We start from the raw sequence: 72,089 nt of genomic DNA, 5'->3' as shown, positions 1-72,089 counted from the left end.
AGCACACTTGTTGGTTTGAAACGCCTCAATGATTTATCTTGTGATTTACGCCGAAGAATTTCTCTTAAAGTTGATATGGATCACAGAAGTCTCAATTTAAACCCAACAAACTATATATATATATATATATATATATATATATATATAAAACACTAATTTAGTTAGATATTCATTTTTACTAGAAAATAACAATGGTAAATTAAATGAAAATTAATTTAAAATATATATTAAAAAATCAATATATTTCTAAATACATCTATTAATTAATAGAAAGATGATGTATTTTCAAATATAGAGATAAACTAATGGGTTTTCATATTTTTGTGTTGAGAGGATGGAGGCACGTGGATTAGGGTAGTGCCAAAAAAATATGCCTGAAAACCCTCCAAAACATAACATAATTAAACCCAACAAACTAATATACATATAACACATTTACTAATTTAATTAGATATTTATTTTTATTAGAAAATAACAATGTAAATTAAATGAAATTTAATTTAAAATATATATTAAAAATCAATATATTTCTAAATACATGTATTAATTAATACAAAAATTATATATTTTCAAATATAGATATAAACTAATGGGTTTTCATATATTTGGGTTGAGAGGATGGAGACATGTGGATTACGGTAGTGTCTTTTCAACTATTTCAACTTAGAAGTCAAACCAAATTTTAGTTGAAACCAAGTTGGGTTTTTCCTATGACTTGTGGACACTAATAAGTTGAAGTGGTGACAATGCACATGGTGAGGAACCCTAGGGAAATTGATGGAGGAGATGGTGACAAGATCATTCAAGTGTGTGGTGATGGGAGCCTTACCTAGTCCAAGTAATATAATGATTGTGGGGTTACACAAAAGATTCAAACTAGCATGGTAATCAATGAAGTTGAGGCCCCATCCAAATCATCCAACCCAAGGAGCCTAACAAATAGATGACTAGCTAAGTCTCACAAAAACCCCAAGTACGAAGTAACCTTGATTAAAGTGGGAGAGAATATCCAATACATGAGACACCATTCACTTATAGGCAAGTTTCTAGGTCTGTATCCTTCTAAGAAGACTCTTTTTCAATGGATAACATCTAGGTCGAAGGTTAAAGGTCAAAGTGAATATTCTTAAGACAACTAGTTTAAGAATCTACAAGAAACTCACGAGGAAACAAAAAAATCAAAGGAAATGAAAAAATGATCCAAATTAAGGCAATCCCATTCTCAAGAGGAGGGAGAGATGAGAATGGTGGATGTGTTAGTTCTTATTAACCTCACAATGAAAAGGGAAGATGAGATGTTCACCTTGGATAACACTAAATTATACATCCAAGCTTTGATAGAGGAGAAAAGAGAGATCCAACTCCAACATATCATAGAAGACCATCTCAATCAACTTCAATAAGAGATAGTTAAAGGAAAAATAAAATTCCTCATAGAAGTGGCCTCTCAAGCATCCACAGGTAGCCTTGGTATTAGAACCAACCCTCGTATACAAGTTAAGAAAGGGGGGGAAGAAAAGAAGAAGGGATGTCAATCAACTAAATAGAATTTGAACTCAAGAAATTGCTTTCCTCATTGATTCAAGATATATCCAAGGCCTTCAAGAAAATCACTCCTCTCCACATGCAAGAATTGATCGACAAATATCACAAAATAAAATATAAATCTCTTAATTTCCCGTGAAACAAAGGATGTTGAAAAGCCAAATGTCTTTATTTTTCCAAGAAATGAAATTTGACTCCTATCCCATGGTTAGAATAATAGCTAATGTTTGGAAAGGGTCAAAGGTATTAGAAATTAGAGGGACTCGAGGAATAGAAGGACTCTCAATCATGTGCAACCCTCATCATATTTTTGTCTAAATCATAACCTTCTCCCAATACATGATAACTATTAAGCACAAAGTTATAGATAATTCCTAGATGGATGTATCCATTCCCACGAATTTATTCACTCTTTAAAAATGTATAAATGCTCTAGGATGATAATGAAGTTAAATATTTATAAGGTTTATGATTATTTCATGTCGAATTTTCTTTTTGAAATTATTCAAGCCTTTCCATAAGGAGTGGACATCATGGATTCTTTGATTTCTTCTCCCTTTTATTACATCTTGGTTAATGGATATCCATCTAAGCCCTTCAATCCTTCTCAATGAATTCATAAAAGGGGACCTTGTGTCTCCCTTGATGTATGTCTTTATTTCTAAAGGGTTGGGTCATTTTATCAAACGATAAGTTTCTACTATCTCCATTCAAGGCCTCTCTCTTGCTTCTAACATGGACCCTCTCTCCCACTTTTGATTTGGGGATGTAACCCTCCTATTGAGGACCCCATCTATGGCAAAGCTAAAGCCTTAAAAGAAACACTAAATACCTTTATGTCAGCATGTGGAGTAATTTTCAATAAATCTAAAGCCCATATCTTATTTTGTAATGTTCATGTAGTCATTCAAAGGAATGTTAATTGTAACCTAGGTTTTTAACAAGCTTCTCTTCCTTTTAGATATTGGGGATACCCCCTTGATCTAGGTGGTTATTGTTGGCCACCTTCCTATTCCACTTGGACCGCCACCATTGTTTCTTTCAATTTTTCAGTTTTCTTAATTGTAGCACAATTTACTATTTTTTGTGGTTTTTTGGGTCCTGAACTTGTGGAGCAGTTTTGAGGCCTTAAATGATGTTTTTTTGAAAAATGAGAAAACAAGAGCAACTAAATTCCTTGTGCCATTGAAATTTATAGTCCTTATATATATATATATATATATTTCTAACGAGGTATTGTGGGCGTCAAACAAATATCGTATACAAAAGTTACAACTTCTGGAAGTTGATGTACCAATTTACCCCAATGGGGCCCATGGTTTTGGCACTTCATCTCCTTTAATTTTTTGGATCTTGAGGTTTTCCTTTGTTTCTAAATAATAAATAGGCCTTAGAGCCTCATTGTAACACAGTTCAATGGCATGTATCTTCCACATCACTTCTCATAGATAAGATACCATCGTTCGAGCTAGTTTATTTCCATTTCTGTAAGTAAACATATTTCAATTCTTTGATATTAATGAAATGAATTTTTATTTTTTTGTACCTCTGTGTTTATGTGTATATCTATATTTTGTTGCGTTTGTACATAAGTTTGGGTCAATCGTATGATAGGGGTTTTCTCTTTCTCTATTTTTCTTTACATGTCCCTAATGACGTCAAGGTATAAGGAGTTAGTGCTCGAACTGGTTGAACCTTTGCAAGACCATCCTCACAAACCCCGACAGCCTCCCATGGCGGAAGAAAATAAAGGCTGGGGGCAGGAGATCCTTTTAAAATATTTCTCAAGGAAGCCCTCCAGCAACAAAGGAATGTGATGATGGATAACTTTGCCTAGATCCTTCAGAGGCTAGCCACAAGCAACATCTCTTCATCCAACAACTATTCTGGAGGCACCGCTCCTTTTAAGGTACAAGTTAAATTTGACATTCACATATTTCAAGGGAAGATAGATGCAGACAACATAGATAGATTGTCAAATTTTTTGGAAGGAAATTTTTCAATTCATGACTTTTCCAATCTGGAAAAGATTACATTTGCACTCCTCAAAGTCGCCCCACATGTGAAGGATTAGTGGGAAACTTACTGTGAAAAAAAGGACGAGAGGGAATCCTCACTATTTTCAATTGTACCCACTTGGAATTCTTTCCAACATGCCATCAGGAAATAATATCACCCTATCGGGAGATATGAAGATCAATACATAAAGTGGACCATGCTGTGGCAGGGAAGGGACCAAGATGTATTGAAGTTTAGAAATTTTTTCCATACCCTTCGCATGAATCTGGGTATCAAGGATTCTAAGAAAAATTTGGTACTCAAGTACCATGACTATCTGCATCAGTAGATCCAGGATGAGATAGAGCTCCTAGGCATCTCCTCACTTGGAACCGCCTATTGATATGTTGTTAAGATCGAGCAGAAATTTAAATATAAGAAGCGAGACTTTGGATCTATGAATTTGAATTAAAGGAAAGGCGCTCCCAAACCATAGAACAAAGGACAAAGCCAAGGCAGGGTGACCTAGGACAACCCACTGAAGCTACAAGAAAATAACAACACCGCAAGGATAAAGAAGGATATAGGGAAATGGTGTGAGTTCCATAAGAGGCCCACTCACAAGACAAGTGAGTGTCAAACCAGGAAGTCATTGGGGACCGAGATGGAGGCTTCCAAATCAGATGCATGTTCTGACTCTAAGCCAGAAACCAACAAGGGAAATGACAAAGGGGATCATATTATTGATTCAGATCCTAGCGCCATCATTGTCATGATGAAGATCCAGAAGGATGAGCTGAAGATTCAGAGGAGGGCGAGTAGCTCTTCCACTCATAGATGTGGTGAAGGGTTCTTAGCTAAAGTTCATTGTCGTGAGCAAGAGCCAAAATAACCTCATTTTAGTAGATTTCATGAAGCAGTTGGGCATATTGACCACACCACACTAAAAACTATACGCATCAAGTGGATTCACCAAGGGCAAGATCTCCACATCAACGAATAGGGTCGCCTTCCCTACAACATCAAGCCCTTCACAGATGAGGTACTATATGATGTTTCTCCTATTGAATTTTTTGATGTATTATTAGGCCACCCATACTTGTGCAAGAGGCATGTTGTGTATGCATATAGGCCTCACACTGTTATTATTACTTTAGGCAATAAGTTGTACATGATACTGATGGTAGCATGGCCTACTGCCATTTCTATGATCACTGCGAAGAAATGCAGTAAGATCATTTCGCAGATCGGGAATTTGATTTTTCCTTATTATTCGCCCTCATGGCAAGAAGAAGATTGTGGATGAGAGCTCCAAACAAGGCTCCTCTACACAACAACAGCAAATGGACAAGGTTGTGGAGGAGTACAGGGACATCTTCACCTCACCCACAAGGGTACCTCAACATTTTCAAGTCAAGAACTCCATCGATTTGACCCCAGGCGCGTCACTACCTAATGGACCGATCTATCAATGCTCTGTTCTATTGAATGATGAAATCAAGAGGCAGATTCAGGAGTTGTTACAAAAAGGGCACATCATGCCAAGTTCATCATCGTGTGGGAGCCCAATTGTGTTGGTACAGAAGAAGGATGGGACCTGGAGACTTTGTATTGACTATCGGGCACTAAACAAGATCACTATTTGGAATAGGTATCCAATCTCGTAGATTGATGACCTTCTAGACTAGCTCATTGGGGGAAAGTATTTTAGCAAGATGTACTTAAATTTCAACTATCTCCAGGTACCGATAGAACCCTCCAATGTGTGGAAGACTACCTTCAAATCCAAGGAGGGCTTTTTCGAATTCTTTTTCATGCCTTTTGGGTTGATGAATGCCCCTACAACCTTCATGAGGATGATGGATGACATCTTAGGACACTTCACCAACTCATTCAGTGGTGTATTTCGATGAAATTTTGATCTTCAACCAAAGTTGAGAAGAGCACCTTCACCATATTCGACAGGTCCTCCAAACCCCACAACAACACAAGGTGTTTGCCAATTTTGAGAAATGCACTTTTGGTATGACCCAGGTTCAATATCTGGGGTACACCATTGATTAGGAGGGTGTGCATGTGGACCCAACCAAGATACAGGTCACTCGGGATTGGCAAACCCCAACCACTCTAACAGAGCTCCTCAGCTTTCTATGTCTTGGGAACATCCATTGCAAGTTTGTGTTGGGGTCCTCTCATATCACTTGGCCTTTGAGTCAAGTCACTAAGGGAGGAGCGAAAGAAAAAATATTTTGGTTTGAATCCCAAAAGAAGGCATTTTTTTAGTTGAAGCATCAACTCTTCTTTGCACTATTGCTCATTACCAGACCTGCAACAACCATTTGATATCAAGGTAGATGCCTCTAACCATGCGATTGGTCCAGTTCTTACTTAGCAAGAGCATCGAGTGGCATATCTTATCTTACTGAGACACTTTCAAATCTAGTTTGAAAGTATCCCACCAATGATGAAGAGATGTATTCGCTTGTGTAGGTCTGCTGACAATGGAAGCATTATATTCTGGTGAAGGAAACGATCATCTAGACAGACTGCCAACCCTTGAAATTCATGTAGTTATAGGGGAAGCTGTAAACTGATTGCCATAAAAAATGGTCCACATACTTGCAACAGTTCCATTTGAACATTAAGTACAAGAAGGGTAGCACCAAAAATGTTTCATACTTCCTCAGCCGACCATTAGTCATGGCGCTGACCAATGTGCTCAACTGTTGTGGACACGAGACTACGGGGTGGCCGCATCTTTACAAGAGTGATCCACAATTTGTAACACATACCAGACACTCCTGGAAGGCAAGAAAATTCCAAATTTTCACCTTTAGGGTGCACTATTATGTCACTTGGGACACCTTTATGTTCCTTCAATAGCATGTATCAAGATGATTTGGGAGGCACACTACAATTAGTTCATTGTACATTTTTGGGTAGAGAAAATAGTGGTAGTGCTGCAGAAGTTTTTATATTGGTCAAATCCTCGACGAGATGTTGGGAAGTAAAGTAGATCCTGCACTGCCTATGACATTTCCATACCGACCATCAAGAAGCAAAACCTATATACTCCTCTGCCTACTTCTAGTTGACCTTGGGAATTTATCTCCATCGGTTACATGTCGAGCCTTCCTTCTACTAAGCGTGGAAATCACTGTGTTTTCATGGTCATCAACAAATTCTCTAAGATGACTATTATAGCGGCCTGCAACAAGAGTATGATAAAAGAAGCCACTGCTAAGCTCTTCTTTGAGCAAGTGTGGGTAGACTTTGGGATCCCACAGTCCGTTATCTCGTATCAAGACAACAGGTTCGTAAGCACATTTTTGTTGACTATTTAGTCGACGTTGGGTACCAAGATCACTTAGTCCATGGCTTTCAACCCCCAAACTGATGGCCAAACAGAGGTTTTCAAGAGGATGATGATACATATTCTATGCATGTACAACTCGAAGAATCCATACACATGGAATGAAAGCCTCCCTTATGTCCAACACAACTACAACAAATCTCTCCATAGTTCAACTAGCCATGGCCCCTTTTAGGTAGGATTGGGATTCTAACCACTATGTACCATTGATGTGGCCATACCATTTGTAGCTACTCCTGCAGATTTGGCTCTTATCCAAGCTGAAGCTAACAGGGATAAAAAATTCATTGAGCACATTCAACACATCTACTAGAAAATCCATTACATATTGGACAGAGCCAATGCTAAGTACAAGCAATGACATGATCAGCATCGGATGCCACAAAATTTGCAGGTGGTCAACTAGTACTAGATCTAGAAGAGAGAGAAGGTGAATACTGAAACACAAAAATATAACAAAACATCCAAAAAATGTATTTAAAACACGACAAAATTGTTATCCACAGACAAAAATCAGTAAAGAGAATTCACAAATTTGAAGACATATTCACTATATCTGAGTGGTGCTTTCTTGTGATATAGAATCGGCCATGGAACTCATCCCACCGAAATTTGACAATGTCATTATATCGCAGTTGTCTCCACCTCAAAAAATTGATCCAACCATTGGAGAGTGCATAAGTTTCACCCTTCCTTCTCCACCTGAAGATGAAAGTGTGATCCACTCCATGCTTACTGTTATGTATGCACAGCTCCAACCTTGATTCACTCCTCATAATTACTTTCTGCTCATTTCTGAAGTGTGATATAATATACTTCTCCATCGATAACTTAGGAAGCATGAGCCTACACTATTGTTGATTTCCATCCGTCTTCGTTAATTGCTTCTCAAATAATAACATCAAATTGCTTCTCTGGCTTATACCCACCAATATATTTTCCGCTTCAACCATGCTCGTATCTGGTCTTTGGTGCATGTTACTGGGCTCTATAGCGCTAACCTCTTGCTTGAAATGAGAAATATCACAATCCCATGTGACCTAATGGTACAAAGCTCAAAATATTCACAAACATAGAGCAAACAACAAATGAAATTAAGTTCAAATAATTTGTTGTTTTATAGGCTAAATATTTGATTTATGTATCCACAAAGTTCATATTTACATGGACAAAGTACTTTGCTGTTGTAATGGAATTTTCTAATTCTTCTCTATTTTGAATTTTTTTTTTAAATTATCTAAAATATTTTTTCGTGAAACCCTAATTTTTTGTTATTTAAATTATTTATTTTTTGGTGAAACCCTAAGTTCAAACAAGTGGTTGTTTTATAGGCTAGATATTCGATTTATTTATCCATAAAGTTCATATTTGCACAGACAAACTACTTTGTTGTTTTAATGGAATTTTCTAATTATTTTATATTTTATTTTTTTATGGGAAATTCTTCAAAATATTCGCAAACTCGCAACAAATAACAAATGAACTAAAAATTCAAATAATTCGTTGTTTTACAGGCTAAATATTCGATTTTTTTATCCATAAATATCGTGATTACACAGACAAAGTACTTTGTTGTTTTAACACAATTATCTAGTTATTTTATATTTTGAATTTTTCTTGTAGGTTTGGTAGAACTCTCCAATTTCCAAGTTTACATGTCCTTTATTCACTCCACTATTAGGTAGGGTAGTACAAGATTCGGACCCAAGATGTCTAGTTTGGTGAGACTTCATTCCACGCCATTGTCACTTGAGCTACCATAGACAGACTTATATTTTGAAATTTTATTTGAAATTCCATAAAAAAAAAAATTGGTGAAATTTTAATTTTTTTTTTTTTTTTTTTTTTTAATTTACAAATGGATTTACTTCTTTGAAAACTTTTGTGACACTCAAATGGTGTCAAATTTATAACTTAAATTTAGATTTGGGTAAATTTAACCAAAAAACATGCCCGAAAACCCTCCAAAACATAACATAATTAAACCCAACAAACTAATATACATATAACACATTTACTAATTTAATTAGATATTTATTTTTAATAGAAAATAACAATGGTAAATTAAATGAAAATTAATTTAGAATATGAATTAAAAAATCAATATATTTCTCAATACATGTATTAATTAATACAAATATTACCTTTTTTCGAATATAGAGATAAACTAATGGGTTTTCATATTTTTGGGTTGAGAGGATGGAGGCACATGGATTAGGGTATCACCTTGGTAACTATTTCAACTTAGAAGTCAAACCCAATTTTTGTTGAAACCAAGTTGGGTTTTTCCTATGACTTGTGGACACCAATAAGTTGAAGTGGTGACGATGCACATCGTGGGGAACCCCAGGGAAATTGATGGAGATAATGGTGACAAGATCATTCAAGGATGTGGCGATCTAGTCCAAGTAATATAATGATTGTGGGGTTACATAAAAGATTCAAACTAGTTGTTGGCTTTATGGGGCCTAAACTCGGTTTAGCATTAATTAGCCAAACAAATCCTTACATTGCTGGCCCTTTCAACATCAGCCTGTGGAGCGTGGACCAAAGTCTCACCCGAAGCAGTATGGGGGGATGCTAGAAGCAAGTTTCCACACTTTGAGATGGTCGTGATGTTTTTTTATTCCTTCTATTCCTGCCTTTGCATAGGGCACTTAGTTCTAGGGCTCTATCTAGCTAACCCCTTATTCCTTCCTTCGATACCTTCGTGAAAGGGTATGACTGACCTTCGTACAGCCCTAACCTTTAGTTTAGATGCTTTCATGCTACTAAGGCATAATATTGTATAGATTGTCCAATTATCTTAAGAATCTCACTTATCTTATTAGATACTCACAGTTAACACTGCATAAATAGATATTGTTATTGGCGTTCAATTATCCAACATAATTATACACTTTCATGCATCACGTAAGCAGTATAAATGAAATTCATACATAAAATGAAAAGGTGCATCAATCGGAATAAAGACACAGAAATTGTAGAGTACTTCTCTTTATTGATATCTTCCAAGTGATTACAGAATCTATCCAGCCTGGGCACACAGCTATAGGGGTCCACGCACTCAGCTGCGGACTTCTACCCTAGGCCTCTACGCACTCATTCGAAGATCCTCTACCTATGGTACGACACGAAATTTAGACTTCCTACTTCAGAGCTATGACTCTCTTACATCATCTTTCTATTGATGTCTCTTCAAACTACTTAGAGCTTAGCTCTTTTTATACAATGCCATGGTCCTCGAATCATGGGTAGATCTCTTACAGTATACTTTACTTTAAAAAACTAAGGGAAGACAACCCTTTATGACTTATGACAAATTCACACTCTGTGACCAAAAAATGTCGAGTCTTTACAACTTTATTACAAAATTTGACCAAAACATGGGCTTTTAGCCCCAAAACTGTCCTTTGGGGGATCCCGTTTCCAACAAGCCCACAACACAAACATCACGACTTGCCCTTGAGTCACTTGGTAGGCATGAAGATCTTTGCGTGAAGCCCTTCCAGCTTGACTTGTATGACTGCAACCTCAGCCATGCACTCTGCGACCGCCTGCTTTGCATCTTCCACTAATTGTTTGATCACTGCTCCTGCGTTGTCAACCTAAAGCTTTTGTTGCATTGCTTGTAGAGTCACAGCGTCGCCTTTGATATATATTTTCACTAGGTAAGCCTCATTTGGCCAAGGCTTTAGTCATTCCTTTAGCACTGCTTCCTTATGCAGCGTTGTGTCTTCCTATTCCTTCAACTGCTTGGCATCCTCCAGCTTGGCTAGTCTTTGTGTTAGCACGATGGTTCGCACTGTGCCCTTAACCTCATCATAGCATTGATGTAGCTCTTACGCTTCCATCTCTAGAATTTGTACATTAGGTTCCTCCTGCAAGCTTTCCAACACCTCAAATAATTGCTCGAACAATTGTGTACAATCTACTATTACACTATCCACTGCCGCTACTACTTTTGTGACAATGGTTGCCAATGTTCCTTCACTTTTGGCAAAGTTGAAGTTTGGGCCCTCAACTATAACTCTATAATTTGTAGGTTCAAATCCAACTGAACCCGCACCATCTCAGTACAAGTGTCAGACATCCCTGTGGCCAACTTGTGGATGTGTACCTCGATTGGCTCCTCCTCCAGAATGGCCAACTCCGAGACCATTCTACATGCCTCCTCAACGACTTGAAAAATTTCTTTCCTTGGTTGGTCGCCTTGGTCTCACCAGCGATGGAAGCATTTCTCGGTAGGGCCATCTGCTTTTTAATTATCTGATTTTCACTGATCACCTGGAGGGCACGGTGCTCATGGACCCTCAGCTCTGAAATCACTCTATCCTCCAAGAGGTGGAGTGCTTCTCACAAGAGTGCTGCCAAGTTCAACCATACTCCTTTTAGGTCACTAACAGTGTTAGGATATTCCGACACATAGGATATAGTTAAGTTCAACTTGGTCTAGTATAGAGTTAGGTTAGAGTTAGGTAAAGTGTGTTTCTTTACCGTTGTACATTTTGTAACTTACAATCCGACGGTCACGATATGTAGTGATCCGACGGTTCACTCTCACCTCGGTATTACCGACACTTGATCCATGGCTTGACACCCGATTGGTCCATGAGTTCTATTTAAAGCGCATGGAGGGTCATTGTTCGGGTAATCCGTGCATGAGAGAAGCTTATGTAAATTTTCATTCTTTGATTAATAAATTGCCTGTAGTACCCACGTTGGGACAGGCCGTGGACTGTTTCCCTCCTTGCACTCTGAGGGTTTTAACCACGTCAAAAATACTGGTGTATTGATTTGAGATCTGGTTGTGAGCGGTGTCCTTTTGGTATTCTTTCTGTGGAACTTACCCTGTAAATTCCTACATGGTATCAGAGCTATTTGAGGGCCGCGTCCGTTGGTGATCCAAATCTGAAGCCGATAGAACTGCATGCGGCTGTCGTTTCCTAGATCTGTTGTTTCTGACTGCTTTCGGGCCGAGAGGACTGCTCTGTTGCGTTCGGAGCATCTGTTCCAGTGAGGAACCCCTTTCGTTTCATGCGAAAAGGTTTCCGGTAGCCCTAGCTGCGTCATTTTTCAGATCGGGAGGTATACAGTGTTTTTTTTTGCAGTTTACTGTTATTTTCTCTCTGCTTATTTCGGTCTCAGTTTATTTAGCCTTTTTTTTAACCGGATCTATACCTTTCATTTCTGCGTATGCTCTTTGCCCTGCGACTCTGTGCGATCTGGGCAAATCAGAAACAGAAAGGAAGGATTTTTCTCATGCGTATGCTCTTTTCCCTGCACCTTAGTGTGATCTCGGAAAATCAGAAACATTGAGAAAAATATTTAGTTTTTCGGCTAAAGCTAACTTTGAGATTTTTTAAAAAAAAATTCTAGTTTTTTGGCTAAAGCTAACTTCGAGCCGCAAGGTTCGTTTTTCTTTGCATATTCGTGTTGGGTTTTGTGTTTTGTGTTTTGTAGGGAAAAAGAGCTTTCTCAAGGCAAGCACGCAAACCGAGCCCCCCCCCCCCTCTCTCTCTCTCTCTCTCAAATTTTTTGTATAGATCAATTGGTTCAAAGCTATTTTAAGAGAGTAGAGGTCTTGGGTTCAAGTCTCCATTTTGTGGGGGCGGATTTTTTCATTCCCGCACATTCGCGCACTTTGCCGGCAACGTCAACAATTTTTTTTCAAAAAGCCATAACTTCTTCATCCGGAAGCCTTTTTCAGAGCCGTTTTTTTTAAACCGCCTATTTTTTCGAGATCTATCCATTGGAACACTTACTTTCAGCATCTTCAGCTTCAGTTTTTTAAAAAAATGGAAAGTCCATGCCAAGTCATTCTTGACAGCACTAACTACTTCCAATGGGTAGCCTACATGGAAGATTTACTTAGAAGTAAAGGTCTCTTCAGAATAGCCACAGACCAAGAGAAGAAACCAAAGATGAAGACAAGGCGGCAAAATGGGAAAATAGACAAGATCAAGCACGTGGTTTGATAGGGATGTCTATTTCTCCTGATCTTAGATTCCACATTGCAGAACTTGAGACTCCTCATGAAGCATTAGAAAAACTTGCTAAAGTTTTTGGGATTAAAAATGAAATTAGAGCCCATCAACTTGAAAATGAGCTGCTTACTTTGGATCCTAATAATTTTTCTTGCATTGAAGATTTCTTGTCCAAATTCAAGACCCTTAGATATCTCTTGGAAGGTGTTAAAGTTAAGAAAGAAGATGGTAACCTTATTTATTCCATCCTTACTAAGTTGGGACCAGCCTACTCTGTATTTGTTTCCACTTTCCATTCTACAAGGGAAGCTTTCATTTGTCAAGGACAAGACTACAAGGCCCCTTCCTTTGACTCCTTTTGTGATTCCTTAATAAGAGAACAAGAAAAACTCTTACACCTTGGTCTTCTTAATCTTGGAAACTCTTCCACGAAAGCGTTAGCCGCCCAGCAGCAACCAAATTCAAAGAATCCTAAGAAGTCATATCCTCAAAAGAATGGTCCTAAACCATCTCAGCCTCAAAATGAAAGATCATTTCAGCAAAATGATAAGACCAATAAAAACAAATGGAAGAAGACTGATAGACATTGTAACTTTTGTAATCGAGATGGCCACTTAGAATCTAAATGCTTTAAGAAGATGGAAGCCTTGGAAGCCGCAATGAAGAAACATAACATCCATGTGGAGCCTACTTCAACTTCAACTTCCGGAATGGCACTTTCTGCATGTCATGTCAATCATCTCAGTCTGGTTATGCATTAAATGTATCTTCTTCTTCTTCTCATTCTCATGAGTGGCTCATTGATTCTGGAGCCTCTTGTCACATGGCCAAAAACCAAGCCATGTTTTCTTCTTTAAATGATTGTAACACCAAAAATATATATGTTGGTGATGATAGATCTCTTAATGTTGTAGGGACTGGAACTGTTCATCTAGACAATGGTCAGTTAATGATGTATTATGTGTTCCAAACTTATCCTGCAACCTTCTATCTGTCTATCAGATAACTCATTCAGGTGAAGGTAAAATTGTTGAATTTTCACCTCATGATGTTGTAATCAAGGATCTAAAAGATCCTAAACAGATTCTAGCTACTGGTCTTGCTGATGATTCCAAAAGGTTGTATAAGTTTCACAACTTTGGGTCATCCCATCTTCCCTCAGTATTTGTTGCTCATAATGATGAAGTGAGCAAACTTTGGCATGAGCGATTTGGTCACTTAAACTATCGCTCCCTTCAGCATCTATGTAAAGAAAATATGGTGACAGGTCTTCCTATGGTATCTTGCAAAGATGGTGTTTGTTCCGGATGTGTACTCGGAAAACATCATCGGGACAGTTTTGACAAACGTGCCTCTTGGCACGCCTCAGCCCCTTTACAGCTTGTGCACAGTGATTTATGTGGTCCTCTTCCTGTTGCTTCATTCTCTGGCTGCAAGTACTTCTTAACTTTCATTGATGATTTCTCCAGACGCACTTGGGTATACTTCTTAAAACTCAAGAGCGAAGTATTTACACTTTTTTGGCCTTCAAAGCATTTGTTGAAAAACAATCTGGACATCAAATTCTTAAGCTAAGAACTGATAATGGTGGAGAATATGTTAAAAACACATTCATCAACTTTTGCACCGAAAATGGAATTCAAATGCAACATACTGTTCCATACACTCCACAACAAAATGGTGTAGCTGAAAGGAAAAATCGCACCTTAAAGGAAATGGCTAATTGTATGCTGCAATCTAAAGGACTCAGTCTTAGTTTTTGGGCCGAAGCAATTAATTGTGCAAATTATATAATCAATCGCACTCCTACTAAGGTTCTAGAGAATATCACTCCAGAAGAAGCTTGGAGTTCCATTAAACCAGATGTAAGTCACTTTCGTGTGTTTGGAAGTGAAGCATGGGCCCATATTCCAGATGAAAAGCATAAAGCTTTAGAACCTAAGAGTGAGAAATGTACTTTTGTTGGATATTCTGAAGATGTAAAAGGTTATAGACTTATTCCATTTAAGTCCAAAAATGTTATCATTAGAAGAGATGTAAAATTTGATGAAAATAAATCGGCCTGCGAGCCTAGTCCGGCGGATGTGCCACCTCTTCCTATCTCTTCTATCTTTGAAAACATTTCTTCTTCAGATGATGAAAGCGAGGATGATAATCCTCCCCCACCTTCTCAGGATCCTCAACTTCCAAGATGGGTCCGTGCTACTCGGGATGCAGCAGGTGATCTTGCCGGTGATCCTACAGATCAGCGACGTACACGTTCTCAGTTTGAAAGAGCCTCTTCTTTACTGGCTCAAGCTCCAGTAAATCATGATCCTGACACTTTTGCAGAAGCTTCAGGCCATCCACATTGGGAAGCAGCTATGAATGAAGAATATCATTCATTGATGACAAATGATACATGGGATCTTGTTCCTCTACCAAAGGGACGCAAACTTGTTAGATGTAAATGGGTTTACAGAACCAAGTATGGACCAGATGGGAAAGTTGATAAACATAAAGCTCGTCTAGTTGCTAAGGGCTTTTCACAGGTTGAAGGCATTGACTACACTGAAACCTTCTCTCCAGTTGCCAAAATGAACTCTATCCGCCTTGTTCTTTCCCTTGCTGCCTCTTTAAAATGGGAAGTCCATCAAATGGATGTTAAATCTGCCTTCTTGCATGGGGACTTGCAGGAAGAAATCTATATGGAACAACCCATTGGCTTCATACAAACAGACTCCAGCCTCGTTTGTCGACTTAAGAAATCCCTTTATGGCCTCAAGCAAGCTCCTCGGGCTTGGTATGCCAAAATGGATAGCTTTCTTTTAGAATCTGGCTTTTCTAGGTGTCATTCTGACAATACTGTCTACACCAAGAAAGTGGGCAACTCTCTTATCATCCTTGTTCTTTATGTTGATGATCTTATTCTTACTGGTAGTGATCCCAACCTTATAAACCATGTGAAGTCCAGCCTTAAAAAGAAATTTGAAATGACAGACTTAGGACACTTACACTATTTTCTCGGTCTTCAAGTCTTGCAATCCCAAGAGGGTATTTTCCTTTCCCAGTCCAAGTATGCTTGTGATATTCTTCGTCATTTTCACATGGAAGACTGTAAGCCAGCCCCTTCTCCCTTTCAGTCTGGAGTCAAACTTTCAGTCTCTTGTACTTCTCCTGAAGTTGATGCTACCTTATACCGTCAACTTGTCGGAAAACTCTTGTATTTAACCCATACTCGTCCTGATCTTTCCTTTGTTGTTGGCCTTGTTGCTCGTTTTATGCAAAACCCCCGTGAAAGTCATTGGAAAGCAGCTAAAAGAATACTTCGTTATGTTCGAGGTACAGTACAGTTTGGGATTCATTACAGTGCCAAAGCAGCTCCTCTATTAGTTGGTTTCACTGATTCTGATTGGGCTGGTGACCTTGATGATCGGAAGTCTACTGCCGGTTATGTCTTCACTCTTGGTTCAGGACCTATTACATGGGCTTGTAAGAAACAGGCTGCCATTTCTCTTTCGTCAGCAGAAGCAGAGTATCGTGGTGCCGTGGAAGCTAGTAAGGAAGCCTTGTGGCTTCGTCAGATCCTATCAGAGTTTGGCTTTGAGCAGCAGCATCCAACCACACTTTGGTGTGATAATCAAAGTGCCATTCAGCTATGCAAAGATCCAGTCCAGCATCAGCGCAGCAAACACATTGAACTACACATGCACTTCATCAGAAAGCTCATTCATGACCATGTTCTTGAAGTGCAATATTGTCCAACAGATGATCAGGTTGCAGACATCTTCACAAAGGCTCTCACAGAGGCGAAGTTCACTAAACTTCGATATATGCTTGGAGTTCAGGAAGTTGTCACTAAGGGGGGATAGGCTCTAGTGCCTCCTTCCTTCTCCTATTGTGTCATATTTGTAAATCCTTCAATCCTATCCCAAGTTGTTCTTAAGGGGGGATGTTAGGATATTCCGACACATAGGATATAGTTAAGTTCAACTTGGTCTAGTATAGAGTTAGGTTAGAGTTAGGTAAAGTGTGTTTCTTTACCGTTGTACATTTTGTAACTTACAATCCGACGGTCACGATATGTAGTGATCCGACGGTTCACTCTCACCTCGGTATTACCGACACTTGATCCGTGGCTTGACACCCGATTGGTCCATGAGTTCTATTTAAAGCGCATGGAGGGTCATTGTTCGGGTAATCCGTGCATGAGAGAAGCTTATGTAAATTTTCATTCTTTGATTAATAAATTGCCTGTAGTACCCACGTTGGGATAGGCCGTGGACTGTTTCCCTCCTTGCACTCTGAGGGTTTTAACCACGTCAAAAATACTGGTGTATTGATTTGAGATCTGGTTGTGAGCGGTGTCCTTTTGGTATTCTTTCTGTGGAACTTACCCTGTAAATTCCTACAAACAGTGGGCCTGTCAGCCTCATTATCTATGGTAAACAACAAGTTTTCTCCACAAGAAGACTAAGAAAATACATGCTTCTAGAGGAAAATTTAAATTGGTACTTATACAAAATGATGAGGAAGCATTCTCCTTGAAAGGAGGAAGCTTTCCCCTCCAAAATCCCTCAAATAGTGGATATGGTTCCCAACACTAGGAATCTGCATTAAATAGCACATAACACATTCTTAGATTTTCTCAATCACCGGAGCTATAGAATTTGTGCAATAATTTCATAATATCCTATTAATTTACTATCCAATCTTGATCCTCGTTTTGTAGGGATTAAGTCCCTAGATTATCTCCTCCTCTAAATCTTCATAATCTTCCCAATATTGTCACAATATTCTTCAAAAATAAATAATATTAGTCGCATAATATGGAATGATCTCTAAACCTTCCTAAGAACATATTAAAGTAAGAAAAACATTATTAAGTGTAGAAGGAGAGGTTTAATATAGCCTTCAAGTGCCTAAGAATGGTTACATGGGCCTTAATTTTTGTCTAATTTAGAGGCCTATCAATATTATTAATTGAGTCAACATTAAAATGTTCACACTCATTTATGGAGACTACAACATCTCCCCCATATTGAACTCTATATTACTTTTAACCTTTTATTGTTTTTAACTAAAATGGCATGTAACTGTTTACAAACATTTACGCCCCTACAACATTCCCTTATATTGGGTTGTACATCACCACTCACCCCAATAAAGTTCCTATCGTAATGTAGGGATTGATTTATAAATATGTAACAATATTTGATGTTAATGAATTACTCAATATAATTTTAATCTGTGTAGAAACCATGTATATTCTCATGAGAAGGGGTTGTGATCATGAAAATTCCACATTGTAAATCCTATGTAGATCTAGGATTAGGGAAAGAAAGTGGATTATTTGTTGTATATAACTTTTGTGTAATGTGATTGTACTAGTGGTTCCTAGTTGTCATTTTCTTATTGTAATTGAATTTTCTTGAGATGTAGGTGTTCAAATACTTGAAATAAGTCTACAAAAGACAACACACAAGTTTTCAGAGAAGAACTTGCTAGTTTTCTACTTTGACGATGAATAGGTTATGCATATGCCATCTAGAAGAATGAAGCCCCCCATGCCCCTTCCCTGCCCCCTTGCACCCAAATAAAAAAATACCATATTGGATTAGAGGAAAGATAAAATCTTTTCATCTAATCATATAGAAGAATTGTTTGAAATCTATGTGAGATTATGATTCCATGGAATATAAATTCTAACTTTGTCTTTTGACAATAAGGAAGCAATTTCATGCCCATCAATAAGTGAAAAATGCTAGATCCTAAAGTTGTTGTAAGAATGAGAGAGCTATTACAAACAAATTTATTGTATCTCCTTTTGTATGAGATTACAGAACAAAACCATTATTATTGTTTGAAAGATATGATTATTGGAGGTTCTATCATGCTCAGACTAGTTATTAACATTATAGTTAGTGGGATAGGATTTGTAAAGAAATATGGGTTAATAAATTTCTTCTTGAGATTGGAATAATGGAGAGGACTCCTAGTAGTATTTTTTGTGATAATCAATCATGTGTCAAGCCATCAAATAATATTGTATTTCATGACATGTCAAAACACATTGAGACTACACACAATTTCATTAGAGACTTCATTAATAAGAAGGGGAATTGCATAGGATATTTCCCTACTAAATATAATGATGTCAACATACTCATGAGAGCCTTATGTAAGTAAAAATTTAAATGATGTATGGCTAGTGTTGGTTTTAATGTCCTTAACACTATCCTTAAGAGGAAGTGTTAGAAAGTATGATTTTCGTGCCATCTAGAGGATTTACTACTTTCAATGGTTTGTTATTAGAGTGTTAGATGGGGTTTTCAAATTACCTACATAAATATGAATATATTATTATTTTAGAGTTTGTTGAATCCTAGTTGGATATTGGAAATTCTCTCCATCAAGAATTTCTCCTATATAATTAAAACATGGAGCTGATTTGATAGCTTGTTTTGTGTATCTGAGCCAAGCATTTGATGGCATAGCATATCCAAGTTGAGATGAATATCTTTCTTGGTGCACGTCCAAATTGATAGATTTATTGGTGCGTCTATGTTAAATAGAGGATTTCCTAGTGTGTGCAAGACAATAACCAAGTGGCTCCTTTTATGTTGTGCTTGAGCTATAAAGTTCAGTGTCTATCAGGCATAAGTAAGCTTAACTTAACTAGGAAATTTTGATGTGCATTCTTGTGCTTGGGTGCATAACCTAAACTAACCATCCTATCCTGCTTAAGCATGATGGTATCAAATTCATGTCCACATGGTATAGTAGAGTTGAGTCCCTAGAGTAAGCACCTATTGAAATTCCCTAAAGGATAGAATTGTTGAACCCATATAATGGGTTGTTAACACTTGGACAAGTGGGTTATGTCAATGTTGAATGCTTTATGAGTGAATAATATGTTGGTTTGTGGATTCATGTTAATGTTGTTTAGCTAGAACACTTTATACAAGTTATTTTTATGAAAGGGATAGGTATTATCAAAGAGTGGATACATCTATCACACTTGTTATATCTTGCAATCATCGATGGAGTTGTTTGCATGTTTAAGAGGTGTTCATTGAGAAATTGAATGACCCATGCACCTAATGGACATCCTACTAGAGAAATAATTGCAATGGTTGGATATCCATGTATTATGGTGGGTCGTATAAGTTCCTTTATATAGACATATAAAAATTATTCATGTATACAAGAAAAGTGTCTTCTATATCTAGAGAAGCATGTGTCTTCCATATCTAGTTTTCATTTTTAATGATCATATAATGTAGAGTTTGTCTCTACTTGATATTTGGATTGAAATTAACATATTATGAGAAACCTCTAAAACTCACACACATCCTCCATTAGTTTACAATATTAAAAATAAAATTTATTGAATGAAATGATATGTTTACTAATAACTCACTTAAATTCATGGTCAACCTATGTTTAAATATAAAATATAAAGGTCTCAGGGGCCTACTCAATTGGTAATCAAAATAATGTGAGCCTTCATAAAACTGAGAAGTGAGAGATCCAAAGTTCAAATCCCTTAGTTGTGACCCAAAATTAAAATCTCATTGTTGTGACCAGGTTCATGGAGAGGAACACTAAAAACATGTTATTAAATATAAATTTAATCTAACTATAAATATAGAACAAGGAGCAAATTAATCTCTAAAATAAAATTTAAGTCGGTCCAGCATTAAATATATAATAAGAAGCAAAGTAATGAGGTGAGAGATAATACACCACTAAAACAATAAAATATAACACACTAATAAAAACAATAGTTTGACGTGGCTCGTTAAATTATAGGAAAAACCTATTTTATAAAGGACTAAAATAGCAAACTAAATTAATAAGAATCCATATACTTACACGGTTTACTAAATCATAGTGATAAATAATACACCACTAAAAAATAAAATATAACACACTAATAAAAACAATAGTTTGAGGTGTCTCATTAAATTATATGAAAAAGATGTAATATAGGAGACTAAAACAGAAAGCTAAGTTAATTTAGGATCCATATACTTCTAAATAAAGATAAATTAATACACAGTTTACTAAATCATTATAAATAAAGATAAAGTAACACAACTAAAGTGGATTCAAATTAGAGGTTCAGAGCAGTTGATATTAATAATAATAAAAGATCAAAATGACAGACTAGTTCAGAGAGATGGTGAACGATAAAATTCCAAAATGCAGCAAGAAACCCTTCCAAAAGTAGACACTCAAATCCAATCGAACCAGTCAACTAGGACCAGATCTGGAACAGAGAGAAGGTGAGTACTGGAACACAAAAATATAACAAACCATCCAAAAAAATGTATTTACAACACGACATCATTGTTATCCATAGACAAAAATCAGTAGAGAATAGTGGTGCCTCGTTGTGATAGTGCATGACTCTTTTAATTTTATTATTATTGTATTTTCTTTAACATGATTGATCCAACATATAGGTTTAATATTTTACAGATGATTTTTTTTTTCTTGTTAATTTATAAATTTTCTTAAATACAATATAACGGGTTCATATTTAAGAAATAGATTGAGATGGAAGGGGGAATAGAGTGTCAGAGAGAGACATAAAGGTGAGAGACACAGTGAGAGAGAGAAAGAAAGAGAGAGAGGAGGGGTAGAGAGGGAGCAAGAGAGATTTATTTGGAGGGGGGAAAGAGAGGGAGTGACAAGGGAGAGATGAAGATGGAATGAGGGAGAGAAGAGATGAGGGAAGAGAGAGAAAAGGAGAGGATAAAGATAGGGAAAGAAGGGGAAGAGAGAGACAGAGAGACATAGATATGGAGGGAGGAGAGAGGAGGAGAGAGAGGAGAGAGAGAGGGAGATGGTGACAGAGTTGGATGGTGGAGAGAGAGTGTGTGTATGATGGGGGAGAGATGGAGGGAGGTGGGAGAGAAGGGTAGAGAGAGGAAGGGAAAAGAGAGAGGACTCGAGAGAGAGGAGAGATAGAGGGGGAGAGAGAGGAGAGAGAGGAAGATAGTGACAAAGTTGGATGGTGGAGAGAGAGTGTGTGTATGATGGGGGAGAGACGGAGGGAGGTGGGAGAGAAGGGGAGAGAGAGGAAGGGAAAAGAGAGAGGACTCGAGAGAGAGGAGAAATAGAGGGGGAGAGAGAGAGAGAGAGAGAGAGAGAGAGAGAGACAGAGAGAGAGGAAGAGTGAGAGATAGATATATAGATAGATAGATATGGGGAGAGAGAGAGAGTGTGACATATGTTTAGAGGGTTGAGATAGAGAGAAACATAAGGAGAGATGGAGGGAGGTATAAATATAGATAGTAGGGAGAGAGAGGAAAGACGAGAAGGATAGAGAAAGTTAGGGTGAAGAAAATAGAGTGAGAAGGGGGAGAGAGCGAGGGGAAGAGACAGAAGGAGAGGGGGAGAAATATAGACATATAATGCAAGGTGGAGAGAGAGGGAAGAAGAAAGAGTCTCACGGAGACAAATACAAACATAGAAGTTAGATCAAGAAATTCGTGAATTTCTTATATTTTCAATGTGGTTGTTGATTTCTAATCCTATTTGATTGCATGCACTATATGCATTGATTTCAGTGTAGATGTTGATTTATAATTTTGTTTAATATGTTACACTAGATGCATTTATTTCAGTGACAATGTTGATTTCTACTCCTATTTGATTGCGTGCACATGATGCATTTGTTTTAGTGTAGACATTGATTTATAATCCTATTTGATCGCTTGCACTAGATGCATTGATTTCAGTGCAGGTGTTGATTTCTAATCATTTGATTGCTTGCATTAGATGCATTGGTTTTAGTGTAGATATCAATTTCTCATCCTATTTGATCGTTTGCACTAGATGCATTGATTTTAGTGTAGATGCTGATTTCTAATCCTATTTGGTTGTTTCCACTAGATGCATTGATTTTAGCGTAGATGTTGATTTCTAATTTGATGCAACAAGATGTATGTTGTACATTAATTTCAAAGTAATTAGATTAATAGCGTGCATTGATTTCAGTGTAAGAACATCTCTACCTCCTCCATCTATATCTCTATCTCCCATTCTCTCTTCTTGTTTATCTCTCTATCTCATCCCCTAAACATACACACTCTCTCTCCCTTTCCCCTCCCCCTCTCTCCTTCCCTCCCTTTCCCTTCCCTCTCAGTGTAAGCACATAATAATTATTGAACCATAAATACAATACTTGAATTTTCATCCTAAATAAAATGTTTGCTTCTTGAAACTATAAACTATTTATAATTTGGTACATTCTTGTTATTCCGATTTTCCATCATTCAACATTGTTAATTACTTTTCATTGAGACACGGTAATAGAAAATAACTACCATTGAAAAATATTTGGGATTTAATACTCCATAAGTCACAATGATGATTTTCAAGAAAACTACTATTAATATTGGAGAGCAACATAGACATGGTATGTTGTTTACTATAGTAGCACGAGTCAAATATTTGAATGGTCTATGATTCCAACTACTCTTTTCGTATGATCGAGATGACAAAATGGAAAAAATAATAGGTGTGAAAATAGGAAGTCTCTCTCATCTCAACAAACTGAGGTAACTAAGAAAATTTTAAATTAAATTGACCAAATTAATCTTAGACATATTTAACATATTTAAAATGATCAAAATAATTAGATGTTCAACAAATTTTGTATGACCAAACAGGACTGAAAACAGCCTAGATCCGTCTTAACACCGGATCTATTAAGCACTGAGAGGGATCAAATCTCTCAAGGTGCAAACCTTTCCTCAAGTTTTGCACTCAAAAAGATAGGTTTGCACCTCTAGAGATTTGATCCTTCTCAGTTCTTGATAGATCAATGTCAAGATGGATCTAGGTTGGTTAGAAAATAACAATGGTAAATTAAATGAAAATTAATTTAAAATATATATTAAATTATTATTATATTTCTAAATACATGTATTAATTAATACAAAGATTATATATTTTCAAATATAGAGATAAACTAATGGGTATTCAAATTTTTGGGTTGAGAGGATAGAGGCATGTGGATTCTATCCTTTGCAACTATTTCAACATAGGAGTCAAACCAAATTTTAGTTGAAACCAAGTTGGGTTTTTTCTATGACTAGGGGACACGAATAATTTGAAGTGGTGACAATGCACATGGTGGGGAACCCCAGGGAAATTGATGGAGGGGGAGGCAACAAGATCATTCAAGGATATGGAGATGGGAGCCTTACCTAGTCCAAGTAATATAATGATTGTGAGGTTGCACAAAAGATTCAAACAATCATGGTAATCATTGAAATTGAGGCCCCACCCAAATCATCCGACCCAAGGAGCCCAACAAATGGATGCCTAGATAAGACTCACAAAAACCCCAAGTACAAAGTAAGCTTGATTAAGGTGGGAGAGAATATCAAATACGTGAGACACCATTCCCTTAAAGGCAATTTTCTAGGTCTTTGTCCTTCTAATAAGGCTCTTTTTGAATGGATAACATCTATATGGAAGGTTAAAGGTCAAATGCACCTAAAATTAGGCTCAAAATATTTATTTATAGTCATTTTTCACTATGCGAAGGATAGGGAGAATGGATTGGGTTCAAAGCACTAACTATGAAAATATCTTATTCTTCTCGTAAAGATGTCATGACCAATCGATAGAAAAACAAGTAACACAACCAAGACAAAAAGACATCTAACAACAGCCTTGCGGCCCTTTCTAAACTAAGAGGAGAAGTGATGCCAAGTGAATATTCTTAAGACAACTAGTTTAAGATTCTACAACAAACTCAAAAGGAAGCTAAAAATTAGAAGAAATGAAAAAATGATCCAAATTAAGGCAATCCAATTCTGAAGAGGAGGGAGAGATGAGAACAGAGAAACTGTTAGTTCTTATTAAATTCACAATGAAAAGAGAATATGAGATGTTCACCTTTGATAACACTGAATTAGACATCCAAACTTTGATAGAGGAGAAAAGAGAGATCCAACTCCAACATCTCATAGAAGACCATCTCCATCAACTTCAACAAGAGATAGTTAAAGGAAAAATAAAATTCCTCATAGAAGTGGCCTCTCAAGCATCCATGGGTAGCCTTGGTATTAGAACCAACCCTCTTATACCAGTTAAGAAAGGAGGGGAAAGAAAAGAAGAAGGGATGCCAATCAACTAGATAGAAACTTAACTCAAGCAATTGCTTTCCTCATTGATTCGAGATAGATCCTAGGCATTCAAGAAAATTGCTCCTCCACCCAACTAAGAATTGATCGACAAATATCATAAAATAAAATATAAAATGTCTTAATTTCCCTTGAAAAAAAGGATGTTAAAAAGCCAAATGTGTTGATTTTTTTTCAAGAAATGAAATATGTCTCCTCTTCCATGGTTAGAATAGTGGCTAATGTTTGGAAAGGGTCAAAGGTATTAGTAATTAGAAGGACTCGAGGAATAGAAGGACTCTCAATCATGTGGAACCCTCATCATATCTATGTCTAAATCTTAACCTTCTCGCAATACGTGATAACTAATAAGCACACAGTTATAGATTTTTCAAAAGAAACTTGTCTCGCCAATGTCTATGGCCCCTTGACCCCTTTAGAGGGGCATGTTTTCTTGTATCAATTCAATACATTAGGATAGATCTATCAGATAACCAATGGATAGTTTTAGGGGACTTTAATATTATTTCCACCCTACAAGTAAAATGTGGAGGCATTCACAAATTAGATATGGACATCCAATTCATTAAATCTAGTATTAATAAAATACATATGATAAATGTCCAACCAATAATGGTTTATTCACCTAGAACCATTATAAAGGAGGGGCACACCAAATTTTTATTAGGTTGTAGCAATTCCTAGTCTCTAAATCCTAGTTTCAATCAAGCAAAGTGAAGGTAGATGTGATCCTCCCCTTCTCTAGATCATACCATTCTTATGTTAATGTGGGAAGATGGAGTCCAACAAAGGCCCCACGCTTTCAAAAAAATTAGAAGGTTTGATTATAGCACCTAGATTTCATTCCAAGTGTAGCCTAATGGTGGAAAGAAATAAAAGCACTTTTGATACTAAACTGTATCGAATTTGGTAGTGCTTAAACTATTGTAAGGGGAGCATAAAAAATGGAATAAAGAATGCATTGAAGATATTTTTGAAGGAAAAATGTAGTTGAAACAAGAGATGGATGATATTCAATACATTCTAATCCAAAAAGGAACAAATTATGCCCTTCTCAAATGATATTAATATTTCACACAGGAACTACATAAATGTAAACTTCAATATGAATCCTATGGAGGTAGAAATCAAGAATTAGATAGTTAAAGAATGAAACTAGAATATTAGCTTCTTCCATAATTCTCTCCTTCAATGAAGAAGCTCTAACCAAATTTCTTCTCTAAAAATAGATCAATGGATGAAGTTTGAGAAGGATGAGGAGATAGAAAGGGACTTACTCAAAACACTTTTATTCTCTACTTCATGAACTTGATGTGGATCGCCCCTCACCACTTAAAATATTATAGAATATATTCCCCTATGGTCACAATAGAACATAATAGTAATCTAATGTATCCAATATGTTTTGAAGAGGTTGAGAAGATAATCAAATATATGGCTCTAGAAAAATCTCCAAGCCCTGATGTCTCCATCATAAATTTCTTACGAGCTTGGTAATACATCTTTGTAAAGGATATATGGGAAGTAATGGGGGAATCCAGGCAGTCAAGATCAATTCTTCAAATCTTTGACTCAACATTCCTTTCTCTCATTTCAAGAAATAAAGAGGGCACTCTTATAGGTAAGTTCTACCCCATACCTCTATGTATTGTTTTCTATAAGATCTTTACTAAGCTCAGAGATAAACATCTAAAACCACATCTCAATTCCATTATATCATTAGATTAGGGATGATTTGAGGAAACTTTGGAAATCCTAGATGGGTGTATCCTTTCCAATGAATTTATTCACTCTAAGAAAATGTATAAATGCACTGGCATGCTAATGAATTTAAATATTTGTAAGGCTTATGATTATTTCACCTAGAATTCTCTTTTTGAAATTATTCAAGCCTTTCCACAAGGAATGGACATCATGGATTCTTTGATTTCTTCTCCCTTTTCTTACATCTTGGTTAATGGATATCCGTCTAAGCCCTTCAATCCTTCTCAAGGAATTCATAAAAGGGGACCTTGCATCTCCCTTGATGTATGTCATTATTTCTAAAGGGTTGGGTCATTTTATCAAATGAGAAGTTTCTACTATCTCTATTCAAGGCCTCTCTATTTCTCCTAATATGGACCCTCTCTCCCACCTCTTATTTTTCGATGCAGCACTCTTACTGGGGACCCCATCTAGGGAAAATATAAAGCCTTCAAAGAAACACTAAATACCTTTATGTTAGCATGTGGAGTAATTTTCAATAAATCTAAAGCGCATATCTTATTTTTTAATGTTCATGTAGTCATTGAAAGGAATGTCAATTGTATCCTAGGCTTTTAACAGGCTTCCCTTCCTTTTAGATGTTTGGGATCCCCCTTGATCTAGGTGGTTATTGGTGGCTACCTTCCTACACCACTTGGACCACCACCATTGTTTCTTTCAATTTTTCAATTTCCTTAATTGTAGCACAATTTACTATTTTTTGTGGATTTTTGGGACCTGAACTTGTAGAGCAGTTTTGAGGCCTTAAACGACGTTTTTTTGGAAAATGGGAAAAGAAGAGTCTCTAAATTCCTTGTGTAGTTGAAATTTATAGTCATCATATATATATATATATATATTTCTAACAAGGTATTTTTGGCGTCAAACGGAGATCATATACCAAAATTACGACCCTCGGAAGTTGATTTACCAATTTACTTGAACAGTGCCCATAGTTTTGGTGTTTCATCTCCTTTAATTTTTTGGATCTTTAGGGTTTTCCTTTGTTTCTCAATAATAAATAGGTCTTAGAGCCTCATTGTAACACAATTCAGTGGCATGTATCTTCCACATCGCTTCCCATAGATAAGCTACCATCGCCCTACCTAATTTATTTCCATTTCTGTATGTAAGCATATTTCAGCTCTTTGATATTAATGAAATGAAGTTTTATTTCTTTTGCACCTTTGTGTTTATGTGTATATCTATATTTTGTTGTGATCCTGCATAATTCTAGATCAATGGTATAAGAGGGCTCTTCTCTTTCTTTATTTCTCTTTACATGTCCCCAATGAAGTCAGGGTATAAGGAGTTAGGGCTTGAACTAGTTGAACCTTTGCAAGACAAGCCTCGCAAACTTGGACAACCTACCATGGAGGAAGAAAAGAAAGATTGGGCGGTAGGAGATCCTTTCAAAATATTGTTCGAGGAAGCCCTTGAACAACAAAGTAATTCGATGATGGATAAATTTGCCTAGATCCTTCAGAGGCCACCCATAGGCGATGCATATTCATCCAACAACCACTCTGCAGGGACCACTCCTTTTAAGGTACAAGTTAAATTTGACATTCCCATATTTAAAGGGAAGATAGATGTAGACATGATAGATAGATTGTTAAATTTGTTGGAAGCATATTTTTCAGTTCATGACTTTTCCAATCTGGAAAAGATTACTTTTGCACTCGTCAAATTCGCCCTACATGTCAAGGATTAGTGGGAAACCTACTGTGAACAAAAGGATGAGAGGGAATCCTCACTGTTTTCAGTTGTACCCACTTGGAATTATTTCTGACATGCCATCAAAAAATAATACCACCCTATCAGGAGATATGAAGATAAAGACATAAAGTGGACCATACTACAGCAGGGAACGGACCAAGATGTGCTGAAGTTAACAAATGTTTTCCATACCCTTCACACGAATCTGGGTATCAAGGATTCTAAGAAAAATTTGGTACTCAAGTACCATGACTATCTAAACAAGTACATCCATTATGAGATAGAGTTCCTAGACATCTCCTCTCTTGGACCCGCCTATCGATAAGTTGTCAAGATCGAGTAGAAATTTAAACATAAGAAGCGAAAATTTGGATCTGTGAATCTGAAGCAAAGGAAAGGCGCCCCTAAACCATAGAATAAAGGACAAAGCAAAGGCGGGGTGACCTAGGACAACCCGCTGAAGTTGCAAGAAAGAAAAACACCATGAGGATAAAGAATGATATAGGGAAATGGTCTGAGTTCCATAAGAGCCCCACTCACAACACAGGTTAGTCTCGAGTTAAGTAGTCACTGGGTGCTGAGCTGAAGGCTTCCAAATCAAATGCATGATTATTGATGCGGAGCCTAGCGCCATCATTGCCATGACCAAGATCCAGAAGGATGAGCAAGAGATCCAGAGGAGGGGAAGCAACTCTCCAACTCACAAATGTGGATGAAGGGTTCTCCACTGCAATTCATTTTAGAGAGGAGTGAAAATAACCTCATTTTAGCAGAGTTCATGAATCATTTAGGCATACTGACCACACCACACCCACAACTATATGCCATCGTGTGGCTTCACCAAGGGCGAGATCTCTGCGTCAACCAACAGTGTCGGCTTCCCTACAACATCAAGCCCTTCACAGATGAGGTACTATCTAATTTTTCTCCTCTTGAAGTTTGTGATGTATTATTATGCCACCCATACTTGTGGAAGAGGCATGTTGTGTATGTGTCTAGGCCTCGCACTGTTATTATTACTTTAGGCAATAAGTTATACATGATACTAAATGTAGCATCGCCTACTGCCATTTCTTTGACCACTGTGAAGAAATGCAGTAAGATCATTTCCCATACTAAGATTTTGTTTTTTCCTTATGATTCACCCTCATGGAAAGAAGAAGATTGTGGCCGTGACCTCCAAACAAGGCTCCTCTACATGGTAGCATCAAATGGACAAGGTTGTGGAGGAGTACAAGGACATATTCACCTCACCCACAAGGGTACCTCTACATTGTCAGGTCAGACACTCCATCGATTTGACCACAGGCGTGTCCCTACCTAATGGACCGATCTATTGATGCTCTATTCTGGAGAATGTTGAAATCAAGAGGCAGATTCAGGAGATGTTGCAAAAAGGGCACATCAGACCAAGTTCATTGCTATGTGGGAGGAAAATTGTGTTGGTACAGAAGAAGGATGGGACCTATAGACTTTGTATTGAATATCAGGCACTGGACAAGATCACTGTCTTGAATAGGTATCCAATCTCATAGATTGATGACCTTCTAGACCAGCTCAATGGAGCCTATTCCATTTCCAAACTTATCATAAAGAAGCAAGGCCTATATACTGCTCTACCTACTCCTACTTGACCTTGGGAATTTATTTCCATGGATTAGATATCGGGTCTTCCTTCTACTAAGCATGGCAACTACTGGGTTTTTGTGGTCGTCGACAGATTCTCTAATGATGGCTATTCTAACAGATTGAAAGAAGAGTATCATAGAAGAAGCCATTGCTAATCTTTTCTTTGAACAAGTGTGGATACACTTTGCGATCCCGCGGTCCATTATCTCGTATCAGGACAATAGGTGCCTAAGCACATTTTTGTTGAGTCTTTAGTCCATGTTGGGTACCAAGCTCACTTAGTCCATGGCTTTCAACCCCCAATCCAATGGCCAAACAGAGGTCATCAAGAGCATGATTATACATATTCTACGCATGTACAACTCGAAACATCAATGCACATGGGATGAAAGCCTCCCTTATGTCCAGCACAGCTACAACAAAGCTCTCCATAGCTTAACTGACCATGGCCCCTTTTAGGTGCGATTGGGATTCCAACCACTATGTCCCATTGATGTGGCGATACAATTTGCAGCTACTCAGGTAGATTCAGCTCCTATCCAATTCGAAGCTAACAGGGATAAAAACTTCATTGAGCACATTCAACACATCTACCACCAAGTCCATGACATATTGGATATAGAGAATTCTAAGTACAAGAAATGACACGATCAGCATCAGGTGCCACACAAGTTCCAAGTGGGAGATAATGTTTGGCTACATCTGTAGAAGTAATGCCTTTCTAGGCTCCACCGTAATATTTGCCCACTCCTATATGGGCCATACACTTACCAAGGTTGTAGGGGACAATCCCTAGGAGCTTAGAATTCCACCATTTCTTCGCCTGCACCTAGTATTCAATCCAGACCACCTTTAGCCATACTTTCCACCATTGATGGGCACATCCAAAATTGTAGAAAAACTCACACTAGAAAAGTTAAACCCAAACTACATGGAACAAACCACAACTGAACAGATCATGGACACACAGATATAGAACACTTACCAATAGAGGATCCACCTATATCAATTTGTGAAAGCAGGTTGTTGGGTGTGGAGCCTGATTATCTTCTTTATTAAAAGGTATCATCACATTCACCCCCAGTTCATAACAAGGTGACAAAACTGCCCATTCGATTGAAGTCAAGGGGGTCCATTGGGTCGATAACGATTTTATGAGACCCTCGTGGCAGGAGTTTTGGGGAAGCATCGATACAGCTAAAAATAGATGTAAAATTAACTTGTAAAATATTGTAATCTCGTAGTCAATATGATTCATTCATTAGGGAGATGATCTGATCATAGAAGTTAGGCTTAATTTAGATTTTTTTCCCTAGAAGAAAACCCCTCACTATATATGAATAAATTGTACTGCAGCTATGTATATGTGTATACTAAGCGACGAAGAGAGAGGAGATTTTCTTAGAGTGAAGAGGAAATTACAAAGGATTTGTTGTTGGTTATATCTCTTCATTTTGTTGGATAATATAAAGGAAGGACTGGTTATTTCTCCATGGACATAGCCCGGATTGGGTAAACCACGTATATCTGTGTCTCTCTTGTTTTGTGTGTTTTCTATGTTTGTGTTTCTAGAATATTTTATCTATTCCATTTCTCTGTAATATATAATTTGTTAATAACTGGTATCAGAGACGAAGGTATATTTGGCCAATCAAGTCATAGGAGAGAAGGGTTCCTATTTTGAGTGGGAGCAATGGCAGAAGATGGTAGGTTTAGGGTCGAGAAATTTAACGGAAAAAATACCATCTGTAGAAGACGTAGATTAAAGATTATTTGTATCAGAAATATCTGTACCTACCATTGAGCAGAAAAACAAAGAAGATGATGAGTATGACAAACACAGAATGGGAGATTCTCGACCGAAAGGCACTTGGAACAATATGGCTATGCCTAGCAGCATCAGGTGCCTTTTATATTTCAAAGGAAATGACAGCTGAGGGTTTAGTGTTGGCATTGGAAAAACTATATGATAAACCATCATTCTTAAATAAGGTATTACTTATGAAGAATTTATTTATTACGAAGATGTTAGAAGGTGGATCTGTTGTTGATCATTTAAATGAATTTAATACGGTTACCAGTCAATTAAGTTATGTAGGAGATTTTTTGATCATGAAATTAGTGCTCTGTTATTTCTATGCTCATTTCCAAAAAGTTGTAATGGTTTAATTATGGCCATTAGTAACTATGTCTCTAGATCTAGTACTTTAAATTTTTATGATGTTGTCGGTGCAATCCTTAGTGAGGAAATGCAATGGAAAAGCTCCGGTGAGACATTAGGTAATTCTTTGAATTCAAATACTAGAGGAAGAAATATGGAAAGAGGAAAGAGCTCAAGGTATAATAGTAAGTCAAGGAAAGGAATATCCAAGTCGAGATCCAGGATAGTGTGTTGGAAATGCAGGAAGAAAGGAAACCTGAAGAAATTTTGTAAGTCTCGGAACAGAAAAGGAGACACACAACAAGAAAATAATCATGAAACAAATGTGATAGGTGATTTGTTGCAAGATTCTTTGATTATTTCATTAGAAAATATAATTGATGTCTAGGTGGTAGATTTAGGGGCCTCATTCGATGCCACATCTAATAGGAAACATTTTCATGATTATGTTCAAGTATATTTTGGACAAGTTTGTTTGGGTGATGATAAACCCTGTAAAATAATTGGAATGGGTATATTTTTCATATAACATTAGAATCTAAACCAATGGATATTGAAGGAGGTAAGGGATGTTACAGATTTGAAGAAAAATATAATTTCAAGAGGGAAGCTGGGAGGTCAAGGTTGCGTAGCTACTTTTACAAATAAAACTTGGAAGGTCACTAAAGGAGCCTTGGTAAAATAAAAAGCAGAAAAGGTTGGTACATTGTATTTATGCAATGGTATTTCTAATTATGTTAATTATTTAACCCCCACAAGAGCAAACAAAACATTGTGTTATCATAGGCTTGGGCACATGACTGAGAAGGCAATGCAAATTATTCACTCAAGAAATTTGTTTCCAGGTTTGAAGCATGTTGTTTTAGAATTCTGTGAGAATTGTGTTTATGGAAAATAGAAGCGAGTCAGATTCCTCAGAGTTGGGAAAGAAAAGAAGAGAGAAAAATTATAGCTTGTGCATATAGACATATGGGGACCTTCTTAGGTATCAGCGCTTGATGGATCTCATTATTATGTTACTTTTATTGATGATACAACCTGAAAAACCTGGATTTATTATATTCGAAATAAATCTGATATATTTGATACTTTCAAGAAATGGAAAGCTTTAGTTGAGAATGAGATAGGAAAGAAGTTGAAGTGTCTAATATCAAAAAATGGAGGTGAATATTATAGCAAAGGGTTTGATAAGTATTGTTCAGAGCGTGGAATTCACAAAGAGAAGACAGTTCCAAGAACACCACAAGAAAATGATGTGTCAGTAAGGATGAGTGGTACAATCATGGAGCATGCAAGGTGCAATAGAATGCATACCGGATTGCCTTTAAAATTTTGAGAATATTTTGTAGATACTATTGTTTATCTAATAAACAGAGGGCCTTCAATTTCCTTGGATGGTGGTCTTACAGAGGAAGCGTTGACAGGTAAAAATGTAAACTACTGATTTTTAAATAATTTTGGTTGTGAAGCCTTTGCCCACATTAATAAGGAAAATAGAACAAATCTTGAGGAGAAATCAAAGAAATGTAACTTTATTGGTTATGGCCTTAATGCTTTTGGTTATCAATTTTATGGTTATGAAAAACACAAAATCATTAGGAGTATATATGTTATATTCAATGAAAGTATCTTGTATAAGGATCAAATGTAGGAAAAGAAATAGGAAAAATAAAATAGAGAATACACAGTGCTTGATGAAATCATATAAAAAGTAAATGTGTCTGAAAATCATAATGATCAATAGTCATAACAAAAACAAACACAATTGCATCAACAAGCACCTCAAACACCTAAAAGTGGTGTTAGAATATCTACCACGATAAGTATACCCATTGAACGATACTCTCCTTCATTATATTATGTATTGTTGACTAATTCTGGTGAATGAGAATGTACATAACCAAAATTGGGACTTATTTAGGTTGTCTTCATGAAAAAAATATTCCAAAATAAATGGGTTTACGGGTTAAAGAAAGAATATTGAGGTAGAAAAAGGTAAAGCTACACTTGTGGTGAAGGGGTTTGCACATAAGAAAGGTATAGCCCTTGATGAAATATTTTCTCTTGTTAAAATGACTTCAATTAGAGTTATTTTAAGTCTACTACCAACAGAAGATTTGCATCTGCAATAGTTAGATGTAAGTACAACATTTCTCCATGGAGATTTGAAGGATTAGATCTTTGTAACAACCACAAGGATATGAGGTCAAAGGGGAGGAGAAACTAGTGTGTAGGTTGAAGAAGAACTTTTATCTCTTATAATAGGCTCTGAGGCAATGATATCTAAAATTTGATAGGTTTATGTTTGAACAAGGTTATACTAGATGTCACTCTTACCATTGTGTTTATATCAAAAGGAAAAATGATGGAAACTATATTATATTTTTATTGTATGTAGATGACATTCTTGTTGCAGGGTCTAACATGTAGGAAATAAATTCACTGAAAGGAAAATTGGAAATTTCATTTTTAATAAGGATTTGGATGTTACAAAACAAATACTTGGTACGAGAATAACTAGAGATAGGAAAAATCAGAAATTAACATTGTCTCAAAGTGAGTATATACAATAGGTATTAAAAAGATTAAATCTGTAGAATGCAAAACTAGTTGGTACACCTTTGGCTAGCCATTTCAATCTAAGTAAGGCGATGTGCCCCAAGACTCGGGAAGAGATGGATTATATGTCTAAACTTCCATATTCATTAGTAGCTCTAAGCTTAATGTATGCAATGGTCTAGAGATGGCTTATATTGCACATGCAGTGGGAGTTGTAAGTAGGTACATGAAAAATCCAGGAAAACAACATTGGATGGCAATGAAGTGGATTCTTAGGGATTTGAGAGGTACCAAAAATCAAGCATTATACTTTGGTGGTTCAAACATTTCTATACAGGGATATGCTGATGTAGATATGGCAGGTGATATATATAATAAGAGGAGCTCCACAGGGTATGTGTTTACTGTAGGTGGAACAAGTATCAGTTGAATTTAAAAAATTAAAATTGTTGTTGCAATTTCAATGACAGAAGCAAAGTATGTTGTTCATATAGAGGCTAGTAAAGAAATTATTTGGTTGCAAAGGTTTATGGATGAATTAGGTAAGAACCAGGAGATATGCATGTTATATAGTGATTGTCATTCATCTTGAATATAACTCAACATTTGATTCTAATACTAAACATATAAAACTCAACTACCATTTCATACTGTCAGTGTTGGCAGATCGACAGTTGAAGCTGGAAAAGATACATACTAGCCAGAATCCTATAGATATGTTAACAAAAGTTGTAACCAGGGAGAAAATGATATTTTGCTCAGCCTCAATTGGTCTTCAAGTATGATGACGAAGGTGAGAAACAACCAGGTCCAAAGTGGAACCATTGTCCAGCAAATGAAGCAGTGATGGAGTTGTTATAATCAGTATCCAAGTGGGAGATTATTGGGTGTGGAGCTTGGTTATCTTCTTTATTTAGAGGTATCACAGCGTTGGACCCTAGTTCATGATGGAAAAATGCATTGCCTATTTTATTACCGTCTAGGGTGTCCATGCGATGGAAATGACAATTTTATGAGATCCCCCTCCTAGCAGGGGTTTAAGGGAAATGCCCTTGAAGCTAAAAATAGATGTAAATTTGCCTGGTAAAATATTTTAATTTCGTAGTCAATCTGAGCCACTCATTAGGTGAATGATCTGATGGTAGAAGTTATGTTTAGTTTAGGGTATTTTCCCTAGATGGAAATCCCTCACTATATATGAGGGAATTGTATTGTAGCTATGTATATGTGTATTCTAAGCGAGGAAGAAAGAGGAGATTGTGTCAGAGTGAAGAGGAAATTACAACGAATATGTTGTAGGTTGAATCAATTCATTTTTCTAGATAATGGAAGGACTAGTTGTTTCTCTGTGGATATAGCCCAAATTTGGTGAACCACGTATATTTGTGTCTCTCTTTTTTTATGAATTTTCTATGTTTTTGTTCTGCAATATTTTATGTGTTCCATTTCTTTGTATATATAATTTTCCAACCATGGCCAACTCCTTCACCAAGGCAAGTGGTTCAATAGGAATAAGGTTCAATAGAAGTTTCTCGATCTCATGGGGATGCTCAACACCATGGGGACCATTGCTTCCTAAGGGGGGAGGACAGATCCAGGTGGATATTTGTGGCCACCATCCTATTCCACTTGGACCCCACCATTGTTTCTTTCAAGTTTTTAGTTTCCTTAATTGTAGCACAATTTACTATTTTTGGCAGTTTTTCATGTCATGAACTTCCAGAGCAGTTTGAGGCCCTAAACAATGTTTTATTGGAAATTGGGAGAACATGGGTCTTCAAAATCATGTTTGTATTCAAAATATATAGTCCTCAGATAGATATTTCTAACAAGGTATTGTGTGCATCAAATGAAGATCGTATGCAGAAGTTACTACCCCGGGAAGTTGATGTACCAATTTACCCCAACAGGGCACATAGTTTTGGCACTTCATCTCCTAGGGTTAGGCTTTTGGATGTTTAGGAGTTTCCTTTATTTATAAATAGTAAATAGGCCTTAGAGCCTTATTGTAACATAGATCAAAGGCATGTAGTTGCCACATCTCTTCTCAGAGATAAGTTTCCATCACCCAAGCTAGTTTATTTCCATTTCTGTATGTAAGCATATTTTAGTTCTTCGATATTAGTGAAATGAAATTTTAATTATGTTGAACCTCTATGTTTATGTGTGTGTGTGTATATATATATATATATATATATATATATATATATATATATATATATATATATATATATATATTTGCATTCCTATATAACTATGGATCACCCGTACCAGATAAATTCCTGAGGAATACATATTGAGTATATCTTCTCCTTAAACTTAAAACTATACTTTTGAGTTGGACCTTCCAATTCCTCTGTTAGGTCCCTATACTGCTAGTGTAACCCCTTATTATTATTAGTGCAACGGCCTTATTGCATTATTGTGCCCATATAGTCCCCATGTTGTTATTATTGTTCCCCATATAAGCCCACTATTGTTATTGTTGTGCCCCTACAATATTATTGTTATGTAGGCTCTGATTATATTGGGACCCCTTAGACTCCTATATATAAAAAAGGAGGTCTTGTCATTTGTATCATACAAGAATTGTTCATTTGTGTAATATACAGGAGGTTTCCCCCTCAAGGAGGTTTATTTTGAAGTTTTTGGTCTATCTTTTCTTCTATTTTGTAAGCTTGTTGCATAACATTTGGTATCAGATTTTTGGATTCTAGGGTTTCGTTGCTTCAAACAGGTCATAATGGAATGTTCACTATAATGATTTTTCTATGAAGTTTCAGATGCTAAATTAAAACCCTTTTGAGCCAAAATATTGATGAACCTCAGGTCGAGATTTCAGATCTTATCTCGCTATATGTTCGGAGATACGATCCAAGGAAGTTAGGGTTTTTGCAGGCTCCCGAATTATATCTCAAACAGATGAACTGGGGAAACTCATCATAACTTTATATCTGAGCATCATATTGAAATTTCGTAAAGATTTATAGTAATATGAGAGATTGTAGTTTTCTTTCTATCATTTCTAGGTCTGAAGGTCAAAACAGTGGCACGTTACACTTCGTACAACTTCCCTCTACTGAAGTAGTCTATAATCATGCCATCGTGCGATATTTGGAATAACTCTTTCTTGGAGAATCTAATATTGAACAGAATTATGTGCTTGGAAAGAGGACTCAGAGAGCTACTGCAAAACTAAATTTTAGACTTTAGAGATTTGAAACTACAGAGAAACAACAGATTCCATATTGAGCTAAAACGAAGAAAAAGGGTGTATTCTTTTTCAAATTTTGCATCAGTTTGATTTGAAAAATTACTTTGAAGTAATTTAAAGGGCACAGTGAAGCATAATTATCATTAAATGATCCCCCTAAGAAAGAAAATGGAAACACCTAGTAAAAAATCTGAAATTTCTACCATGACTCATGAAGAAGAGGAAGAAATGCAACATGATATATCAAACTTACAAGACCAAGTGCAACAAATTTCACTCTCACAGAAAGTAACAGAAGCTAAGATGGATGGTTTAAGTCAAGGCGTGTGTTAGCTACCTATAACAATAGGTTTCATATTTCATGATTGGCAAATAAAAGTTCCAAATATGCTCTGCTTTGGTGATTCAAAGATCCCATATTTCCATGAGAAGACAAGGTGTGTACATAAGCTTGATGTTGACTCTATTTTGGATGGATGGTCCAACAGCCTAATCTGGATCATGCCATGTTTCAATTTTTTGTTGTAGAATAGAGAAAAAAAAATTTCCAAACTGTTTAATCTTGGCAGACCAGTAGTTAGGTAGAGAATTAAGGTTCCCAATTGCTTAATCTGGGACCTTGGACAACAATAAGGGTAGCCTTAGATATAAAATCAAAAGAAAAAGCCAAAAGAAAAGAAAAGGCACATAAGGGTCTGCAAGTCTGAGTGCACCCTCTATGAAGAAACAAAAAATGCTAGGCAAGTAGATGGGTAGGTAGATGGGGTTGCAGAAATGTCATTTATTTCAACTTAATCTTGCTGGTCTGACATGAAAGAAACATCAAGACATAGAGAAGCTTCTCTTCTCCATCATGTTGCAGCAAATCAAAGGAGCATGTCTAACTTCCTGTTTCCCCCCCTTCACATTCATTACTAACATCCCTTCACCAGTTGTGTTCATGAAAGAATTCAAGGTATTATGTTGGTTCTTATTCCTTTAAAAGCCACATTTCTTGTCTAAAATTCTTTTTATTTTGATCTACTCTCTAAACTAAGTTGTTTTCATATAAACTTAGTATTTCACCCTCTCACCCCCTTCCCCCCTTCATATTAACCCCTAACTTCTTATTATCTATATCCCCTATGTTCCCCTTTTCCCTACTATTATAAACACTATGGTGTATAAACCCCAAGCATTCTATGAATATCCCTTCCCCTTTGGCATTATAGCCATATGTGCACAGTCAGGGATTAAAGTGACATCTGGTCAGTTTAAGAACCCAAACCCTACCCCTCTTTCCCCTTCAGAAGTCATTTATACCATTTAACCCTTCACTTGCAAAAGAACCTTGTAAAAAACCCATTTTAACCCCTAACCCACTTTATTTGCAAAATTGCATAAAAAACCCACTTTCCCGTTTTACCCAAAGTATTGGCGCAATACATATTTGCATTGAAAATACATTGAAAACCATACAAATTCACCAAAATTCTAAAGTCCCCGTCGGGCGCGTCTTCCAAAGAAAAGAATATTTTATTCCCCGCCCCCTTCCGTATTGTCCTAGCACCTTGGCGATCCGTCAACCGTTAGATATGGCTCTTTTCATTGGACGGTCCACATGCATATCGAGTCGGGCCCGACGTCCGAAAGTTAGCTTCCGAAATTTGTCAGAGGGTGACATCAGGCCTCTGCCACACGTCACCCCCAAATTGTATCGGGCCGCCCTCTGACAATCCCGCTTCCGTATAAAGGGCGGTGTGATATCATACTGCTTACCGTTTCTGTTTTTATGTGAACCCGCCATGCCAACGTCACCACGAAGTCAGACCCACGTCATTGCTGTGTCGTGCCCGCGTCAAGCCACTTAACCGCCGCATCGGCACCCTCGTCCGCCAGCACTCCGACATGCCCACCACCACACCACCCCTGTGGACCACTCACAGGCCGCCACGCCAGCCAATGACGTCATGCTAACATCATTTTGACCTTGACCCCACCTGATGACGTCATGCTGATGTCATCCAAAAAAAGGCGCCAAATAACCCAAAAGTCCATATTTTTGCCCAAAAACGTCGTTTTTGTCACTTTTGCAAAAAAACGACTGTTGTTCTGCTCTGCATGCAATCACGACGATCCAGCGCCAACCTGGTGAAATCGACCAGGAGACCGTTGGCACCTTCAACCCACCTGCATTTCGAACCATTGCCGGCAATTCACTAGGTATTTACCCGAATTATTCCTCTTGCGCCTGGTTTTGTCCATAAATCTCCAAAGATAGTTTAAAGGAGTGAAAAAACACAGCATTTACCGGCAAATTCTGGTGTCTAGCCTCCATTTTCAACTGTTGAAACAAAATTCACCTGCAGAGCCTTGTTTATCCAAGTTTTTTTCACCAAACCTGCAATTTGTCCACGCATTCGTGGACTTAAAACCCAAGTTGCTATAATTCACCGTGAAGAGAGTTTTTTAAGGCCAAGCATTTGCTCTAGCAGTGCTTCCTGCACTATTTCAATTGTTGCCACTGCCAATATACCCTCTGTTCTTTATAATTCACTTCTTTGTTGCAAAGATACCCCTATGAGTTTCTCCTACCCACTGCAACCAATTCTAATACAAATTATAGTACTCCTTAACCATGGACGCACCAGTAGCACCTGTAGCCTTGAATATTGCTCCATTAAATGCCCCTCAAAGAGAATTGGAGTGGAAACGATTAGCAGACCTGGATTATCAAATATCATAGGAAATGCTAATGCATAGCAAGTACCACATCCACTTGCTAAATGAATTGAAGATTAAGCATGAGAGTGGAATGGATGTATTGGGCATTTGGGACTCTTTCCTCCCTATCTTCAAGCTCCCTCAGGTCAACCAGTTTCCTGACCTAATCCACCAATGTGCTGACTGCTATGACCCCACTCAGAGGGCTGTGCTTGATCCTTCAGGTTCAGTTGTTTTTTATATCACCCCTGAAGCCATCAGAGAGATGCTGCACTTCAATACTGATAAAAGGCTAGTTCCTTTATCACTGGCAGATCTAATAAAGCAAGGAGCTAAGCTGACAGATGCTCAGGTCACCAAGCTGAATCAATTGTACATTGACTCTGACACCGTGCACTACCCTCCCATTTCTCATGTATACCTCAACCAATTGGGCAGAGACCTTGTAGACATGATTAGTCCCATATTGGGCTATAATTCAATTGAGTTTGTTGATGAAACTGTGCTGGTGATGATGCTCATGTTTTCCCCTGGAAAGTCCCCAATCTTTTATGACTATGCCACTTACATATCTGATAAAATACATGTGCAGTTGATGAACTTGTCAAGAGAAAGGGTGTTCAGATACACCTCATATATCTACCACTTAATCTTATATTATCAGCATGAGAAATTTCCTTTTGCTGTGAAAAGAGTGGATGCACAAGGCAATCCAAGGTCAGTAGTCTATTGGTCCTCTGCTTTCCACTGCATATCTTGTTGTCCATACACTTATTGTGAGTTTATAGACCTTTTCATCCACCCAGCCATGTCTCTTCTTCTGAGCTCACCTCCTCCTAGACTAACTGATGAGATGCAGAGGATTCTTCAGTTGTCTAAGGTTTACAACATTGGGGATTGGTATTATTACCAAAACCACACATTCATCAGAATATATGGGTGTGAGTTGCATTAGCTAGAATGGGTGTAAGTATACACAGTCACCCCAGTCACCCCAAAATCTTGCTAGCTTTAAGATATACACAGTCACCCCAAAATCTTGTCTGGCCCTTGTAGACACAAAAATATTCCAAAAACATACTCAAAAATTAGTTCAGAAGCTGGCTCCCAAGAAGAATCCGCGATATACAAGGTCAAATCCTGACCCCAATCCACCAACTATTTTTGAAAATCCAAATACAATCCCTAAAATCATTAGGAAGCAGCAAGGACAGGTAACTCTTGCTGATTTAAGTCCTGAGACAGCTTATCCAAACCCTGTTCCAACTCCAATCAAGGTTCTATTTCGGTCTACCCTTGATTCCCCCAGTTCACCATCCACATCCCAAAGCCCTCCTTTCACACCTCCATCCACTGCACACATTCCCTTGACCAACACTCTAGTTTCTACCGTTCCCACTACCCCTGTTGTACCAGTCGTTCATGTTATCCCAGTTATCCCTGTCAACCCTATAAATCCTGCAAACATGGCTAATAGATATGCACCCCTGCAGTTTCCCGCTAATGTTGCAGCTCTACCTCAGGACTACCAATCCAAGATCTCATATTTTGACTCCACTGGCCCTTTCACAGCAATTCAGCATGCTAGAAGGATGCAAGACCATTTTGAGAACTATGAAATAGATGATGACAATGTGAGAATGAGGATCTTTGTTCAGAGCCTGACATGGGATGTAAGAACTTGGTTTAGATCACTGGCTATAAATACCATCACAACTCCTGATGAGCTTTATCAAGCCTTTACTAATAGATGGGAGAAAAATAAATATCCCCTGCACATACTTGGTGAATATGATACAATCAAACAAGGTCCTCAAGAGACCGTTTTGGAGTATTGTGCAAGATTCAACAACGTATATAACACAATACCATAGAATTTAAGACCTCCTCCTGATTTAGCCTTGTACAAATTTCCTGATGGTTTTGACCCTGATATGGCATATCAGTTGAAGGAAAGAGCCACTGAAACCCTTGAAGATGCCCAAAAGGTTGATGTTACAGTAGAGGCTAACCTGATTGCCAAAAGAAACAGGGAAGATTAGAAAAGAGAACCACCTTCAAAGAAGAACCCTCAGCCTTTGATAAAAAACTGGATGCAATACTCACTGGTATGAAGAGATTGGGTGATAGAGTAGAATCAGTTGAGAGAAAGTAATCATGGGAAGCACCACTAAATAACCCTATGAGGAATCCCAATTTTAAGAGAAATCAAAACCCAAACGTTGGCAAGGTCGGTTCTGATCAAGACATAAGACCTCCTTTCCAGGAAAACTATACTGAGGCATCCACTTCGAATGAGCAAACAGATGACACCCACATTAACCTGATGGGCCTGAATGATGAGCAACAAGTTTTTTTGAGTCAAGAAGATCATAAGGATGATGACATTCAACAATTCCAAACCAGGTCAGGTGAGTCATTTGACTTTAAACAAGAATATGACACAGCTGTTTATGAAGTGCATAAGCAATACAAGCTAAGAAGCAGAACTATAAATGTAACACAACCTGAAAAAAAAAAAAGGGATAGCCAGCAGCCCAAAAGAGCCATAGTCATAGAGCCAAATGACACAACTGATTCAGTTACAAATGAAGTAACCGTTCAAGAAATCACTGAACCATTACCTTCAAAAAAACAGCCTATGACTACATCACCCTTGCACCCTAATCCAAGTAACACTCCTCAAGAGATGAGTAAGGAGGACAAGCCTCAAGATCAAGAAAAGAATCAAGAAGAAAACCTAGTGAACAAGGAAAAGGCTGTCACCCACAACACCAAGACCCAATCTGAAAGACCCTTTGACTTAGAAACTAAAATTGGTAAATTGAAGGTAGCTATTCCTCTTTCAGAACTAGCCAAGCATGACATTTATAGACAACAAATCAAGAACTCCCTTCAACTTACTCGCAATAAAGATAATGTCAATGTATTGGATGACACCGCAGAATTGCTTTTCGGTCCAGAGGTTGATGGAAAGACAACAGTTACAGGGATCTTGCCTTTCTATGTCAGCCTGCATGTTCATGATAAGATACTACAAAATGCAATGTTTGACTCAGGTGCCTCTCACAACTTGATGCCTAAATCAGTCATGGAAAGATTGAATCTAGATATTACAAGACCATATAAGGACCTATTCTCATTTGACTCCAGCCAAGTTAAGTGTTTAGGCTTAATAAAAGACTTATGTGTGTCCCTGGTTCAGTACCCAAACAAAACAATTCTAATGGACGTTGTAGTTGCTGATATTCCACCCAAATATGGGATGCTGTTATCAAGATCATGGGGGGCTAAACTCGAAGGTTCCCTACAATTAGACATGTCATATGCCACCATCTCAGTCTTTGGTCAACCCAAGAGGTTATATAGAGAGTCACTTATGAAATACATGGTCAACAGTGAAGAAAAACCTCAAAACTTTCCCATATATGCTGTCCATTCTGACATAGACTCATATATTCTCTTCAATGACAATACAGGTCTTACAAATGATGAAGAAAACCAGACACTCAAACAAGATCAACATATGAATGAAGAAGCTGTTGTTCAAGAAATAATGATTGAGAAATCAATAAACAAAACTGTTCAAGAAGGAAAACCAAATGTAACCCAAGATCCCAAGTTGTTGATGCTAACTCCCACAACAGTTGACAATTCTTCCCTTAACCAAGAAGTCCTCTGGTTTCTTGAATTCGATGGGTCAGTCAACAAATTAGGGGCAGGAGCAGGGGTTTGGATACATAATAAACAAAACAGTCATGTAGAAGGCCGAGCCTATAGGTTAAACTTCAGGTGAACCAACAATATGGCAGAATACGAAGCTCTCTTACTAGGCCTCAAACTAGTAAAATCCTTACAAGCCATAAAAGTTTCAATACTAGGAGACTCAGACATAGTTGTCCAACAAGTAAAGGGTAATTTTGTCAGCAATGAAAAAATACTGAGATCTTATAGATCTGCTGTTGCTGAACTACTAAAATCCTTCACTGAATTTCAAATTACCAAAATTCCTAGAACCCATAACCTGCATGCTCATAGTTTGGCCACATTTGCAAGCACCTGTAAACTACCCTTTGAACCTAGCCATTGCTTCACAGCTGAAATAAAATACAGGCCCTCTATCCCAAACAATGTTAAAGACTGGCAAGTGTTTGAAGATGATACATAAATAAATAATTTCTTGACCTTCCAACAAGAATTTGCAGGACTAAAAATTGACACTGAGGGAGCAAGTCAATCACAAATACTTAACAAACAAAACCACAGGGAAATATCACCCAAAACAGCTAACCAAATGCTATATCCAACAATTTTTAACAAAGACAATATACAAGAAATTCAACAGATCAGTTGTGAAGAAATAGCTGATACAGAGGCTGAAATCATAGAGCTGAAAGACAATTTTCTTCCAACAGGCCTAACTCCATTAGAGGACATTTTTGATTCAAATGATATCCCTAGAAAACCAAAAATGCATCCCCTTAATGTTGCCATTGAAGAATGCAACATTGGAACCGTTGAAAAGCCCAAGATAATAAAATTATCTGCATCCTTACCTCCTGATCAAAAACCTAAATACATTGACCTCTTCAAAGAGTTTCAAGATGTCTTTGCATGGGGTTATGAGGATTTAAAATCCTATGACACCTATGTTATCCAACATACTATCCCTCTCAAGCCTAATCAAAAGCCATTTAAGTAGAAATTGAGAAGGATCAATCCCATGCTTCTCCCTTCAATTGAAAAAGAGCTACAAAAAATGTTTAAAGCAGGTATCGTAGCACCTATCAGGTTTTCAGATTGGATTTCAAATTTGGTGCCCACAAGAAAGAAAACTGGTGAGATAAGACTTTTGTTGATCTAAGGAAATTGAATCAAGTGTCCTTGAAAGATAATTACCCCTTAACCAAGATGGATCACATCTTGCAAAGAGTAGTGGGGGCCTCAAGAATTTCTTTACTTTATGGATTCTCAGGCTTCAACCAGATCCTAGTTCAACCTGATGATCAGGACAAAACAGCATTTACAACCCCATGGGGAACCTTCAAATATGTCAAAATGCCTTTTGGGTTAAAAAATGCAGGGGCCACATTTCAAAGAGCAATTGATATTGCTTTTGCCGAAGAGATTCATGACTTCCTTGTCATTTATCTAGATGACCTCACACCATTCTCAAAATCTGACCAAGAACACTTGAAGCATTTGAGACAAATATTCATAACCTGTAGGAAATATGGTATTTCCTTAAATCCCAAAAAGTCTCTATTTGGCTTGGAAGAAGGTAAGATGTTAGGTCACATCATTTCAAAGGATGGCATTAGAATTGACCCAGACAGGATACAAGCTATCTTACAAATGCCCCACCCTAGAAACATCAAAGAATTGCAAGCCTTCTTAGGTAAGATTAACTTTTTAAGGAGGTTTATCCCAAACTTAGTAGAATTGATCAGATTACTAAATAACATGCTAAAGAAGGATTCAAAAGTGAAATGGACAGTAGAATCAAATCAAGCTTTTGAAGGCATAAAGTTGGCCCTTACCCAAACACCAGTCTTAACAAATCCTCAATTTGACAGAGAATTTATCATTTTCTCCTTTGCCTCCCAGCATACCATTATTGTTGTCTTATTACAGAAAGATGACCAAGGAAATGAAAAACCCATTACTTTCTTTTAGAGCTCTTAGAGATGCACCTCTGAAATATCAAATCATGGAGAAACAAGCTTATGCTTTGGTCAAGGCCATTAAAGACTTTAGGATTTACATCCTGTACTCCCATGTTATAGCCTATGTGCCAAGTCCTATTGTGAAAGACATACTCACCCAAGAAAACCTAGAGGGAAGAAGAGGCAAATGGATTGCCAACATATTGGAATTTGATATTGAAATAAAACCTACAAAACTGATAAACGGGCAAGGTTTGGCCAAACTAATGACAAAAGCAAACTTTCAAGCTTTAGACGTCAACCAACTGGACAATGAACATGAGCTGGTGACTCCAAAGATCAATGTAGCCTTTGAACAATCTCCCTGGTATTCCAACATCTGTTATATATTGCAAAACCTGTGTGCTCCCACAGGATTGTCCAGAACTAAATGTAGGTTCTTAAAAATGAAAGCTTCAAGATTTTGTGTCATGGATGGAAATTTACTTTGGAAAAACCATGAGGGTATATTGTTAAACTGCTTGATTGAGAATGAGACTAACAATGTTATGAAGGAATTTCATGCAGGTGACTGTGGTGGACACTTGTATTGGAAGTCCACTGTGGATAAGATACTGAGGGCTGGTTACTATTGGCCCACTGTTTTCTCTGATGTCAAGAAATTTACTACCTCATGCCATAATGCCAAGTGTTTGAGGGAAAGAGAAAGTTACTGCCACTTCCCCTGAGGCCTATTGCTACAGAGAGACCTTTTCAACAATGGGGCTTGGATTTCATTGGGGAAATTCATCCCTCATATTCAGGCCAACATAGATGGATCCTCACAGCCACAGACTACTTCACCAAATGGATTGAGGCCATCCCATGTAGACAAGCAAATGATTCCACTATCATTCAGTTCCTTGAGGCCAATATCCTTTCTAGATTTGGTTGTCCTGATAAGATAATATCAGACAATGCTCCTGCTTTCAGATCTAAAAAGATGGTGAATTTCTGCCAAAAATTTCACATTACCTTGGGCCATTCTACTGCATACTATCCCCAAGGAAATGGCCTAGCTGAATCATCAAATAAAAGCCTTGTGAACATCATAAAGAAGGTGTTGGAAGAAAATAAGAAGAATTGGCATAAGAAGCTTGTCAATGCCCTATGGGCACATAGACTAACAACCAAGAGATCAGTTGGGGTTAGCCCATATGAGTTAGTTTATGGACTAGAAGCCAAATTTCCTTCATCACTAGGGATCCCTGTCAGGAAACTTCTTCAAGAAAGCCAGGCTGAACCAAATGATGTGCAAAGAAGGGTAAATCAAATTATATGTCTGCAGCAAACTAGAGACCAAGTCTATCACAGAGTTCAAGTTTTACAAGAAAAGTTAAAGAAAGATTTTGATAGAAGGACTAAGGCTGAAGATTTCAACATTGGTGATAAAGTCCTCAAGTGGGATTCAAGAAGGGAAGATAAAGGAAAACATGGAAAATTTTATTCCCTTTGGAGAAGACCATTTGATGTTCAAGCAGTGCAAGGAAATAATACTTACTTCCTTAGGAATCTTGATGAAACTGATTTGGATGAAGGTACTGTGAATGGCAAGATGTTGAAGCACTATTTTGACTACTATCCATGAGTGTAGCCTAATTCTCCCTTGTACATACTTAGGTGTATATATTACTTTCTTTCAGGTGTATATATTACTTTCAGTTAAAAATGTAAAAGAATGCAGTTTTTCGAGTTTTGTGAATTATCAGCAAAAGGAAAATAAGTTCAGAGATGCACCCAGAGGGGAAGAGCACAATTTCGAGATTTCAAAGAGAAGTACTCCAAGTTTGGTAAGAGAACTCAGGGACCAAGGCATTCTGACCTATTGTTCTTGGTCTTTCAAATGGAAAAACCATCCCCATGTGGAGCCACTGTTAGCTACCTATACCAATAGGTTTCATATTTCATGATTGGCAAATAAAAGTTCCAAATATGCTCTGCTTTGGTGATTCAAAGATCCCATATTTCCATGAGAAGACAAGGTGTGTACATAAGCTTGATGTTGACTCTATTTTGGATGAATGGTCCAACAGCCTAATCTAGATCATGCCATGTTTCAATTTTCCGTTGTAGAATAGAGAAAGAAGTTTGTCCAAACTGTTTAATCTTGGCAGACCAGTAGTTAGGTAGAGAATTAAGGTTCCCAACTGCTTAATCTGGGACCTTGGAAAGTAATAAGGGTAGCCTTAGATAGAAAATCAAAAGAAAAATCCAAAAGAAAAGAAAAGGCACATAAGGGTCTGCAAGTCTAAGTGTATCCTCCATGAAGAAACAAAAAATGCTAGGCAAGTAGATGGGTAGGTGGATGGGGTTGCAGAAATGTCATTTATTTCAACTTAATCTTGCTGGTCTGACATGAAAAAAACATCAAGACATAGAGAAGCTTCTCTTCTCCATCATGTTGCAGCAAAGCAAAGGAGCATGTCTAACTTCCTGTTTCCCCCCCTTCACATTCATTACTAACATCCCTTCACCAGTTGTGTTCATGAAAGAATTCAAGGTATTATGTTGGTTCTTATTCCTTTAAAAGCCACATTTCTTGTCTAAAATTCTTTTATTTTTATCTACTCTCTAAACTAAGTTGTTTTCATATAAACTTAGTATTTCACCCTCTCACCCCCTTCCCCCTTCATATTAACCCCTAACTTCTTATTATCTATATCCCCTATGTTCCCCTTTTCCCTACTATTATAAACACTATGGTGTATAAACCCCAAGCATTCTATGAATATCCCTTCCCCTTTGGCATTATAGCCATATGTGCACAGTCAGGGATTAAAGTGACATCTGGTTAGTTTAAGAACCCAAACCATACCCCTCTTTCCCCTTCAGAAGTCATTTAAACCATTTAACCCTTCACTTGCAAAAGAACCTTGTAAAAAACCCATTTTCACCCGTAACCCGCTTTATTTGCAAAAATGCATAAAAAACCCACTTTCCCGTTTTACCCAAAGTATTGGCGCAATACATATTTGCATTGAAAATACAATGAAAACCATACAAATTCGCCAAAATTATAAAGTCCCCGCCGGGCGTGTCTTCCAAAGAAAATAATATTTTATTCCCCACCCCCTTCCGTATTGTCCTAACACCTTGGCGATCCGTCGACCGTCAGATCTGGCTCTTTTCATCGAACGGTCCACATGCATATCGGGTCGGGCCTGACGTCCGAAAGTTAGCTTACGAAATTTGTCAGAGGGTGACGTCAGGCCTCTGCCACGCGTCGCCCCCAAATTGTATTAGGCCGCCATCTGACAATCCCGCTTCCATATAAAGGGCAGTGCAATATCATACCGCTTACCCTTTCTGGTTTTATGTGAACCCGCCATGCCAACGTCACCACCACGTCAGACCCACGTCATTATTGTGTCGTGCCCGCGTCAGGCCACTTAACCGCCGCATCAGCGCCCCCGTCCGCCAGCACTCCGACATGCCCGCCACCTCACCACCCCCGTGGACCACTCACAGGCCGCCACGCCAGCCAATGACGTCATGCTGACGTCATCCGACCTTGACCCCACCTGATGACGTCATGCTGACGTCATCCAAAAAAGGCGCCAAATAACCCAAAAGTCCATATTTTTGCCCAAAAACGTCGTTTTTGTCACTTTTGTAAAAAAACGACTGTTGTTCTGCTCTGCATGCAATCACGACCATCTGGCGCCAACCCGCTGAAATCGACCAGGAGACCGTTGGCACCTTCAAACCACCTGCATTTTGAACCATTGCCGGCAATTCATGAGGTATTTACCTGAATTATTCCTCCTGCGCCTGGTTTTGTCCATAAATATCCAAAGATAGTTTAAAGGAGTGAAAAAACACAACATTTACCAGCAAATTCCGGTGTCTAGCCTCCATTTTCAACTGTTGAAACGAAATTCACCTGCAGAGCCTTGTTTATCCAAGTTTTTTTCACCAAACCTGCAATATGTCCGCGCATTCGTGCACTTAAAACCCAAGTTGCTATAATTCATCGTGAAGAGAGTTTTTTAAGGCCAAGCATTTGCTCTAGCAGTGCTTCCTGCACTATTTCAATTGCTGCCACTGCCAATATACCCTCTGTTCTTTATAATTCACTTCTTTGTTGCAAAGATACCCCTCTGAGTTTCTCCTACCCACTGCAACTAGTTCTAATACAAATTATAGTACTCCTTAACCATGGACGCACCAGTAGCACCTGTGGCCTTGAATATTGCTCCATTAAATTCCCCTCAAAGAGAATTGGAGTGGAAACCATTAGCAGACCTGGATTATCAAATATCAGAGGAAATGCTAATGCATAGCAAGTACCACATCCACTTGCTAAATTAATTGAAGATTAAGCATGAGAGTGGAATGGATGTATTGGGCATTTGGGACTCTTTCCTCCCTATCTTCAAGCTCCCTCAGGTCAACCAGTTTCCTGACCTAATCCACCGATGTGTTGACTTTTATGACCCCACTCAAAGGGTTGTGCTTGATCCTTCAGGTTCAGTTGTCTTTTATATCACCTGTGAAGCCATCAGAGAGATGCTGCACTTCAATACTGATAAAAAGCTAGTTCCTTTATCACTGGCAGATCTGATAAAGCAAGGAGCTAAGCTGACAGATGCTCAGGTCACCAAGCTAAATCAATTGTACATTGACTCTGACATCGTGCACTACCCTCCCATTTCTCATGTATACCTCAACCAATTGGGCAGAGACCTTGTAGACATGATTAGTCCCATATTGGGCTATAATTCAATTGAGTTTGTTGATGAAACTGTGCTGGTGATGATGCTCATGTTTTCCCCTGGAAAGTCCTGAATTTGTTATGACTATGCCACTTACATATCTGATAAAATACATGAGCAGTTGATGAACTTGTCAAGAGAAAGGGTGTTCAGATAAACCTCATATATCTACCACTTAATCTTATATTATCAGCATGAGAAATTTCCTTTTGCTGTGAAAAGAGTGGATGCACAAGGCAATCCAAGGTCGTAGTCTATTGGTCCTCTGCTTTCCACTGCAGATCTTGTTCTCCATACACTTATTGTGAGTTTATAGACCTTTTCATCCACCCAGCCATGTCTCTGCTTCTGAGCTCACCTCCTCCTAGACTAACTGATGAGATGCAGAGGATTCTTCAGTTGTCTAAGGTTTACAGCATTGGGGATTGGTATTATTACCAAAACCACACAGTCATCAGAATATATGGGTGTGAGTTGCCCCCATACAGATTACCCAAATATGTGCCTATGAGATTGTTTTCCCTTGAATACTTCAGGAAATTTGGGAATGCTGATGTACTCCACTTTTCAGGCAAAGGCAAGAAAGCACAGCTCAAAGTCAGAAACCAACTAGGCCACTTCATTTACAATAAAAGAGAGGAAGGCTGGCAAGAGGCAGATAGAATGCTAGAAGCCCTTGGCTTGTAGACCAGCTTCCTTTGGAAACCATATGACCCCAATCATTTCATAAGTTTAAGAAGGGTCAAATATAGGTTGGCCAGTTATGACCACATAAGGCTGCCTCACATAGAAAAATATGCAAATCAAATAAAGTGGAGGAAAGGCACCTTAGAGGAGGCTGCCACACAAGAACTAAGTCAAAGAGCAGTAAAAAATCTCCAAAAGTTGGCTGACTTAGAGCTTTGTTCACAGGTATTTGCTCTTCCAGGCACTCAAGTGGGAGCAGCTACCTCATCGTCTACAGTGCATCAGAAAGCAGCCAAAACTACTGATCAAGCTTCCGGCAAAGGCAAAGAGAAAGACATGGAGCCAGAACAGCCACCTCATGAGGAGGTACAGCAGCAAGAAACAATACAGCAGCAGGAAGTGCAGAAAAAGGAACAACAATAAGGGGGGCAGCAAGGAAAAGAGCAGCCAGTGCAACAGGAGCATACATCAGAGGCCCCAATGTCCACCGAGCAGCAGGCTCAGGACACTCTGCCTCCTAGGCAGGAGACAACAATGGAGGTCTCAGTCCTCCAAACCCCATAAAAGGAAGACATAAATAGAAAGAGGGACAGAGAGTTGGAGACTCCCCTCACTACCTCCACAACTCAAGGGGAGAAAAGACAAAGGTTAAATCCCCTCTCAGAAGAAGAAAGCCTATAGGGAAATCTTTGGGCATGGGCCCACCAAGCATGGAAGCCTCGGAAAGTTCCTTCCAGCAGGAACCAAAAAGGACAGTGGGAGGAGAAGTCAGCTCCTCTGGCCAGCAAAGGGGAGGTGAACTAGGCATCAAACAACAGTTTATTGATATAAAGAAGAGGAATGAGCCAATAAAAATACAGCTGTACAATCATTTGTTAAAAATGGCTCCCACTAACCAGCAGAGATTAATGTCTGCATATGATGTCCAGGAGGACAAAATGATCATGAGCCACTTTATGCCAACCGCGTTGCAGCCACAGTCACCTGCAGACTACTTAAGGACCAATCTTGAGGTCCTTGGCAAGGAAATCCACCCGATGGATCAGATTGAATTGCATAAGCAAACAGGTGAGATGGTGTATGCCTCCTTGGCAGACAAAACATTAGTCAACTATAGGCTGGAAAATAGCCTAAAGAACACAACTGCCCAACTTGAGTTGGAGAGAGCATCCTCTCAAGCAAAGGACAACTGAATCAAAGCTTTAGAGGATATAATCATAGAACTTGGGCATGATCCCAAGGATATCAAGGCTGTACAAGCACTGTTGAAATTGAGGGATGCAGATATGGCAGCATTGAAGAAAATGATTAAGATCCCAGCAACCATTCACCCACAAACTGAAGAAGTTGCCCAGCTGAGACATGACCAAGATGCAGCAGCTATGCTAGTAGCATTATACAAACAGCTAATCCAGACACAAGAAAAATTGGGAGAATCAGAGGCAGCATTGCAAGCAGCACTACAACAGAAGGAAGGAGGCCAAACTACTCAGCCCCCTCCAGAAATAATCAATCTGGAGGAACCCCCTCAGACTACTGCTCCTCCTACTAAACAGACAACACCATCTATATCAGCAACTGCACCAACAACAGAGCAGGCTCCAACCCTGGATATGCAGAAGCTCAAGAATGAAATTCAGGCCTTAGAGGCCCAAATGGCAGAGCTAACTGAGGCCAGGGAGAGTCTAGCTAAGCTCAATGAAAGATATGACAAATCCAAGCAGACTGTAGCAGAAAAAGGAAGGGAAATTAAGGCCCTTAAGGAGAATATAAATGAGATGGAGCAGGAGCTCAGACTTGACAAAGTGATAGCTGAGCTTAAAACAGTTTTATGGGCCAACATTGGCCAATCAATCACTGATCAATGGAAATACATTGAGACCATTCATGAGCAGATGGAGCTCATAAGGAAAGCACATAGGGAAATCCAGAGAGCAAGGGCATCTCTAGGCAATATGCCTGAGGTAGCCAATAGAATGATTAATGTGCTTAATAACAGAACAAGTGCTCAGCTGGCAGAAATGGGAATTCCAAACAGAACTGAAACCATCCAGCTTATAAAGAGGGTCCTTACACTAAGAAACCTGGTACAAACACTGGAAAGAAGAAGCGAGGACATGCAGACAGAGGTAAATAAGTTCATGGACAAGTTTACAGTACTACAGGGCAAAGGTCTTCCTAGCTTACTGAACAGTGCAGGGAGACTACTTTCACATGAGAATTATGCCAAAAGGGTCAACACATTTGCTACTAATCAGATCTCTGAAAGACCCGATACTTCAGAAGAAACAGGGCCAGCATTGTTGTGGGGAAAAGTATCCGATGCGGATGACACTAACCCTTTCTAAAGGTGACAGTCTTTAGCAACAACTGAATGATAAAGTTTTCATGTTCCACTTTATGAAAGCACAGAGAGAATGGAAAGAGGGTCAACCAACCTGGTGTCTTGCGCTTAGTCGATCCTTGTCCTTCTCGCTTTGTATCCTGTTCCCAGCTCTTTGCTCTCCAAGCCGATCCAGCTACACACAGAATCTGCACAACAAAAGAGAGCAAACTACGAGATACAAGCAATCATAATTGAAGCATGGATTAGGTTGCATCAAATATACATGTAAACACAAAAGCATCTATGTAAAACAAGTATATAGAAGAACATGCAAACTTTATTGATAGAAAGTAACAGGGTTCCAGAGGAAGTTACAACCAATGATGTTGGCTCCAATCCAGCAGCACCTCCTCGGCAGCAAGAACTCTCTTCTTCACCTCTAGTAAAACAATCACCCAATAATCCTGGTAGTATACCAACAGCACCTCCTTGCTTTTACAAAATTCCAGCCTCCCTAGACCTCATAGAAGAGCTCTATATATAGGAGGGAAGAGGAAAGGATGAGTCAGCTGGAGGCTGGCATATAGCTGACTAGTGTCCTCTCCATCTTCAGTTAATCTTCAGTTCCTGTGTCCACTTGGAGATCCTTGCTTACACATGGTGATCAAGTACCTCTTACTCATCACAGGGCGAATTTCATGACCCAAGTGTCAGTTTGGAAGCTTCCTGGGCAAATGACACCTTGCAGGATGACTGTGCCACTTGGCCAATCTCGCCCAGCGCAGGTAGCCTTCATTGTTTTTGACTTCCAGCGCAGGTACAGAGTGGGACAGTTGCAATACAGCGTAGAAGCTCAGTTAAGCACCTGACATGATCCAAAATAAGCCTGTTCTGAAGTGTTTTTAGGTGGAGAACTGATTGGAAGTGCTGTTGATTGATGACCTTGTTCTTTTAGGGGTAAGAACAACATGTTTAGGGACTGAGGATCCCTGTAATTATCGACATTTCCTGCTCCTTGACGCGAGGCACAAAAATGTCTATAACAGTTGCCCCCTAAAGTATGAGGCCGTTAATCGGGTGAAATGCTTTAGCTAGAGGGTCCGAAGTTCGTTCCAGTGCTGAGGAGAGTGCCCTGTAATACAATACAATACAATACATTATCTTTCATTCGATTTTCACGGTCTAGCTGAGGCGGGCATTCCCATGCTCAGCTTTTATAAATACATTTTGGTACATATGACAGACGATCGTCTGAAGACAGACTGATAATCTTCCGCTAAAATTATCATCCTTTGAGGAGGATGATCATCTGCTGCAATGATGTACATGGCAAATGCTTTTATATTTCCTGAATATATATCGCAGCCCGGATGGATGAAACTAGATCCGGGGTCTTCAAACTCGTTCGATCTTCACTCTAAGTACAAGTCGATCCATGTGAGAATTGCGCTGAAGTCGAACATGGAAAGACATCGCTTGATTACCGGTCAATAATGAAAACCGTTAACAAGCGCGAGAGGAATCACCAATAATGACGATGACCCTCAAGGTACGGTAGTACAATTCACGTGGCGTGAATAAAGGACTTGGCGTCGAACGCCACGCAAAATCTTCTGGTCGAAGGTCATTGATGTATACCTGTCGCCGGAAGTGAGAAACTTGCCATTGAGGCATGCAAGCTTCAAAGTACTGATGGGGGTGTTCCTAGATCAACTTCTTGGATAATGAGCTGAAGTCGACAAGAAGCAATCCGTCAAAGGAGGGCCTTAATGAATCCCACATCGATGACATGGAACGGAGCTAATGACTTTAGTGGAGGTGAAAACAAACTGTGACATATGATTCAGGGTGGCGATCATGAATGGATGAAGGATAATGTATGGCAGTGGATGGGACACGGTTGACACTTTCAGAATGACCCCTCTTGAACATATAACGACACTAATGCGATGGATCGGTAGCATTACCCCAAATGTGGATGGTGTGGCAAGGACCATGGTGATGAGACCGGTGAATGAAACAACCCAACCCGATGTGGCACGGAGGAAAAGTGTCATGTTCAAGAGTGACTTGCTACCTTTAAACTTTGATGTTCTCCCAATTTTTCCCCAGTCATTTCTGACCAGTACCTCTTTATTTTTGTCAAGCTTGAGGAGGATAACATATGATTGTTCTATAACCTGCCATTCGGGCAAGCCCATCGCTATGATTTAACGAGCCTAGCGATAGGGAAACTCGTTCTCGTCTAAAGACAAGTTTGTCGCTATTTAATGAATTTAACGAGTCTAACGACAAGGATAACTCGGTCCTTTTCATTTTTAGAGAGTCTGAAAAGGTACAGAAAGTCAACTCCATAATTCCTTTTTCGTCATCTAATCCCTTAAGTCTGAAAAAGTATAAAACAATACAGAAGGGATGGTTGTTCGGTACTTTTACGAGCTGAACAAGACAAGCACTCGATCTTTTTGTGCAATAACCCCTCAGGTCCAAAAAGATTAAAATCTAGAGGAGGGGTAGCGTTCCGGTCGTTTAACGAGCTGGAAGGCCAAAACTCGGCAAACTTTTCATATTTTATGAGTCAGTGAAAAAGCTCAAAGAAGACTCGTCTTTTGAGGAACGAGTGATAAACAGGGATAGCTACAGATTCCAGGTACAAAATTGGAATTTTCCAATCACGGTAATGTCACAAGGATGGCTAGGTGAAATCACTCTTTGCAGATGTTCCTCAAAATGGGTAAACAAACATATGGAGATGAACGATTGGCCAAATGAACGGATGGAGGTGATGGTATGTAAACACGACCAATGGCTTTTAAAATGGCAGTCAAAGGTTACATTTCTCAAGGCTATTTACCGGTTCATTTTTTCTGGATGAGCTTGAACTCTAGGGGAAGATTGCTCACAACTTATGTTTATTTTTTAACGAGCCTGAACTATGTGCTAAAACTGCTCGGTGATAAGTTTGCATGCCCCCAGCATAATAATGCCAATCGAGATGCATGCCCCCCAAGCTTCATTGCATTCAACTTTGTTGATTGGAAAGAAGGTTTACCATTGTGATCTGGAAAGGGGATTGTTTCATTTTTTAATGAGGTTGACATAGTAAAAGAACCATCCTCATGGTTTTTCATTTTTTAACGAGGTTGACCTGAGATAGGAACTATCCTCGAAGCTTTAGATCCATTAGAAACAGAAAGTTTCATATTCCATTGTAGCCTTTTCTGCCAGGTTACTTGGAGGCGGTAAGGCGAAGGTGCCCGTCGACGGAGGGTTTTTTAGGAAGATGAATCCGATATTTTGGAGAGAACAATTGTTCCCATGGATCATAGGAATGCTTCCCGTAGTAAATGGTGGCACAACTTCTGTCGAAGTTGTCGTCGAACTGCTTGGTTGATCATTTCCTTTGCTGTTTGATGACTGCGGCTCCCCGCAGTTTTTGCACTTTGTCGAAATTAAAGCCTCTTTTTGCTGTTCAGAGGTCGACACCATTAGTACTTGCGACGGGGAAGCATTTCTACTATCAACCAGATTTTGTCCTTGATTGGGAAACGGGTCAGTCAACACGGCTGAGGTTTTCGAGCTCTTAAAGAATCTTTTAAGCTCAGCTTTGTATGGACAATCTGCTGTCCAATGATCCTCATCGCATATATGACATGGACTCTTTGGTTTCCCTTTTTTAGGAGAGTTTGAAGAATTTTTCTTAGGGGATGATCCACCTTGTTTATTCTTTCTCCCTTTGTCTTGATTCTTCTTGCTTCCTGGTTGATTGGAGTTTTTGCCTTTATCCGTAGATACAGCATTTACCTCCGAAGCAAGAATCTCTTCATTTTCTTTTTGATTCGAAGTCTTACGGGCTTTCTTATCCGAATCCCTTGTCGACTTAGCGTTTGCAGTTCCAATCACGCCATCACCGGCATGAGAGTCACTATTCGATCCGGGAGGAGGAGGGATTGAAAATTCTGGTCTGGGGGCATCAGGTATCTTATCATAGAGCGTGCTCGACTGAGTATATACTAAGTCCAAATATTGAGCACGAGCAATAACCTGCTCCTCTGTTACGACGCCTCCCTTGGCCACATCTTCCGTTATAGCAGGAAGAAGCGACTTAATAAACCACACAGCCAATAGCTGATCCGAAACATATGTCTTTACCATTCTGCGACGACGACGCCACTCATGTATATGATCAGATATATGTGTGGCTGTTGTCTGCTTGAAATTGGTCAAGATTTCTGTTCCAGTTTCGTACCTTATAGGTAACTGAAAATGTGTTAAGAAAGTCGTGGCTAGGGAACTAAAATTGTCGAAAGAGGCTCTAGGTAATTCAATATACCATTTGGCCGCCGGACCAGTCAATGTCCTCTGGAAAAGACGAAGCCTTATCGAATCATCATTCAAGGTATTCGACGAACACCACAGATGGAATGTCATCACATGATTCGACGGGTCTTCGCCCAGATTTCCATTGAATTTAGGAATGTCCGAAGGAAGTTTGTGAGGAATTGCTGGCCACCAATGGGCATAGGCGATTGGATCGTTCGTCAATCAATGTAAATCTGGTAATTCTAAGGTCGCCACGAATGGCAACTGCTGATTCAGGTTTGGAGAGGCGTACCCAGGATACGATGGAATCGCCTGAGCAGTAGGCCTTTGCGTACCAGCATAATGCAACTAATGTTGATATGACTGATATGGTTGGTGGGCTTGGCCGCTGTAAAGTGGTTGGTTTAACCCGTTCTGAATATAGGGTTGCCCACTATTCGCAAAGATCTGTTGCTCAGATCCCTGGTATACCTGTTGAAACTGAGGTTGTTGGTATTGCACCATCCATGGTTGTGAAGCCATGTTTTGTTGTGCAACACTAGCCGACGGCCCAAGATGCGGGGTTATGGTCCCCGTTTGTATCTGTGTCGTCCCGGCAGTTGGCGATTGTGGATGTGTTGCAGGGTCAATTGGCTGTTGCATTACAACTTGTGGTTGACATACAACAGGCATCGATTGAACTTGCGACACGGTTACAATTGCTGGCGTCGTCGGGATACTAGACATAGGTACACTTTGTTGCATAGAATATACAACTCTTGGTTGTTGGGGTAACATAGGTACCCAACCACTCGTCGTTACTTCAGTCAAACCTGAATGTGGTTGAAAACTGCCGTATGGGTATCCTCCCGAAAGAGGAAGTGAAAGGGCATATTGCCCCCCATACGGTAACAATCCGGAGCTCAAGGGTGTAGATGGCCTTTGAGGACTGGATGGCCCAAAATGATTCCCAAAGGGATCAATTTGTCTAGTTTCAACATAAGAATTACCTGGTATTATACCGGAAGAACAAACTGGAACAGACCAAGTTGTCATAATAGTCCCTGGGTGGACTCCTTCTAGTTGATGAGAACTAGTTGGGACGGATGGTATGCCGGCAAACATCGTTGGAATGGCAGCAGGAGCTTCTGCTGTCGCTGTGTCGTTTGGCACAGTTCTGGATGTCGACGGTTGTTCAGACATTTTAAGTCTATCCAATAAACTTCCTAACGATTCTTCAGGAACTTCCTGTGGCGATGGACAAACTTCTGATGCAGAAGGAAAAAGAGTGGAACCTACTCCAAAATGAATTGGAGTATTTGCTTGCTGGTCCTCTACGATTTCCTCTATTGCAATCAGACCAGGAGGAAGAGGCAGACCGTCAGGTCCGTAATAGATTTCTGGTGCCGAAGAAGGGGTTGCCTCAACAGCGACAGTTGTTTGAACAACAAGACTCTGTGGACCGGTTTCAGATGGAACTGGTTCAGTTAAACAAGTACTTGTTTTCAGACTAGGATCAATACAATTGTCCTTCTGTTGCCGTTGAACTTCTTCAATAGAGGTAGGGATTCCAGAAATATCGGGAGTGACCAGAATCTCAGATGTTGTTGGAACTTCTGTTCTAACTTTAAGAGGAGATTTTGATCTGGTCCAGCGAGATCGCTTTGCTCGTACTACTTTCGGTTCCGGAGACAAAGATGGTCGACCCGCAAGTCTCCCTGAACGACGGGGTTTTAATTGACTTTCCTCCACGGTTGCGGATTACTTGATCAACTAAAATACAAAAAGGGGAATTATGTTTCCGTATTGAATGAATTTTATTAGACGCTTTTAGACACAACTTTGCTTTTTCATGTTTTAAGAGTCGAGAAAAAGCTAAAGATGACTCTAGTCGCCTTCGATGTATTAACGAGCCCGAAGTGACAAATGCTCGGTTGGACCTTTTCAGTTATAGAGTTTGAAAAGGGCCAAAAGAAACTGCTCTGGAGATCTAGGCAGAGGGTGTGCCAAACCTTTCGCGAAACCACAGAATACGTTTTACGGTACGGGTGGTCGATCTTCGTGAATGCTGTGTTCACTGCATCGCGATCAGTAGGGCGGTCGACACGGCTTCCTAAGGATAAAGGATAATTTCCTATAGGGGTATCCCAATATACGCGACGGTATGCGGGAGCTCAAATCCGTATTAGTGCTATCGTCCCTCAGGAGGAATTACCCACCTTCGTAGAGATCGACAGTCACTACGTTTAACGACGTCGGAACACGTCTCTACCTAGACCTCTATTGTGAGCGTTATGTTACAATGCGTTTTTAGATTCATTCAATATATTTTAAGTTGATCTTTTTATCAGTTTGTCTTTCAGGATCACCACGTGATGTATTGGTACAATTCCTAAATGCAGCTAAAATGATAAGCAAGCTTTCACAATCCTTTTAGCTTTGAAAATCCTAACTACTGAGGGGAGAGAAAAACAATATCTTTCCACACAGAGCACAAAGCACAAACTAATGCATTTTCTCCTAGATCAGACACCCAAACTTATCAAAAATGCAAATGCAAGATGCATGTATTTCTTTTCTTTTCCTTTAATGTTGATGCTAACAAAAGGAAAACTGTTGTATGACTTTCGAATTCAATTTGAAGCGTAAACAAACAAGTATTGTCTAAATGAAAAGACGCTTTACAGGTACTTGTTTTACACCAAAAATATATGAATTCAAACCATAAAGTGAAAAACAAACCAACTTAAACAGCTATGAACAGTAATAACACTAATTCATAATACCACAAAAATGCTTTTACAATTCAGGATCTAAGAGGCCATAGCTACTAGGTTCGCTTTTCACAATGGGAAATTGTAACTGAAACAAGAAATACTGAAAGAACGTTTACAATTTCATCACACAACTGAGGCGGAATAATGTCAAGGAGAAGTGGTCTACAGCAAGTACACTAACCAGCAAGCAATCAGCCAAAAACAAGTGCAAACAGGGCCAAGACACAAAGGAAGAGCTGAGCTAGACTAAGGCTAACTGGACCAGCGCAGGCACTAGTTCACCAGTTTGACTCTCAGCGCAGTTCCCGAAGGGAGCACCTGCGCTGTAATGCAGACTGTCTGTGGACAGCCTGCACTGACTTACGAGAGTTACGTCTGCTAAGAATTCCGGGTCATAAAAAGCTCAAAAATGTACTATTTTGACTGAAATAAAATGCTATGGGTTAAGTACAGGTTAAGGGATGATCAAGAGGATAAAGATCTATCACTAAGAGTAAAGATTCATCTGTAGATTAGCTCTTTAAATCTTGAATTTGCTCAGCAAAGGAGCAAGAGTAGCAAAACCCTCTACTTCGCTTTTGATAGAGTCAAAAGCTTTTCAATTTGGTACTCCTTTCTTCAAGAAATGAATAGCAAAATCCTACAACAACAAGATACTAGGATCTCCCCAGCGGAGTCGCCAGTTTGTTGTGGGGAAAAGTATCCGATGCGGATGACACTAACCCTTTCTAAAGGTGACAGTCTTTAGCAACAACTGAATGATAAAGTTTTCATGTTCCACTTTATGAAAGCACAGAGAGAATGGAAAGAGGGTCAACCAACCTGGTGTCTTGCGCTTAGTCGATCCTTGTCCTTCTCGCTTTGTATCCTGTTCCCAGCTCTTTGCTCTCCAAGCCGATCCAGCTACACACAGAATCTGTACAACAAAAGAGAGCAAACTACGAGATACAAGCAATCATAATTGAAGCATGGATTAGGTTGCATCAAATATACATGTAAACACAAAAGCATCTATGTAAAACAAGTATATAGAAGAACATGCAAACTTTATTGATAGAAAGTAACAGGGTTCCAGAGGAAGTTACAACCAATGATGTTGGCTCCAATCCAGCAGCACCTCCTCGATAGCAAGAACTCTCTTCTTCACCTCTAGTAAAACAATCACCCAATAATCCTGGCAGTATACCAACAGCACCTCCTTGCTTTTACAAAATTCCAGCCTCCCTAGACCTCATAGAAGAGCTCTATATATAGGAGGGAAGAGGAAAGGATGAGTCAGCTGGAGGCTGGCATATAGCTGACTAGTGTCCTCTCCATCTTCAGTTAATCTTCAGTTCCTGTGTCCACTTGGAGATCCTTGCTTACACATGGTGATCAAGTACCTCTTACTCATCACAGGGCGAATTTCATGACCCAAGTGTCAGTTTGGAAGCTTCCTGGGCAAATGACACCTTGCAGGATGACTGTGCCACTTGGCCAATCTCGCCCAGCGCAGGTAGCCTTCATTGTTTTTGACTTCCAGCGCAGGTACAAAGTGGGACAGTTGCAATACAGCGCAGAAGCTCAGTTAAGCACCTGACATGATCCAAAATAAGCCTGTTCTGAAGTGTTTTTAGGTGGAGAACTGATTGGAAGTGCTGTTGATTGATGACCTTGTTCTTTTAGGGGTAAGAACAACATGTTTAGGGACTGAGGATCCCTGTAATTATCGACATTTCCTGCTCCTTGACGCGAGGCACAAAAATGTCTATAACAAGCATCTGGACAAAGTCTCTACAACAGGGTAGAGAACTTATTTTTTATTATGAATGAAATTAAGCATTTGTTTGAAGTGCCTCCAAACTTCTACAAATACACAGAGGCAGATGAGACCTTAGAGGCAATTCTGAGACATCAATTGCCCACACAGGAATTTTGGACTAAAATGATACAGATGATACTGTAAACAAGAGCCTGTAATCAAGTTTTTTCATTACAATACATAGGTTATCATACACAGGAAAATTTGATGAATTCAGCATCTATGGAGAAGAATGGGCTGAGCCAACTCAGCAAATCTACTCGGCCACTAAAGTAGCACGGACAGTCACAGGTGACAGAGCCGAGAAGTCTACAGAATGACAGGGACATAAAGACACATCATGCAGCATTTATAACAGAACGTTCAACCGACTCAGTGGCCTCCAAAGGTCAAAAAGTCTTCTGACAGAATTAAAGAGCATTTATTTTGTATTCAAAGATGTAATAACTTTCTTATCTGTTGTTCTGTAGTAGTTGGTGAACGTATTTATTTCTGAGATGACTAGACAGTTAAGATATTTTGTATGACCAATTGTATATATTCCCCCTCGCATAAGCTTGCAGGGGGTTGTTGATTTCTCTTCTAGAGTTTCTTATGTTGTAAATTTCTAGAGTATTAATACAAAAGATGATGGAATTTCCAAAGCTCTGAGTTATCTGAGGCACTGTGGTGTTTTGCTGAATATTACAAAATTCCTACGTACTTCATGGCACAATAAGTTATCCTAAAAAACTCTTCGTAATGTGTTTTTGTTATCTTTTCATAGCTCATTCATGTTCTGTGTTTCATAGTTAATGGCAAAGAAAAAGAATAGTTCCAGGATTTATTCATAGAATACCCTGAACTCAATCTATGTTGTTATAAATGTTTTTCTTCAGTTATAGTCATAAGGTGTAATTCGTAACTGCTGCACCTCCAAACTATATATTTTCACAGTGATTGTTGTTTCAGGAATTCAAGTTTGCTCCTGTGCAATATATCTCTTTCTTACACCCCAGCTTAGTGGAAAATTCTTAATTTCTTTTCACGGGTTAAACACACTTCATATTCACAATCTCAATTTTGTTTCATGATGTATTTAAATGGCCATGCAGTTTCAGCAACTCAACTCAATATTCCAGACAACCTGTAGCCACAGACTCCATTGCCCAATGAACCAATACTATCAGAAGACTTCCACGATAGATACAGAGAGACATCCCTCAACCAAAACATAAAACCAAAAACCTGAACGCATAACTAGCCTAAAATCTTCACAAAACAGTGACAAACCTTAAAGAGAGAGCCCTCTCTGATTACAGTTTGGCTAGAAGCTGTAATCCAAAGCTTGGTTAGTGGTTACCCCGGTCGTATTCCCTTGGGAGTCAAAGGGAACAACCTGGGTGTTAACAACGTGGAAGCTAGGATGAATGGTGTGGAAGCTAATATTGATGGCATGGATTCTAATATGGATGGTTTAGAAGTAAACATTGAAGATTTGGAGAAAAACATGGAAGGTTTGAAAGGTGGTTTGACAAAATTGGTTCAAGAAATTCTTCCTAATGAATAAAAGATGGTAGAGGAAATTCATGATGAGAACAAAAAAAACGTTGATCATGATTCCATAGAATCTAATTTTGGATTGAAGACCCACCATGTTATAAATATCTATATGAGGAAGTTTGATGACAAGGATGCCATAAAATGGATAGTACAGATGGAGCAATATTTAAATCTCCATAATGTGCAAAACACACAAAAAGTACACATTGCGACTTTATACTTAGAACCCAATAAATTTATATGGTATCAATGGCTTTGCTCTCGTAACAAATTTTCACTTGGTTAATTTTTATGGAGGAAATTATAGCACATTATGAGGATACAAAAAACAACCCCTTCTTTATCCAGTCGATAAATCTGAAACAAAAGGGTTCAATGGTGGAGCACATTGAGGAATTGTAAAAATTGAATATAAGGGTAAAAGATATTCTAGAGGAGCATAGAATTGACGTGTTCATAGGGAATTTAAAGGATAACATCCAACATGAGGTTTTCCTTTGGGAACCTGATTCATTAGAGAAGGCATTCAAGTTGGCAAGAATAATTGAAAGAAAAATTATGGGAACAAGGAATCCTACCACTCACAACTCTAAATATGGAAGTTTTGTTCCCCTAGCCTTCCACAATGTACAAGGTTGACACCACAACAATTGGAAGAAAAAATAGCAATAGGGCTTTGTTACAGTTGTGATAGAAAATACACTACAGGTCATAAGTGTGCTGAGAAGAAATTGTTTTACATCGGTTGTGAAGAGGAGGAAGAAAATGAACTAGAAACATCAAAAGAAGAGGATATACACCAGGAACCAACCCTACAGAAAGAAGAAATGAATCCAACCATATCTTGTGATACATTCGCAGGAATTACCACTCCTCGAACTCCCAAGATAGAAGGACATATCAAGAATAGAAAGGTAATAGTGTTATTGATTTGGGTAGTACCCATAATTTTATTCATTGTAAGATAGCCAAGGAATTAAATTTCTTCCTATATCCAGCACTAGAGTGTCAAGTGATGGTTGCAAATGGAGGATCCATAAATTGCTCTGGAAAGTGCCATAATATTAAGATATCCATGGGAGAATATGTAATTAATAGTTCAATGCTTTCCATTCCAATGGGTGGTGCTGATGTTGTAATAGGAGTCCAATGGCTACAATCTTTGGGTGCCATTTCTTTTAATTTTCAAGAACTTTTCTTGGAGTTATTTTGGTAAGGAAAGGAAGGTGAATTAAGGGGTATCCCATGGAAACTGGGAAATATAATCAACCCTAATAGCATGACAAGGATTCTAAGGAAAGAACAGTGGGTCATAATTGCACAATTATGTTCACTAGAGGTCCCACATTGAAATCATCTATTTCTCGACATCTCCAAAATGTTTTGGATAATCATTCCAAGTTATCTGAGACTCCCAAAGGCCTCCCACCTATTCGTGATCATGATCATGTTATTCATTTTATTCCAGGAAGTGTTCCCTCAAACATCAAACCTTACATATATCCATATGCCCAAAAAGTTTGAAATTAATCGTATGGTTGCGATGCTAGAGGTTGGTATAATTCAACATAATCAATGTTCTTTCTCTGCTCTAGTGGTATTGGTACACAAGAAACATGGATCATGGAACATGTGTCCAGATTATAGGGAGCTCCACAACATTAATATTAAAGATAAATTTATGATTCCTGTCATTGATTAATTATTTTATGAATGACATGGAGAAATTTACTTTACCAAGTTGGATCTTTGTTTAGGATATCATCAAATAAGAATTAAGACTCAAGACATTCCATAAACAACATTTAGAACTCAAAGGGTCATTATGAATTTTTGGTCATGCCTTTTGGCCTTACCAATGCACCTTCTACATTTCAAGGTTTGATGAATTCCATTTTCAAACCCTTCCTTAGAAAATTTGTGTTAGTATTTTTTGATGATATACTAATCTACAACTCTTGAAAGGATCATGTAAAACCTGTTTGGAGGGTGCTCAAGCTATTGGAGGAGAAATAATTATATGCAAAAAGCTCTAAATGTTTTTTTATCTCATGAAGGTGCTAAGGTAGACCCTAGAAAAATTAAATCCATTAAGGAATGGAAAATTCCCACATCCATAAAGTATCTGTTAGGATTTATCAAGCTGACAAGGTATTATCGCAAGTTTTTGAAGAATTATGGCAGAATAAAAACACCTCTAACAACGTTACTAAATAAAGATGCATTTTCTTGGACACCTGAAGCAACAAAGGCCTTTGAACATCTTAAAGAGGCAATGTGCCAAGCATCAGTCTTAGCTACACTAGACATCAAAAAGCTATTTATGTGAAGGAAATGTTTGCATTGCTACATGCACCTAAGAAATGGCGACCTTACCTAATGGGAAGACACTTCTAGGTAAAAATGGATCATGATAGTCTTAAATATTTTTTAGAACAAATATTATCTTCAGAAGAACAACAAAAATGGGTCACAAATATGTTGGGTTATGACTTTGAAATCATCTACAAAAAAGGGAAGAAAAATTTTGTTGCAGATGCACACTCAAGAAAGGATGAGGATGTGGAAGCATTGTTTTGTGTCATTTCTATTACCCAACCAGATTGGATAAATGAGGCAAGGGATGAATCGAAGAATGACGAAGAAGTGTGGACACTCATTCAAACATTGTAGAAAGATCCCAGTACATCTGATACATTTAGATGGGAAAATGATTCATTATGGTACAAAGATCACTTATACCTCTATAAGAATTTCCATGTCAAACAAAAGATTCTTCTAGAATTGAACACCTCTCCCTTAGGAGGGCACTCAGGATTTTTAAAAGCTTACCACAGGGTTAAGAAAGAATTTTTTTGGGATGGCCTTAAATCTAATATTCAAAAGTTTGTGGCAAAATGTTTGGTTTTCCAACAAAATAAAGTTGAGACAATTAAGACCCCAGGTCTATTAAAACCTTTATCCATTCCAAGTCAATGTTGGGAGGAGGTTTCAATGGATTTTATCACAAGTTTACCCAAGTCTGAAGGAAAGAGTATCATCATGGTGGTATTTGATAGACATACCAAGTATGCACACTTTTGTGCATTATCTCATTCATTCATTTTTCGGGTACTTAGTTAGCTCATAACTCATCTTATGATCCAAAATCGGATGGGAAAAAATGAGATAGTGAACAAATGTTTGGAAGGTTATCTTCATTGTTTGGTATCTGATAAACAGACACAATGGGTCAAGTGGTTGCCTCTGGCTAAATGGTGGTATAACAGTTCCTTCCATACTACAACAAAAATGACCCCATTTATGGCACTTTATGGATATCATCCACCCTTCATCACATCATATTTAAAAGAAAATTGTAAGGTTCAAGTAGTGGAAGATCACATCGAGCATCATCAACAAGTTCTCAAACTCTTAAAGGATAACCTCACTTTAGTGCATAATAGAATGAAACAACATGCATATCAACATCTCAGCGAAAGAAGTTTTGATGTAGGTGACTGGGTTTTTCTATGAATAAAACCATATAAACAAATGTCCATCAAGAAAGATAAGAAGGATAATAAATTATCACCAAAGTATTATGGTCCATACTAGGTGTTACAAAAGATTGGTACTATGGAATACAAATTTAATCTTCCTGCATATTTCTGAGTGCACTCAGTTTTCCATGTTTCATGCTTAAATAAGTTTATAGGTGACAAGATCCCAATTCGAACAATATTTGCAGACCTTGACGAGGAAGGGAAATAATATTGGAACCTAAATAAGTCACATAAACAAGAAATCGACAGCTATGAAATCGATTAATTTCAGAGTATCTCATCAAGTGGAAGAACTTACCCGTTGAAGATTCCACATGAGAGGATGAAAATTTTATACATAAGCATCCAAAACTACTCATGTTAGGCCCTATACTACTAGTTTAAGCCCTTACTGTTATTATTGGAACCACCTTATTATATTTTTGTGCTCATATAGTCTACATGTTGTTATTATTGTGCACCAAAGAAGCCCACTATTGTTATTGTTGTGCCCCTACAATATTATTTTTGTGTACACTCCGATTGTATCGAGACCCCATAGACTCCTATATATAGAAAGGAGGTCTTGTCATTTGTATCATCCAGGAATTTTTCATTTGTGTAATGTACAAGAGGTTGCCCCTCGAAGATGATGATTTTGAAATCATTGGTCTATCTTTTCTTCTATTTTTTGAGTTGCTTGCATAACACCCTCTCTCTTATTCTTTGGATATTTCTAATTAAAAAAGTTTCTCACTCTATTCCTTTGTATCTATTCTCTATGTTGACAGCTCCCATTAATGTGATCAAAAGAATTAGGAACATACGACAAAATTTTCTATGGGGAGGCACCCAAAAAGAAAGGAAATGGGCATTGATATCTTATGAGAAGGTATGTCATCCAAAGGGAGAAGTTATTAGTCTAAATACAAGAGACCCTATCCCAATGGCAAATGTGTTTGCTACAAAACATTGGTGGCATGGCTAAAGAGTAAATCTAAACTTTTGATGAATATATAGAGATTTTATTACACACCTCGCATATCAAAAACATCTAAGGTCTGCATGAATGGGGAGTGCCTCATATCACTCATATGGAATAATGCCTAGAAAAATAGTAAGAACTTAGAACCATTATTTTTAGGAGGTATCTAACATACATTCATTCTTCTTCTAGGCAGACATAATGAAACATTAACCTATCCTATCTAAAAAGTAGCACCTAACCCCAAGTAAACAAGCGATAAAAATTTATACGTGGGTTAAGATTAATCAATAATAAGAATAGACCATGGATGAATCTCAGGTTGGAATGCATAATTGGATTCTTTTGAGAAATGACATATTCAATGGGGGGAGGGAGACCAAAATGCAATGGATGGGACTATCCATTATTGACTCATTACAATAAGTATGGATGATGATTTCATAATACCAAGATAACATGGGGATGGTTAGTTCCATATAAATGAGGCTTATAGAATGATAGTTGGTTGGCCTCTAGCAAGTCAATATCAGTAATGGGACAAAGTGAATAATCTAGAATTATGGAGAGAAATGTAAACCTTTCTATTTATACTCAAGCTAAAGAAAATATTAAATTTGGATAAATTTATTGAATGGTATTTTTTGAGTCTAGGAAGGTGTCCTTTGTGTTGTGGAAATAAGGAAAAAAAAAGCATAGCTTTATATCTCGTATGGAATATAGTCAGTTATGGGACAAAGGTGCGATTTTATTTTTCTAATAAGATCAATGATATGTATATGAATTAGAAACCCTAGATCAATGGAGGAATGATCCTTCTACAATGGGATTCTTAACCTACATTGGAATTCCTTATAGGGATTTATGTAATGGAATGTTTTCAAGGAAATAAGTAGGAGAATATCTAATTCCAAGGCCTTCATAAGGTCACAATATGTGGTATTATTCTCAAAGTTATTATAGGAATGATTGGTGTGAGAATGTGGGATCCTAAAACCAAAAAGACATCAATTTTAGAGATTACCATCCTTTAAGAACTCAATATTTTTGGTTCCTTACATTGATCTACTCAACAATCAATCCCAAAAGGAGTCCACTTACTTGATAAATGGATACCCCTCCTATCCTCCACATGAAGTTGAACTTTGATGGGGTCTCCAACGTGAACAAAGGGTTCACAAGTGTGCAAGGAATATTTCAAAATCATAATAGTCAAGTTATATGCACGTTCTATAAATGGATAGGATATAATTATAATAATTATCATGAATTAGAAAGTCTCATTAGGGGTTTTCAGTTGGCCATGGATCAAGGATTCACTTATCTCATCATTAAAGGAGATTGATACTTATTAATACAAGTAGTTTTCAAGCTCATGGGTGGATCCAACACACTTAATATTTTAAGCAATTAGAAACTTACAATGATCTTTGATAAAGTTGATCAATTATTTAATGAAATCCTAATAGTCATCCCCCAACATATTAAACACATAAGGAATATTCCAAAGAACAATTGGCTAACAAAGTGTTAGCTAGAACCCCACCCTACAAATTTGAAACCTACTAAAAGACATCCCACACCCACACAAATATGACTAACTTTTGATTCTAACTAAATATTGATTCAACTCCCAAAATGAGCTGTTAGGATTAGGGAATGTCAAGGTGCATAGAAAGGAAGGAAAGGTGGCAGAACATGTCAAAAGTGTGGATGACAATTTTAAGGGTCATCGGGAGGTTGAGCAGATTTTCTAGTATGGGCTCCTTTTGATTGTTGCCTTCATTATAATTGTATTACACCCTTGTATCTAGATGTGAGCTCCTATATTATGGCCTTTGATGGCATAAGAAAGGGGCAAATGGAACCTAATTTCCATCATGGTTGGTCAGATGTGAAGGATTGTTAAGAGATAATTTCACCTATAGTAGTAGGTTAATTTATTCCCAGTAAGCCTTGCCCAAGTTCTTGCCTAGAAGGTGTGTGTGAATGGAGAAATGAGACAAAGAAACTAGAAAATCCCAAGCACATTCAAATTTACGAGGTAGTAGACATACCTTTTAATGCTAGCTCCTTGACTTTTTTTGAAGATGCCAATTATAGGAAGATCTCCTAATGATATCTCTGTTTCTGGATCTCCTATATCATCGGCACATCTAGAAAGAGACCAACATAATCTTCATACAAAACTAAATTAGTAGAACATAATACATCAATCATGTAACATAATCAAAGAAACACAAGATATGAATCGGGAAAATAATTATTACTATTGTCTTTGAATTGAACTAGAGTACATTAATGAGTCCTCTAAGCCTCTGTCCTTGACTTAATCCCTAACTTGTATGCCCACTACACAAGTTTATCATGGGTGCGACACTGACAATTTAGCATAAACTCGTTTCGTCTCCTTGTGACCAGTGAGGAGCCCCAATTATATAGATTTCCATCATGATTGGAATTCAATTCACCTACATTATTTGATTGTATTAAGTTGATGATTAAGATATATGAAATAAATCATTATTTTAATCAGTAATGCTTGTTTTAATTAAAGTTGTCAAGTTGATCTGAATATATTCTTATCCAGTTAAATTTTGGCACTGTTTTGGTGCTCTAGTTTAGAGAGGGCATTGATGGCCTTCTATTTCAGTCTGAAACACTAGGAGGGAGTGTTGATAGGTCCACTTGTTAAATTACTACAATTGAGGAGTGTTGAGCCCTCAAAAAACTTGTTTTGTTACATTTCACCAATCACAACTTGATCCTCTAGCTTGGAAATGGTTGTGGCTTTCTTCTTGACCCTATGGGTGACTTTAAGATATTTAGAAAACTCCTCCTAATGTACGATTTCATAAGAGAATATGATGGTTGAATTAAATTACAAAAACTAGATTAGTGAAAGAGGCAAGTAGAGATCACAGATAAGAGACCTATAGAAACTC

This window comes from Pinus tabuliformis, chromosome 4_2 (genome assembly GCF_031772625.1).
Source record: "Pinus tabuliformis cultivar Carrire ecotype Pingquan chromosome 4_2, CPIR1, whole genome shotgun sequence".
Lineage (NCBI taxonomy): Eukaryota > Viridiplantae > Streptophyta > Pinopsida > Pinales > Pinaceae > Pinus > Pinus tabuliformis.
The sequence above is the reverse complement of the archived record's forward strand: the minus strand, read 5'-3'. Positions refer to the sequence as shown.